At 41.5% G+C, this 67,160-nt stretch overlaps 2 protein-coding genes across 5 annotated transcripts; one reads left to right on the top strand and one right to left on the bottom strand.

The window, feature by feature from the left end:
* The first annotated feature begins 6,936 nt into the window (after nt 1–6,936).
* LOC131254156 (beclin-1-like protein) lies at nt 6,937–52,591 on the top strand. 4 transcript variants are annotated; one of them, XR_009175504.1, is made up of 12 exons: nt 6,937–7,152; nt 10,538–10,770; nt 10,941–11,111; nt 11,603–11,727; nt 12,001–12,049; nt 12,255–12,413; nt 12,619–12,704; nt 42,392–42,460; nt 42,846–42,995; nt 47,334–47,555; nt 51,589–51,727; nt 51,968–52,591. XR_009175504.1 is itself a non-coding variant. In XM_058255161.1 (11 exons), exons 1-11 carry the CDS (start codon nt 7,026–7,028, stop codon nt 51,953–51,955), a joined length of 1,395 nt encoding a protein of 464 aa, XP_058111144.1. In that variant the 5' UTR covers nt 6,937–7,025; the 3' UTR covers nt 51,956–52,589. The 4 variants fall into 4 exon arrangements, 3 of the variants coding, with proteins under 3 accessions (XP_058111144.1, XP_058111154.1, XP_058111148.1); XM_058255161.1 differs by lacking the exon at nt 51,589–51,727 and having other exon boundaries at nt 51,952–52,589; XM_058255171.1 differs by lacking the exon at nt 51,589–51,727 and having other exon boundaries at nt 51,968–52,588.
* Nucleotides 52,592–53,819: 1,228 nt separating this feature from the next.
* On the bottom strand, nt 53,820–66,843 carry LOC131254146 (DDT domain-containing protein DDR4). The gene is made up of 11 exons (XM_058255154.1): nt 66,304–66,843; nt 66,109–66,219; nt 63,220–63,306; nt 63,095–63,132; nt 62,901–62,982; nt 62,645–62,751; nt 62,366–62,525; nt 62,198–62,290; nt 61,875–61,998; nt 56,100–56,142; nt 53,820–54,655 (listed from the first exon to the last, which is right to left on the bottom strand). Exons 1-11 carry the CDS (start codon nt 66,502–66,504, stop codon nt 54,079–54,081), a joined length of 1,623 nt encoding a protein of 540 aa, XP_058111137.1. The 5' UTR covers nt 66,505–66,843; the 3' UTR covers nt 53,820–54,078.
* Between the last annotated feature and the right edge of the window lie 317 nt (nt 66,844–67,160).

Genomic DNA, 67,160 nt, shown 5'->3' with positions numbered 1-67,160 from the left:
TTAAATCAATTGAGTCCGGCTGACTCGGACTCGACTCATGTTCAGGTTGGGTTCGGTCGAATTGTCCGGATCCTCAGGTCAAGTTAACAATTTTTATTTCAGGTTGAGCAATTTCAGGCTGGATTGAGTTGAGTCAGGTTAGGGTCGGGTGTAAAGAATTTAGGCTGAGGACCTCAGGTTGGAATTTGGGTCAGGTCGGGTTGTGAGTTTGGTGTTCTTGAGGTCTGGTCGGGCTCAGGTTGACCCTCAATCCAACCCAACCCATCCCGTCCCGTCTAAGTTCCGGCCCTAACTAAAGAGCCTATTTAGTAAATGCCTGACATTGAGTTCATCTCATTTTAGCTATTTATAATTATATAAGGATGCGCTGTAATGGTACTGAGCTATTGTGGGGCCTACTCCTTTTATGAAAGGCATCAAAATCTGTCCATTAGATTCATCATCTCAAGTAACTCTTATGGGTAAAAAAAGTCAGCCCCATTCATGAATCACGTGGCCCACAGCACAGGCCAGATGAAGGCCTTTGGATCGCCTGAATTTCATATGCACAACATGGTGAGCCCCATGCAAATCAATGGTAGGCATCCCCTCTCAAATTGTTTACTATAGGGTGGCCCATCTGATGGATGGGTAGGATGTTGCGCATGCTCACATAATTCCACCATAATTAGGATGGCGTACACACTCACATAGTTCCACCACAACTCAGCATCACAACATTTTTTTTTGTGATACCAGCATTATTTGAGAAAAACTTAATTAAATATATATATTGGAAGATATTTTAAAAGAAGTAACACATATTTTACAAAGTAATATATATATATATATATTATCATCAGTGTTACCTAAGTTGTAATCACTTAAATGAAAATAGTCTAATTGATTTATCTTAGCCATCCAAATTTAATGGGCTAAGATGTGAAATAAAAACATGGCTCCACATAAATTTGATAATCACAATCCCATTAGGATACTGTTTGTGTATTATATTTATGGCATTTCACTCCTTATACAAATTATAGAAACATTCTAATTTAGTGGGGTCCATTAGTGCACCAGATCACATTATCCAACCCTTAGGACAATCTAGACCGTTGATCAATAAAGCCCACCTTATAGAATTCTTACAGTGATATCTTAAGCAATGGATAGGATGAATGGAAGGCATGCTTTCAAACCATAATCACTCCATGACTTGGCCCAATGAATAGATGGTTGAAATTGTTGATTGAAACTACTCCATAAATAATCTTGAATCTCTAGTGTATAAGCCATCGATCTGTTCATCAGATAGCAGGCGGATATGATTTTCACATAGGAATCCACCCTAGTTCTATATATTTATTTAAGGATTGATGATAACAATCCACCGTAGATTCATGTGGGCCAAAATAACCATGGTTAGATGATCATGCCATACTATGAATTAAGTGCGTGAAAAATGTACGGTTGGAATAGAAATGGTTTTGAATGGTCCATCGTGATCATATGGGCTCACTTGAGCCCAAGAATTCGTACTGAGCCATACCTCCTTCCACACCATCTTCCAAGTTTTATGGCGTCCGTTGGTTACCTAAAACACGGCTTCACGTGCCGATTTTGTACGGGGCTTACACATCTCAGCCACGAATCAAATGGGCCCCACCTTGTATTTGACCATGGCCATAAATCATTTTGGTCCACTCAATACGGACCCCACGCCGAGCATATATAAGGTATGTGATCCGTTGTCTTTGCACGTGGCCCATTTGATGAGATAACCAAGTGATTTCGGAAGGCCATCTAATGCAAGGATCGGATGTCCAGTCCGAGCCCCGTGGACAAAAAGCTCTGTGGGGCCCACCGAGACGTGTATGTGACATCCACTCCATCCATCATTTGCGAGGCCAGCATGGTGTGGATTCTCTGTGGGGTCCACCGTAATGTATGTGTTTTTATCTACTCTGTACATCCGTTTTTCCAGCTCATTTTAGTAAATGATGCTAACATTGAAGTATACCCAAAGCTCAAGTGGACCTCACCACAGGAAACAGTGAGAATTAAATGCCTACCGTTGAAAACTTTTTGTGGGCCACAAGAGTTTTGGATCAAGATAATATTTGTGTTTTACCTTCATCCAGGTCTGTTTGATCTTATGAACAGGTTGGATGACAAAAACACATCACTGTGGGCCCCAGGAAGCTTTTGACAGTGGACATCATTATCCCCACTGTTTTCTGTGGTGTAGCCCACTTGAGCTATAGATATGATTCAATTTTGGGCTGTTTGCCCTTAAATGAGCTGGAAAAACGGATGGACGGCGTGGATAGTACACTTACATCACTGTGGGCCCCACATAGATTCCATACCAAGCTATACCTCCACGATCCGGATCCAAAAATAAGGCGATCCATAATTCCAAATGCGCCACGCCACGCCACAGGGAAAAGGGGGATGAGACACCTACCATTGAAACCATCGTGGCCCCCACAAAATGACTGATCAGGATGATTTTCAGACTTTGCCTTTACCATGGTAGGATCCACCTTATGAAGGGTTTGGATGGCACTTAAACATCAAAGAAGGGCCATGATGGCTTCAATGGTGGGCGTCCCCATCCAACTTTCCCATATGATGTGACCCACTTGAATTTTGGATAGGCCTGATGTTTTGTTTCATGTCTTAAAATTAGCTAGTGCACATGATGGACGGAGTAGATTTCACACCCACATCATGGTGGGCCAACAGTTGCAAGCTAGCTACGACAACCGTTCTACGAAACTCTCATCCGGCACGTTGCCGCGAATATAGGCGAGTGAAAGCAGAAATATCCTATTGTACGACCCATTTATGGGCCACCAGCCATTTTAAGCCCACTTCTCTTAAAGCTTCCAAGAATACTCCCCTGTGGACGGGCGACTTTTCAAGGGAACAAAATACCCCCGTCATTCCTTCCTTCCGGAAGCCGATTGGCTGGTGTGCGAAGACGAGCGCTGACGCTCCTCGACATGGCCCCCACAATGATGTATTTATTATATCCACACCGTTCATCCATATTTCGAGATCATTTCAGAGCATTATTAGAAAAAAGGAATCATATCCAAAGATCAACTGGACCACACCACAAATAGCACCAGGAAACTTGATTTTCACTGTTAAAAATTTCGTAGGGCCCACCATAACATATATTTTCCATCCAATCTATTCATAAGGTCACAAAGACCTGGATGAAGAGGAAAAACAAATTTAATATTGATCTAAAACTTTTGTGACCCCTAAAAGGGTTTCAATGGTAGACGTTCAATCCTCCACTACCTTTTACAGTGTGGTTCACTTGTTAGCTAGATCTGTCTTATTTTTCATCTCAAGCCTTAATACGAGTTCGCCAAATAAATGGACAATGTGGATATAACACATACATCATAATAGGAATCACAAAGAGTGGTAATGATTACAATAGGAAAAAAAAAAAGGCTTGATCCCAAACCTGGTCGCCCCCGACTTGCTGTCTCACCTATGTAATTTTATTTTATTTTTTTACATGGAGAACTTTTTCTCTTTTACATTTTTCTCAAATACATATATATATATATATATATATATAAGCATATAAAATTTCTTCTCTCTCTTTTTATTCATTTCTTTCTTTATTCATTTAATAAACATATCTCTTAAACCAGATTGAGTTACTAAATGTACCTAGGGCTGAAAGTCGGGCGGGTTGGGTTGGGTTGGTGCTCAACCTTAGCCCAACCCAAGGTTCCGATACCTCAACCCTAACCCAACCCAACTTCGGGTTGGAAATTCTCAATCCAAGCGGGCTCGGTCTGGTTAGTTGGGTGGATATATGCTAGTATTTTCATTATTACATTCGTCCATTATATTTTAATACACACTTATTTTTTGTATATATGATTTTATTAATTATATATGTAGTTATTTACGGTAAAGAATTTCTTCTTCTTCTTCTTCTTTTTTCTAAACAAACAAGCTAAAATATAAGACAACTACCCCTTTAAAGGACGTGTTGTGTGGCACGCAATCTACATGTATCAATGAAACTCGACGGCACTAGAATTTCTCATGTCTTCAACACAGACGATCTACACACAATTATAATTTATGAGTAACTTACATATTGATGGGGTTCGGGTTGGGTCGGGCAATCCGAGACCTCAACCCAAGCCCGACCTAAGTTTTAACGGGTTGGTGTTTGTATAGCCCAAGGTTGAGATCGGACTTGATACATCCTGCCCGAGCCTAACCCAATGTCAGGTCGGTCACGGGTCGGTCGGGTTAAACCTGCCCAACTTTCAGCCCTAGATGTACCATATAGGATTTTGGGTAGGAGATGCTACTTTAGCTAACCAACCTACTTATTTTCCAAGATTTCATTAGGTTGATGGTCGAAAATCCATTTCATTTACTTCGCGGTCAATTTCAATCAGTTCGCGATCAATTTCATTCATTTCATTCATTTCGCGGCCAATTTCAATCAAATCGCGGTGAATTTCATTTCATGGTCAATTCCCTTCACTTTCATGGTCAATTCTCTTTACTTCACGGTCAATTTCATGCATTTCACGGTCGATTCGCTTTACTTTATGATCAATTTCATGCATTTCACGGCCAATTTGCTTCACTTCATGGTCAATTCCGGTGATTCCCCTTCACTTCACGGTCAATTCCATGCATTTTACGGTCAATTTCATTTACTTCATGGTCAATTCAATACATTTCAAGGTCAAAATTCTCTTCACTTCACAATCAATTCCATGCATTTCACGGTCATTTCCATGCACTTCACAGTCAATTCCCTTCACCTCACAGTCATTTCCATGCATTTCATGGTCAGGTGAAGGGAATTGACTGTGAAATGCATAGAAATGACAATAAAGTGAAGCGGAATTGCCAGAATTGACCGTAAAATACATGAAAATAACCGTAAAGTAAAGAGAATTGACCGTGAAATGCATGGAAATGACCATGAAGTGTGGTCAATTGACTGTGAAATGCATGGAAATGACAATGAAGTGAAAGGAATTGACTATAAAATGCATGGAATTGACTGTGACATGAAGGGGAATCACCGGAATTGAGTGTGAAATGCATGGAATTGACCATGAAGTGAAGGGAATTGATCGTAAAATGTTGGAATTGACTGTGAAGTGAAGGGAATTGACTGTAAAATGCATGGAATTGACCTTGAAGTGAAGGGGAATCGCTGGAATTGACCGTAAAATGCATAGAAATGACCATGAAATGAAGGGAATTGACCATGAAATGCATGGAATTGACTATGAAATGAAGGGGAATCACCGAAATTGACCATGAAATGTATGGAAAAGTAAAGGAAATTGACCATGAAATACATGGAAATGACCGTGAAGTGAAACGGAATAGCCGGAATTGACCATGAAATGCATGGAAATGACCGTGAAGTGTGTTCAATCGACCATATAATGCATGAAAATAACCATGAAGCGAAGGGAATTGACCTTGAAATGCGTGGTGACGTACAAATGGGGCTTATTCTCGGGAGCTCAAAGTAAGTGTGCTTATTTATGGGAATGAGCCGTAAATGGGTTGTACAGTAGGAAATTTCTCGAGTGACAGCATGGCAAAGCTGCGTACACTCTTCGAGGAGGAATTACATGCTAAGTAATCCGTTTCTGGATACCATAGTTCGGTAATCCAGACCATTGAATCCCTTGAACCTCAAAGTAAATAGACTATTCCCCCAAAATATCCTCGATACGACAATCTTAACCGTTCAATCTGTGTTGTGAAGATAGACGGTTCATAAGCGAAACATAACAACTAAAGTCTTATGAGTAGCATCATGGATCTTTATATATGGGAGATATTTGTTACATAGTCCACCTGACGTATTATTTAACATACCAATGGTCTGGATTACTGAACCATTGGCCCCACTTGTCAGAATTAAAAACCCACGTATAGTGTTCAAAGACGCGTGTTACGTATCATATAATTCCGTGTCGCTGAATACTTCCAATAACACCAATCCAGCAACAATCCCCTTCAGGAATTCTACGATACGCGACCGGAGTATGGTGGAAGCGGATTGGATGGTGACCTGTGGGGCCCATCTTCATTTTTTTTTGTATCGAAGCCGTCCATCCATTTTTTAAGTTTATTTTAAGGCATGATACGAAAAAAAAAAAAGAAAAAAAAAAGCATAGTTGAAGCTCAAGTGGACCACACCACAGGAAACAGCAGCGGTAGTGATTGAACCATTCCTAGGGCCCAACATAATGTTTATTTTCAATCCAACCTGTTGATAAGGTCATACAGACCTCAATGAAGGGAAAATAAAATATCAGCTTCATACGAGAGTTTTTTGCCCCCCATTGAGTTTTTAATGGTGAGCGTTCAATCACCACTATTTTCCTGTGGTGTGATCCACTTGAGATTTTGATCTGATTCATTTTTAGAATCCTACCCTAAAATGAGCTCAACGAACTGATGTACGGCGTAGATATAAAACAAATACATGAAGGTGGGCCCCTCAATCCCCAAGCCAAAGCCACCTAGCTGATCCGCTTCCGAGTCTGGTGCACCGTGGGTGTTTAAATCTGACAAGTGGGCTCATGGATCCGTAATCCATACAACCAAACCGTCGCATTCCGACCGTGGATGGACACTTCCCCAAAATTCTCCTCGACGGGAGCATCTCAACCTTTCAATTCGTAACCCACAGATAGACGGTTTAGAAGAGAAATAATACAACGGTCCACATTCCAGAGAAAAAGGTCCCATTATTAAGACGATTTCTGTATATTCACCATCCACGATAAGACTCGACAGATGAACGGTTCGGATTAAAGAAATATGACGTACTTGTCAGAATTGAAAAGTCGCGTACTGTACGAATACTCGGGTGGTGTACTATACAATTCATCTATCCTCTTTCCCTCCAAAACCAGGAAACCAAAACCAAGGAAAGTCGAGAAAGCAGAGCAAAGCAAACAGAAATCGTAGAGACGATAGAGAGAACAGAAACCCTAGCGAAGAGAGAGATGAAGAAGGACGATTCAAATCTTCCTCCCGGAGTTTGCCAGAACTGCCGCCAATCCCTTTGCTTCGCGACCGTTGATTCCTATACAGACAAGCTCTTCAACGGCTCCGTCTCCTCTTCTTACTCCGGTTTGAATCTTCTATCTATCCATTCATTCATCTATCTCTGGATTCTTAGTCGGAATTGCAGGATCGGAAGAACTTTTTTGGCAACTTGGAATTTCAGATTTACCTAGAATTCAATTCCGGGAATTGGGATTTCATTTTTTCAGTCATGTTTGGCGATTGGAATTTTGCAAGACATCTTTTTGAAAAGAATCATAAATGGCTTAATCAGGAATTGAAGTTCTGTATGAATTAAAATCCGTCAAAATTCAGTTATTACATGCGGAATCTGGCACTGGAATTTGATTCCAGTTCCAAATAGGCAAAATCCAGATTGTCAAATGCCCCCTAAAAATACATAACACTATGCAAAGGTGGCCCTTATAATCTGAATTGCGGAATAGGAGATTGTACCATGCATCAAATTTGGGAATCGGATTAACCAAATTGTAATTGCATACTTGTTTGAGAAGCCATGGGAGAAATTACTGAATTGGATGAACCAGATCTTTCGCACGTTATACCTTTAGAGGAAGCTAGGGGATGGGATTGGGTCCTTGCTCTTGCTCCAGTGGTAGACTCTTAGGAGTTTCAACACCTGGACAAGGGTTCGAGCACCCATAGGTGGTGAAATCCCACTAAGGAGTGAGTGTGTGGTGGTGTGTGTGCGTGTGTTAAAAAAAAAAGAAAAGCTAGGGGATGGGAGAGAACTGCTTGCCAATATGTATGTAGGTTTGGGGACCTGGTTAGTATTTAATAGTGGTGGGATGGAGGTGTTTTTACTTATTTAAAACCATTGAAACTCCTCGTTTTAAGACTCCACAAGATCAAATTTTCAGAGTCAGATTTGGGTTGTCCGTCCCTGAATATCAATGGTGGGATCTAGGAGTCCAAACCTTGTGCCTACTGATGCCATTTTTCTTTGGAATTTTTTTGGGGCCCACTTTGGGTATTTGGATCCATTGTTCGATTCTAGTTTTTTTTTAGCCCATTGGGCCATCTAACCACTCTAGGATGTGGGCCCAGGCATGTTTTGCCTGGGGTTGAGTTTCACAGTCATTGAATGTGGGGCCTCAAAACCGTACTTTTAATGGGTCTTAATGTGGTCTGCGGTTTGCAACCCAAATTTTGGCCCCCTTTGCAACATCTAATCCGGTAATCATGTTCTCCTCATCAAGAGCTTTGAATAGAGTGGTCGCTCGCCCTGATCAGGTTTCGGATGATGAAGATATTGGACGGACAACATTGATCACTCATTAAGTGGGCCATATCTGGTGATCCAACAGTTAGATTTGAGTAATAATTTGTCTAAATAATTAAAATGATGTGATCTCCAACATTGATTGATCAGGTTATTCAGAATCTATCCCCCATTTTAAGGGTGTTTTGGACGGATCTAATTCGTTTTAGATCTGATTGAGCTGAAACTTGTTCCCTAAACATGTTTTGAACACATCTGACGGATCAGATCAACCTAAGGATACCCTAATTATAGAGTTTTGATTAAATTGCTCATTATATATTGTTCTTTAATTACAATTAACTATACTCAAGCCATCATTTTGTACTAGTGAACCGGACTAAATAAATGTTTGGTTGGTGGCTTTCTCTTGGACGGCACTAGTAATTCATTATGCACATTATTGAGTTTGAATTTGGTCCGAAATAGGGCCATTATCCATTATACATGGTTGATTTCAGTTGCTGACCTTTAAGCTGTTGATCCAACTGTCAATTTAAAAAAGGCCACTCCCAGCCTTTAGACGGTCAACATCAGTCATATCTTGGGCCAAATCAAACTAGTTTAAAATGATTCATTGAGGGCAGGGTTGTATAGGTAATCTTGGAGTCTAAATTCATGGCTAGCCACCACAACGACCTCAATCGATGAAATTTTCATAATTTTCACTCGTGATTATGGAATACAGTATTAGGATTGCATAGAGTTGTGCTTGGTTTGAATGTGGGTGGTGACAAAAACACCGATGATCATCGTTTAGCATGACCCAAGTGGTGCGGAGTAAATGATTCTGGTGGTGTAAGGCCGAAAAACCCATTTCACCCATAGGTGTTAAGTGTCTTAGATTTACATGACTGGCATCAATTAACTTCGTGTTCAAGAGAGCTAATCGAGCTGACTCGGTTCGTGTACAACCCTAATCTCCATAGCCAGTTGTAAGAACTGACTGTTTTTGAAGATAGGTTTTCATTTTGAAGTTTTGATGACTCCGTATTTTGGTACTTCAAAACATGTTTTTCTCACATGAAAAAGAAGAATCATTGAACTTTCCAAGTTAGGATCATTGAACCCACCTTTCAAGCTTGTCATATGATCCTTCACTTTGAGCCTCATCCGGCTCTTCAAAATCATTCTCAATGAATCTATCTTCATGGAACTCATTTGCTTCAAAAAAATTTATCGAATGATCTATGGACGCTTGTGAAACTCATCTTTTCAAAGAAAAATCCTCAAGTCTATTCAAAACCACTAGTGGTTTCTTGGTATTCCTTTTCCAAATAATTCTTAGTTAATCATTCCTTGGCATCTTGACCTTGTTTCCGTCAATCACTTCCAAAGGCCACAACATCCAAGATATACGTGTACTCCAGTCATCCAAGACATGTAGTTAGCTAATATAAAATTCTCCATCGCTATGGCAATAAACATTGTTATTCGTTAACACTTCCGCAAGAAACACTTCCAACCATCTCTTTTATGGAACCCTCTACCACCAAACTGAACTACAAGTTCTAGATCTACAAATATACAGATCTAAGATGTGTTTACATACCAAGAAGTCAAGAACGACTACAAAAAGATGACTCACTTACCTAGCTCTAATACCACTTGTAGGATTGGAAGAAATCTGAAAACAACACTACGCACATGTGGTGCACTATGGAATCTCCAACATGAACTAGTAATGTGCTTCACCGTAAACACCCATGAATTGACATGAGAGATCAAGCAATTAAAAATATTTAATATAAAATGCTTTGTTGCTTTCTCTACTCTATATGCTTTGTTACAGTTAAGAGTGATCCTTTCATTAGTTGTGTGTATATCCTAACCAAATTCAAACCTATTTAGAAGATAATCCTTGCCTACACAACAAACGAAAGGATCACTCTAAACTGTAACATAGTTCTGCAAGTGTGAAAATCCAAGTTTAACTAGGATGTCAACACTTATATGGCAGTTACAATAAATTAGGGGGTGTTTTGGGGAATAAACTGTGGGAGCTCTTTCGAAATAATTATAGTCTAACTGTCTAAGTTTTAGGGCTTTACTATGCTGATATAATGGGATGAGAGAGTAGTACAAGTTTTTGCCATTGTGCTTAGCATTTTTGAAGGCTATGGTTTCCTTAAACTAACCCAACTCGTCTCTCTCTGGAACATGGCGCAGGAAGCACATTGGATTCAACCTGGATGGACCATTCATTTGTTGTGTTGCCAAAGCAAAAAAGTCAGGCGCATGGATTTCCCCCTCGTCCTCGCACTGGGACTGCAAAACCTGATTCTGACCAATCCAGGAAGGCAATGGAAGAGTCTTTTGTTGTATTGCCGCTTGCCAGCAGAAAACCATCGATCATAACCATGTTGAACAGAAGATTTGATATTGCCACAGCCCAAACACTGGTATGAATAATCTCCAGGTTTTAAATGCATGCTCTTAAGGCCTTCTCTAATGATGAAGGCGTCTTCTTCTAGTCTATAGATAAAATTCGTCCTCCGAAGTGTAAAATTAGAGTTTTTTGTTTTGTTTTATGCACACGTCTATGTTTCCTTTTTCTTTTTTTTTTTTCCAGGTTGATCAACCACTGTGTTTGGAATGTATGCGGATGCTGTCTGATAAACTCAATAAAGAGGTCGAAGATGTAAGACAGGATATTAAAGCTTATGAGGCTTGTCTTCAACGCCTTGAGGTGGTGTCATGCAACGCTCTTAGTGAAGCTGATTTCATTCAGGAAAAGGACAAGGTGCCGTCTTTATCATGATCACATAATAGCCTTGCCCTTTGAGGGAAAAAGAAGAAGAAGAAGATGTCATCTTTGTTCAACGACCAGTTGCCTACATGACATCAACCCTCCTCCCACACTTGGGACCAGTTGGCACATTTCTACCAGGCAGATTTATTCTGCGAATATTCTGCTTTTATTTATGTGCATTGTGTGAATGTTTGGTAATGGCACCTCATCATAGCATTCAATAGCTTTTCTCAGTTGATCTGCATATCCATTTATATGACTATTCGACACTATCCGCGACAAACAATTTGAGGCTAAACACACAACTTAAAGAAAAAGATCTATAGTTTTCTTACCATCGATGTGAGCGGCGTTGGATTAAACACAGAATTTAGCTACACATAATTAAAATATGATTGGCTCTATTCTTCTAAAATTATTGTGTAGCATGAGCTGAAGCATCATGTCAAGTTCTTCATTTGTTTTACCTTTATGTCATTAAGGCTGAAGAAGAAGAGAGAAGGCTTGAATCAGCCATTGAAGAAGCTGACAAACAGTTGGCAGAAGTAAATATTCAACGAAAGGGATTAGAATTTGAATCAAAGCGTTTCAAAGAACTAGAGGATAGGTGAGTGCTTCCATCTTTGTAGTTCTTTATGAAGCAGACTTGCATTAATTGTTTTACAGACTCCACGATAGTGAGGCAGTCGAGCTGCTTCACTGAAATTCTTTACGTGAATCAGACCAGAACAATCTGCTGTTCGTAATTTGTTCCTATTTACAAGTTTGCATATCAAATCCTTCCCTAGGTTTCCTTTTTTAAAAACAATTTGTCAATATATACTTTAATTTGTTATGTTTTTCTGTTGTTTGGAAGTTCTGAGGTGCTTAATGCTTGCAGCTACTGGCATGAGTTCAACAGTTTCCAGTTTCAGCAAACTTCACGTCAGGTGTGTTGCAAGCAAAGAGTTCTTTGAGTTTCTTCTGTACTCTTCACCAAACTTTGACATATTCGTTATGGGGCGTTATTTCAATCATTTAGAAATGACATTTGGAGCTGCACTGCTTGCCTCTTTGCTGTCACCCAATGTCATGTTGCTTCATTATCTGCATGAATATGACAAATTATAACAAAGAGACATTTCTTGTTATCAGGAAGAGAGAGATGCAATTTTGTCCAAGATTCAAGTATCACAAGCACATCTGGAATTGTTGAAGTGCACGGATATGCTGAATGATGCCTTTCCTATTTGTGTTGATGGAGATTTCGGAACTATTAACAATTTTCGGCTTGGTCGTCTTCCTAATATACGGGTACAGCCCAGTATCAAAACTAGCTGTGTGAAGAGAGTCAAATATATTATCCAGTGACAAAGATTTAGTTTCACACATGGCCATTTTTCTTTCCCTCTTTTTTTTTTTTTTTTTGGATTATTTTCTAGATGTTTCCACACGATGCTGTTTCTTTTGTATGAAGTTCTTGGCATGTTTGCTTGACGATCACATTTTGAAATTTTAGGTTCAGTGGGACGAGATAAATGCTGCTTGGGGGCAGGCATGCCTTCTTCTCCACGTGATGGCCCAATATTTCCAGCCAAAGTTTCCGTATCCTTTATGGCTATCTGCATTGTTTCCTGCTTGGTTACTTCACTCTAATGTCTTTCCTCAAGATTTCTCAAAATATCATTTTTACATATTAATTGGCTTGACAGCATATAGATCAGCCAAATGCCCTTAAATAAGTTCTGAACTAATCTAACTTCATTTGCATTAGGCATGCATGTGGAACTCTCTCAATGAATCTCTCATAACAGTTTAATATTAAATTGGCTCAACTCATTTGTACATGCCTGTGTATATGCATTCTTAGAAGAAAAAAAAAGTACACTGACAAACTACCTTGCACACAAAAAGTTTGCTTGAAAAGCAGAGATTCAAGGCTTATATTCACTTGAACTGATTACATGCTTCCATGCATCTGATATTGCAAGTTTACGACAATATTTAGAAAAAAGGTTGATGCAACAGAGGCTGATCTGGCTCGCATTTTCCTTTATATCTGGATTTGCAAATATTGTGAAATAAGCACTGATGAAGAAACTAAGACCGGAAGGGATTCCCAACCGTCCACTAAGCAAAACTAGCGATCAATCACACTCTCTTCTACCATAGGCAACACATGCTATAGCCTATAGCCTAGGAAAAACTCCAGATCTTTTTTTTTTAAAAACTTCAGAATACAATAATAGGCTATACAAGTGTGGTGGCCTTTATATAGTACACCTTCGACAACTAAAAGAAAACCCTCGTGAAATAGGGAAAGAAGAATGGTTTTAACAGAAATTAGAGAGAAGAAAAGAGAAAGATGAGAAAATAGAAGAAAATGTGAAGAAAAGAAGAGAGGAGGAACAGCTGCTCACATGCTAGCCTCGTCACCATTTTCCCATCTTAATTTATTAGTGCTGCAGTCGTTACAGCTGAAATTACAAACTTGCCTCCTTTCTCAAGGACTAACTAAAACACATTCATATGGGCCCAAGGTCCAAACTCAGGCCTAAACTAAACCCAATAAACAAACCAAAGCCCAAAGGGGCCCAAGGCCCAAAACATGTCAATCCACAACACTTTTAACAACCCTATCATAATAGGAAATGACCAAAAATGCCCTTAAAATCCTGTACAATCATACAAACTTTGGTAAAGTGGTCATAACTCGCTCAAACCATATCAGCATTGGATGATCTTGGTGATATCCGAAAGCTAACGCAATATGCTTTCTAATAGGACCAATTTCATGTAGTTCTAACATCATTTGATCCCCAAAGTAGCCACAAAAAAAGGGATGGAAATACAGAAGAGGAGCTTATTGAATAAGCCACGACTTACTCTAACCCTAGCAACTAATTAAAGGAAATAAATCCTATGAATTTGAAAACCATTCAATTGATCCCATTGGACAATATGTATCTAAGACTAACTGTTAGTTTCACATATTTATCATCAGACCATGGATCTGAGGATGTTTCTAAGTTGAAAACCAATCAAAACAAAGACAACTAGAAAGAAAAAAAGAACTTCTGAACTTTCTACTTTCGGAGTTCTTTGGCTTCAAGTGGAACCCACTGACTGCCCTATCCAATCCCAGCCTTCCACATGTCCTTCAGTTTTGCATGAAGAGGCTCTCCATTCAACAAAAAAAACCAGATGGAGGAGCTGGACATCAACAGTTTCGAAAATAACAAGTGATTTTTTTTTTTTTGGTTTCTGGAAGTTTGGATATCTCATACAATGTGTCTGGCCAACCAAATCTTCAGAACAAACCATCGCTGACAGTTAATGATATGGACTGCAAGAATGTATGGAGATATGAGATGAGTGGAAGATGCAATGGGAAAAGCAGCACAAAGAGGAGTACTTTGCAAGATAATTGTGTTGTGTATATTAGTTTAATGACTAAAACACACACACACACATATTAACTTGAAAGAAACATTATAGTGACCCATACACACATATTAACTTGAAAGAAACATTACAATGACACACACACACATTAACTTGAAAGAAACATTACAATGACACACACACACACACATTAACTTGAAAGAAACATTACAATGCTCCATAGGAGTACAAAACATACACACACAAACACAGTTACATGTGATGCAGGACATGAAATTAAACATGATGTGTGAGATTTCAGGCTTGAAATCACCTAGTTCAGAAACAATTACACAAATTCCATATCCCACATAAAAAGTCCAAACATTCAAGTAAAGGGGAATCTATGCAGGTCCAGGCCTACACAGGCTAAGACTGGACCAATAAAAATTATAAACCAAACGATGCTCAAAGGGAAATAGAAATCAACCATACATGCATAGCAAACAGTCCCTAATCTAAGGGATTTCCCAATCTCAATTCAAGGAACCATAGGGTGAAAAAATGGGCAAATAAATTAAGGCTAATGCAAATTAAGGCCAGGGTTTAGGAAATAGGAATAAAAAGAGGAAAACCAGAGGAAAACCTGACCCGGAGAAAGCTCCTGCGTGCAAATGGTGACCCGGGGCTGACGCACGTGCGCGGGTGGGTTGGCCGCACGTGTGATAGAAGCCTGCCTCCCCAAAGTGACACCTAGGCTTGGTCGGCCAGGGGAGACCTCCAATCCCTCCCAGTTTGACGACGATCCGACGTAAGGTCGAGGCGTAGTGCTCCGCCAAAGTTTCAGCCCTCCTACAGGTTCAGATTCTGGAAACTAGCTGTAGGGGGATGAATAGCTACAAAAGCTGAAAAATTCAAAGCAATAATGATGATAGAATATAGATATATGGATGGGAGAGGGTAGGGACGGATGGGGATATATGTGGCTTCACACCATGTAGTTAGCCCTTCGAAAAGGGAGGGCTTCGCACCCACTTTTGAATTCTTCTACAACTCACTAAGAGAGTAGAAAAATAAAGCAGAAATTTTTATTAAGCTTCAATGAATGAAAAGAACTACAAGGGGTGCTTATTTATAGGGAAAACCCTATACCCCAAAAATTCGCACCATGTGCGCAATTTATTACTTGGCGATGAAGTAAACTAAAATCAAAATCAAACAAAGAAATCTAAAGCGTTCACGATGTTCTAAATAATAACAATAAGCAAAACCTAAAATATGAAATCAATCCGACGAGTGGGCCACGATCATGAGATCCCATGATGGGCTCTTCTTGACTATCGGGCCCACCCTTTTGAACCAAAATGTCGTCTTCTAGCTGGGAGGCCCTCTTTAGACGTCGTCATCAAGGCAGATCGATGGTGGGGCCCTCCTGCGTACGTACATGTGTAGGGGGTGGTGTGCGTGCGGGTGTAGGTAGCGTGCTGACGTGCTTGCACACGATGTCCTCATCAACTCTCCTCGGCTGCGGAGATTTCGCCACTGGAGAAATAAAACTCCTAAACCACTCTAGGATGTCAGGATCAAGTCTCTGAAGCTCCTCCTCAGTGAGCCACGTGATGTCCAAAGCTAGGCGTGACTTCCATTTAACTAGGTACTTTTGAAACCTGCCGTCCGACGTTGAAACTATCTTATGGTCCAGGAGTTGATGAGGACACGCATGCCCGCACGCTGTCCACACGTGCACGCACACCACCCCCCCTACGCACGTATGTACGAAGGAGGGCCCCACCGTCGATCTGGCTCGATGACGACATCCAGGGAGAGCCTTCTAGCTAGAAGACGAAGTTTTTCTTAAAAAGGGTGGGCTTGATAGTCAAGAAAAGCCCATCATGGGATCTCATGATCGTGGCCCGCCCCTCGAATTGATTTCATATTTTAGGTTTTGCTTATTGTTATTATTTAGAACATCGTGAACGCTTTAGATTTCTTTATTTGATTTTTATTTTAGTTTACTTCATCACCAAGTAATAAGTTGCGCACATGGTGCGAGTTTTTAGGGTATAGGGTTTTTCCTATAAATAGGCACCCCTTGTAGTTCTTTTGATTCATTGAAGCTTAATAAAAATTCCTGCTTTATTTTTCTACTCTCTTAGTGAGTTGTGGAAGAATTCAAAAGTGGATGCGAAGCTCTCCCTTTTCGAAGGGCTAACTACGTGGTGTAAAGCCGCATCTATCCCCATCCGTCCCTACCCTCTCCCATCCATATATCTCATCTTCTACCATCATTATTGCTTTGAATTTCCCAGCCTTTTGCAACTATTAATCCCCCTACAGCCAGCTTCCAGAATCTGGACCTGTAGGAGGGCTGAAACTTCGGCGGAGCACTACGCCTCGACCTCACGTCGGATCGTCATCAAACTTGTAGGGATTGGAGGTCTCCCCTGGCCGACCAAGGCCTAGGTGTCACTTTGGGGAGGCGGGCTTCCATCACACGTGCGGCCAGCCCACCGCGCACGTGCGTCAACCCCGGGTCACCATCTGCACGCAGGAGCTTTCTCCGGGTCAGGTTTTCCTATTTTTATTCCTATTTCTTAAACCCTAGCCTTAGTTTGCATTAACCTTGATTTATTTGTCCATTTTTTTCACCCTAGGATTCCTTGAATTGAGATTGGGGAATCCCTTGGATTAGGGACTGTTTGCTATGCATGTGTGGTTGATTTCTATTTCCCTTTGAGCATCGTTTGGTCCATAATTTTTATTGATCCAGCCCTAACATGTGTAGGCCTGGACCCGTGCAGATTCCCCTTTACTTGAATGTTTAAACTTTTGTGTGGAATGTGAAATTATTATGTGATCGTTCTGCATTAGTCTGATCTAAGCCTGAATTCTTGCATATCATATTTAAACTTCATGTCCTGCATTAAATTTGTTATCAAAGCTTAGGGTTCTTATAGGGGAATACATTACATGTTAGGGTTAGTTTGTTTGAGTCCTTCATGCATCCAGTTTATCACATGTAACTTTTAGGAGTCCATAGTCCCTTACTTTGTCACCTATATTGCTGGATTTTAATAAACACTACATGGTTTTGTCATATAGAGTCTCATAGGATCATTTAGTCCTATTTAGTTCATATAGTCGCCCTAGAAAGTCCTTAAGTGGAGTTAGCAAGTGTATGCCCACACGTACGGGTCGCGGTTTTGGTTTGCACCCTATACTAAACATGGAGCAACTGCAAGAATCATTGAACAAGTTAACCCAGCAGGTTGATTCTTTGAGTAAGCGCTTAGAGCAACGCATGGATCAATGCCTTGACCAATTTGAGGATTGCGTTACCCAAATAGAGGCTACCCTTGGGGCAAACCCCACCATCGGGGAAGATGTTCAATTTTAGGCAGGTGGTCGGGAGGTTAGACTAAGGAATGGAGGTGGCCAAGGAGTTGGTCATGGGCGCGCACCTGTGCACCCACCCTGCGAGGGACACCATGACCAATATGACCCAGATGCATAACTCGTCAAGGGAGTTAGAGTAATGCCCCTACGTTTGATGGCCACTTGGACCGAAAAGCCTTTTTAGATTGGTTGGTGGATATGGACCACTATTTTGAGTGGTTTGACATGTCGGATGCTCGACGAGTCCGATTTGCCAAGATGAAGCTTGTGGGCCAAGCAAAGAGGTTTTGGGTGACGGGAGCGAAAGCAAGTAAGAGCGAGGGAACTCCCAATAGTCCATTGGGGAGAAATGAAAGAAACGCTGAAAGAGAAGTACCTCCCTTTCTCTTATCGTCTGCGGTTGATTGAGGAGTGGTAGTCTCTTCGACAGGGTTCCATGAGTGTTGCTGACTATATTGAGAAATTCGAAGAGTACCTGACCCGCTGTGAGGTTGATGAGGACCCCGTACTCACCCTTGCTCGTTTTAAAATGGGCCTCCGTCTTGATATTAGGAGAGAATTGCTCATCAAAGACATAGACACTATCGAACAGTTGTTTCAAGTAGTGTTGGACGTCGAGCAATATCTCAAACCATCTGTGAGAAGGCAGTTTGATTTTCGTGATTCTAGTACTAAGGCCAATCCCTCTGGGGCTAAACTTAACACTAGATATCAAAACAAACCTTCGAACAATTTGCAGCCTAGGTCCAAGGATGATAAGGGTAAAGAAATTGCCAGGTCTAGTTCACAGGGAAGTGGAGCCACTATGTGTTTTAGGTGTCAGGGGTTTGGTCATTTTGCTCACCAGTGCAGCACGAGAGAGGGCACCAAAGTATTCTTTATTGATGGGCAGGTAGAAGTAGTGCCCCCAGAGAGTGATGGCGAAGAGGAAGAATATGAGCCCGTAAAGACCACTAGTGATGAAGAAGAGGGAGTGCAAGATTTTGCGACCCTCGCAATTGTCCGTTGTGCTTTGGCTCAAGCCAAGAACACTGATGACTAGCGCCGCAATACGATCTTTTACACTTTTGTAAAATGTGGAGAAAAGAGTTGTAAATTGATCGTAGATAGTGATAGTTGTGCCAACGTGGCATCGACTAGCACTGTGAGCCGTTTGGGCTTGAAGCTGGAAGCTCATCCTCAACCCTATAGAGTTTCCTGGGTTGACGAAACTCCATTCTAGTATCACACCGTTGTCTTATTCCTATTCAGTTTGGATCTTATAAAGACATGCTTTGGTGTGATGTTGTTCCCATGGACGTTGGCCATATTATTTTGGGCAGACCATGGCTTTACAACAGGGATGTCATCATATTTGGTCGTTCAAATGTGTGTACATTCTAGTTTGAGGGCAAGAAGGTTAAGCTAAACCCTTTGCCACCCAAGAGTACGACTGGAAAGGAGTCCACCACACAGAGTGGTGTGAGCGGCTCAAGAGAAGTGAAAGAGTCAAAGTCCAAGTCCAAGTCCAAACCGCTCCATATTCTAAATGCCAAAGACTTTAAGAGAGAAATGGAGGCAGACACGATGGTATATGCCCTTGTGGCTAGGGAGAGTGTACCAGAGACTAGCGTAGAGTTACCCACCGAGGTCATTCAGGTAGTGCATGAGTTTCGTGATGTCTTTTCTGAGGATCTACTGGATGAGCTTCCCCCTATGAGGGATATACATCATGTCATTGATTTAATCCCTAGGGCGACTCTACCAAACCTACTACATTACAGAATGAACCCAAAGGAGCATGCTGAGTTGAAGAAACAGATTGATGAGCTCCTAGAGAAGGGTTTCATTCGAGAGAGCATGAGCCCGTGTGCCGTGCCCACCCTTCTTACACCTAAGAAGGATGACACATGGAGGATGTGTGTTAATAGTAGGGTCATCAACAAAATCACAGTTAAGTATCGGTTTCCCATACCACGTCTTGATGACATGTTGGATATGATGGCCAATGCTACTATCTTCTTAAAAATTGACCTCAAGAGTGGTTATCACCAAATCCATATACACCCTGGTGATAAGTGAAAGACGACATTCAAGACAAAGGATGGGCTATACGAGTGGCTAGTTATGCCTTTTGGGTTAACTAACGCCCCAAGAACTTTTATGTGTGTGATGACCCAAGTGTTGAGGCCCCTCAAGGGGAAATTCTTGGTCGTATACTTTAATGATATTTTGATTTATAGCATGACCAATGAGCAATACCTCAACCATTTGAGGCAGGTTTGTGGGATCCTTCGGGCCGAGAAGTAGTACGCCAACCTAAAAAAGTGTGCGTTTTTGTCTAGTAGTGTGATCTTCTTAGGTTTTATTGTGTCAGCTGAGGGCGTATCGGTGGATCCCGAGAAGGTCAAGGCCATCCTCAATTGACCCCGCAATATTCATGAGGTGCGCAACTTTCACGACTTAGCCACCTTCTATAGGTGGTTCATTCGAGGTTTCAGTTCCATTATGGCTCCCATCACAGATTGCATAAAAAAAGGAGAGTTTCAATGGACAAAGGCCGCCTCGAAGGCCTTCAATGAGATAAAGGTCAAGATGACCGAAGCTCCAGTTACGCGACTTTCAGATTTTTCAAAAGCTTTTGAAGCCGCATGTGACGCGTCAAGAGTCGGTATAGGAGTGCTTAGTCAGGAAGGGCACCCTGTCGCCTTTTTTAATGAGAAATTGAATGAGGCGAAACAAAGATATTTCACCTATGAGAAGAAATTCTATGCGGTAGTGCAATCTCTGCGCCATTGGCGTTATTACCTATTGCCGCAAGAATTCGTCTTATTCTCAGATCATGATGCCTTGAGATATCTGAACTTTCGGAAGAAATTAAACCCTAGGCATGCCAAGTGGGTTCAATTCCTTCAAGAGTACACTTTTGTACTTAAGCACAAGACCGGTGTAGAGAATAAGCCCACCGACAGGTTGAGTCGTCGAGTCGCATTACTCAACACCATGAGTGTTGAAGTTACGGGCCTTGAGCGCATCAAAGAAGAGTATTCCGAGTGTCCAGATTTCGGAGTTGTGTACACATCGTTGTTAGAGAGTCCGTCAGGAGCTAGCAGTGAGTATTTGATTTTAAACGGACATTTGTTTAGGAGTGACCGCTTGTGCATACCACGCACCTCCCTCCACGATTTTCTTATCTGGGAGTTACAATCAAGAGGGGTTGTGGGTCATTTCGGTCGAGACAAGACCATTGCCCTAGTGGAGGATAGGTTTTATTGGCCAAGCCTCAAGCGAGACGTGACCAAAATTATAGGGTAATGTCGTACTTGTCCACTGGCAAAGCAAAAGAAATAGAATACAGGATTATACACACCTTTGCCAGTCCCATTCATCCCTTGGCAGGACATCAGTGTGGACTTGGTGCTTGGACTTCCCAAGACTATTCGGAAACATAATTCCATATTTGTTGTCGTGGACCGTTTCTCTAAAATGGCCCACTTCATTCCTTGTTCTAAGACCTCCGACACATCTCATGTTGCCAAGCTATTCTTTAGTGAGGTCGTCAAACTACATGGGTTACCAAAAACCATAGTGTCTGACCGTGACGTGCGATTCATGAGTTACTTTTGGAAGACACTATGACATATGATGAATACTAGGTTCCAATTTTCTTCTGCCTACCACCTTTAAACCGATGGCCTGACTGAGATGGTTAATAGGAGCCTAGGGAGTTTACTACGATGTTTAGTGGGAGAGCATACTAGGACATGGGACACCGTACTACCCATAGCCGAGTTTGCATTTAATAGTTCTGTTAATAGGTCCATAGGTCTAAGTCCTTTTGAAGTTGTTACTGGTTACAAGCCTAGGAAGCCTATTGACTTTGTCCCTATGTCATTGTCCCATAGGCCATCAGAGTCTGCAGAGTCTTTTGCGCATCACATGCATTCATTGCATCAAGAAATCAGGCGTAAGATCACTACTAGTAATGAACATTACAAATTTTCTACAAACCAACATAGATGTTTCAAAGAATTCAATATCGGGGACTCTGTGATGATCCGCATCAGGCCCGAGCGGTATCCTACGGGAATCGTTCGCAAGTTACACGCGCGTAGCACTGGACCCTTCAAAATTATAAAATGAAACGGTCTCAATGAGTATGAGGTAGATCTTCCACCTTCCATGGGAATTAGTTCCACATTCAATGTGGAGGATCTAGTTGCTTTTTAGGGACCCACTAATACATTGTCCAACCCTTCGCCCACCCATCCTGATTCCCCAAATTTGCCCCTTGCTCCATGCCCTCTCCCCGACCTTTCTTCCCAACCTCTACCTCTAATACCTAGCCTTCACACACCCAGAGAGGAAATAAAGGATATCCTGGACCATGCGATAGTTTCCACGTCGGATGACGGTTTTCAGAAATACCTGGTTAAATGGAAGTCACGCCCAGCTTCAGACAGCACGTGGCTCACTAAGGAAGAGCTTCAGAGACTTGATCCTGACATCTTGGAACGGTTCAGGAGTTTTATTTTGCCAGTGGCGAAATCTTCACAGCCGGGGAGAGTTGATGAGGACATAGTGCACACGCATGCCCACACGACGTCCACACGTGCACGCACACCCCCCCATGCACATATGTATGAAGGAGGGCCCCACCGTCGATCTGGCTCGATGACGACATCCATGGAGGGCCTCCTAGCTAGAAGATGAAGTTTTGGTTCAAAAGGGTGGGCCTGATAGTCAAGAAAAGCCCATCATGGGATCTCATAATTGTGGCCCACTCGTTGGATTGATTTCATATTTTAGGTTTTGCTTATTGTTATTATTTAGAACATCGTGAACGCTTTAAATTTCTTTGTTTGGTTTTTATTTTAGTTTACTTCATCGCCAAGTAATAGGTTGTGCATATGGTGCGAGTTTTTGGGTATAGCGTTTTCCCTGTAAATAGGCACCCATTGTATTTCTTTTGATTTATTGAAGCTTAATAAAAATTCTTGCTTTATTTTTCTGCTCTCTTAGTGAGTTGTGGAAGAATTCAAAAGTGGGTGCGAAGCCCTCCCTTTTCGAAGGGCTAACTATGTGGTGTGAAGCCACATCTATCTTCATCCGTCCCTACCATCTCCCATCCATATATCTCATCTTCTACCATCATTATTACTTTGAATTCCTCAGTTTTTTGCAGCTATTCATCCCCCTACAGCCAGCTTCTAGAATCTGGACCTGTAGGAGGGCTGAGACTTCGGCGGAACACGACGCCTCGACCTTACGTCGGATCGTCGTCAAACTTGGAGAGATTGGAGGTCTCCCCTGTTCGACCAAGGGCTAGGTGTCACTTTGGGGAGGCGGGCTTCCATCACACGTGCGGCCAACCCACCTGTGCATGTGCGTCACCCTCGGGTCACCATCTGCACGCAAGAGCTTTTTCCGGGTAAGGATTTCCTCTGTTTTCCTCTTTTCATTCTTATTTCCTAAACCCTAGCCTTAGTTTGCATTAACCTTAATTTATTTGCTCCCTTTTTTCACCCTAGGGTTCTTTGAATTGAGATTGGGGAATCCCTTGGATTAGGGATTGTTTGCTATGCATGTGTGGTTGATTTCTATTTCCCTTTGAGCATCGTTTGGTCCATAATTTTTATTGATCCAGCCCTAACATGTGTAGGCCTGGACCTGTGCAAATTCCCCTTTACTTGAATGTTTGAACTTTTGTGTGGGATGTGAAATTATTATGTGATCATTCTGCATTAGTCTGATCTAAGCCTGAGTTCTTGCATATCATTATTAAATTTCACGTCCAGCATCAAATTTGGTATCGAAGCTTAGGGTTCTTATAGGGGAATACATTAGATGTTAGGGTTAGTTTGTTTGAGTCCTTCATGCCTCCAGTTTATCACATGTAGCTTTTAGGAGTCCATAGTCCCTTACTTTGTCACCTATATTGCTTGATTTTAATAAACACTGCATAATTCCCTCATATAGAGTCTCATAGGATCATTTAGTCCTATTTAGTTACATATGGTCGCCCTAGAAAGTCCTTAGGTGGAGTTAGCAAGTGTATGCCCACACGTACGGGTCGCAGTTTTGGTTTGCACCCTATACTAAACACGGATCAACTGTAAGAATCATTGAACAAGTTAACTTAGCAAGTTGATTCTTTGAGTAAGCGCTTAGAGCAACGCATAGATCAATGCCTTGACCAATTTGAGAATTGCGTTACCCAAATAGAGGCTTTCCTTGGGGCAAACCCCACCATCGGGGAAGATGTTCAATCTCAGGCAGGTGGTCGGGAGGTTAGACCAAGGAATGGAGGCGGCCAAGGAGTTGGTCATCGGTGCGCACTTGTGCTCCCACCCCGCGAGGGACACCATGACCAATATGACTCAGATGCGCTCCTCCGAATAGTGCAAGAATTCAGGCTTAGATCAGAATAATGCAGAACGATCACATAATAATTTCACATCCCAAACAAAAGTTCAAACATTCAAGTAAAGGGGAATCTGCACGGGTCCAGGCCTACACATGTCAGGGCTAGATCAATAAAAATTATGGACCAAACGATGCTTAAAGGGAAATAGAAATCAACCACACATGCATAGCAAACAGTCCCTAATCTAAGGGATTTCCCAATCTCAATTCAAGGAACCCTTGGGTGAAAAAAGGGGCAAATAAATTAAGGCTAATGTAAACTAATGATAGGGTTTAGGAAATAGGAATGAAAAAAGGGAAACCAGTGGAAAACCTGACCCGGAGAAAGCTCCTGTGTGCAGATGGTGACCTGGGACTGACGCATGTGAGCAGGTGGGCTGGCCGCACATGTGATGGAAGCCCGCCTCCCCAAAGTGACACCTAGGCCTTGGTCGGCCACAGGAGACCTCCAATCCCTCCAAGTTTGACGACGATCCGACGTAAGGTTGAGGCGTAGTGTTCCCCTCCACAGGTTCAGATTCTACAAGCTGGTTGTAGGGGGATGAATAGCTGCAAAAGGTTGGAAAATTCAAAGCAATAATGATGGTAGAAGATGAGATATATGGATGGGAGAGGGTAGGGACGGATGGGGATAGATGTGGCTTCACACCATGTAGTTAGCCCTTCGAAAAGGGAGGGCTTCGCACCCACTTTTGAATTCTTCCACAACTCACTAAGAGAGCAGAAAAATAAAGCAGGAATTTTTATTAAGCTTCAATGAATCAAAAGAACTATAAGGGGTGCCTATTTATAGGGAAAACTCTATACCCCAAAAACTCGCACCATGTGCGCAACTTATTACTTAGTGATGAAGTAAATTAAAATAAAAATTAAATAAAGAAATCTAAAGCATTCACGATGTTCTAAATAATAACAATAAGCAAAACCTAAAATATGAAATCAATCTGACGAGTGGGCCACGATCATGAGATCTCATGATGGGCTTTTCTTGATTATCGGGCCCACCCTTTTGAATCAAAACTTCGTTTTCTAGCTAGGATGCCCTCCTTGGATGTCGTCATTGAGCCAGATTGACGGTGGGGCCCTCCTTCGTACATACGTGCGTAGGGGGGGTGGTGTGCATGCATGTGTGGACGGCATGCGGGCATGCGTGTGCACGATGTCCTCATCAACTCTCTCCGGCTGTGAAGAGTTCGCCATTGGCGAAATAAAACTCCTAAATTGCTCTAAGATGTCAGGATCAAGTCTCTAAAGCTCTTCCTCAGTGAGCCACGTGCTATCTGAAGCTGGGTGTGACTTCCATTTAACTAGGTACTTCTGAAAACCGCCATCCGACGTGGAAATTATCGCATCGTCCAAGATAACCTCTATTTCCTCTGTGGGTGTGTGAATGCTAGGTATGAGAGGCAGAGGCTGGGAAGAAAGGTCAGGGAGAGGCCATGGAGCAAGGGGCAAATCTGGGGAATTAGGATGGGTGGGTGAAGGGCCGGACAATGTATCAGTGGGTCCCTAAAAAGCAACTAGATCCTCCACATTGAATGTGGAACTAATTCCCATGAAAGTTGGAAGATCTACCTCATACGCATTGAGACCGTTTCGTTTTATAATTTTAAAGGGTCCAACGTTACGCGTGTATAATTTGCGAACGGTTCCCGCAGGATACCGCTCAGGCTTGATGCAGACTATCAAAGAGTCCCCAATATTGAATTCTTTGAAACGTCTATACTAGTCTGCAGAAAATTTGTAATGTTCATTAGTAGTGATCTTACGCCTGATTTCTTGATGCAATGAATGTATGTGATGCGCAAAAGACTCTGATGGCCCATGGGACAATGACATAGGGACAAGGTCAATATGCTTCCTAGGCTTGTAACCAGTAACAACTTCAAAAGGACTTAGACCTGTGGACCTATTAACAGAACTATTGAATGCAAACTCGGCTATAGGTAGTATGGTGTCCTATGTCCTGGTATACTCCCCCACTAAACATCGTAGTAAACTCCCTAGGCTCCTATTAACCACCTTAATCAGGTCATCAGTTTGAGAGTGGTAGGCAAAAGAAAATTGGAGCCTAATATTCATCATGTGCCATAGTGTCTTCCAAAAGTAACTCATGAATCGCACGTCACGATCAGACACTATGGTTTTTAGTAACCCATGTAATTTGATGACCTCATTAAAGAATAGCTTGGCAACGTGAGATGCGTCGGAGGTCTTAGAACAAGGAATGAAGTGGGTCATTTTAGAGAAACGGTTCACGACAACAAATATGAAATCATGTTTCCGAATAGTCTTGGGAAGTCCAAGCACCAAGTCCATACTGATGTCCTGCCAATGGACGAATGGAACTGGCAAAGGTGTGTATAATCTTGTATTCTGTTTCTTTTGCTTTGCCAGTTGACAAGTACGACATTACCCTATAATTTTGGTCACATCTCGCTTGAGGCTTGGCCAATAAAACCTATCCTCCACTAGGGCAATGGTCTTGTCTCGACCGAAATGACCCGCAACCCCTCTTGAATGTAACTCCCAGACAAGAAAATCGTGGAGGGAAGTGCGTGGTATGCACAAGCGGTCACTCCTAAACAACTATCCGTCTAAAATCAAATACTCACTACTAGCTCCTAACGGACTCTCTAACAACAACGCGTACACAATTCCGAAATCTGGACACTCGGAATACTCTTCTTTGATGCGCTCAAGGCCTGTAACTTTAACACTCATGGTGTTGAGTAATGTGACTCGACAACTTAACGCGTCGTCGGGCTTATTCTCTACACCGGCCTTGTGCTTAAGCACAAAAATGTACTCTTGAAGGAATTAAACCCACTTGGCATGCCTAGGGTTTAATTTCTTCTGAAAGTTTAGATATCTCAAGGCCTCATGATCTGAGAATAAGACGAATTCTTGCTGCAATAGATAATGACGCCAATGATGCAGAGATTACACTACCGCTTAGAATTCCTTGTCATAGGTGGAATATCTTTGTTTCGCCTCATTCAGTTTCTCATTAAAAAAGGAGACTGTGTGCCCTTCCTGACTAAGCATTCCTCCTATGCCGACTCCTGACGCGTTACATGCGACTTCAAAAGCTTTTGAAAAATCTAGAAGTCGCGTAACTGGAGCTTCGGTCATCTTGACCTTTATCTCATTGAAGGCCTTTGAGGCGGCCTTTGTCCATTGAAACTCTTCTTCTTTTTTTTATGCAATTTGTGATGAGAGCCATAATGGAACCGAAACCTCGAATGAACTGCCTATAGAAGGTGGCTAAGCCGTGAAAGATACGCACCTCATGAATATTGCGGGGTTCAGGCCAATTGACGATGGTCTTAACCTTCTCGGGATCCGTCTATACGCCCTCAACTGACACAATAAAACCTAAGAAGGTCCAACTACTAGACAAAAACGCACACTTCTTTAGGTTGGCATACAACTTCTCGGCCCGAAGGATCCCACAAACCTGCCTCAAATGGTTGAGGTGTTGCTCCTTGGTCATGCTATAAATCAAGATATCATCAAAGTATACGACTAGGAATTTCCCTATGAAGGGCCTTAACACTTGGGTAATCATACGCATGAAAGTGCTTGGGGCGTTAGTTAACCCAAAAGGCATAACTAGCCACTCGTATAGCCCGTCCTTTGTCTTGAACGCCGTCTTCCACTCATCACCAGGGCGTACACAGATTTGGTGATAACCACTCTTGAGGTCAATTTTTGAGAAGATAGTAGCATTGGCCATCATATTCAACATGCCATCAAGACGCGGTATGGGAAACTGATACTTAACTGTGATTTTGTTGATGGCCATACTATCAACACACATCCTCCATGTGTCATCCTTCTTAGGTGTAAGAAGAGTGGGCACGGCACATGGGCTCATGCTCTCTCGAATGAAACTCTTCTCTAGGAGCTCATCAATCTGCCTTTTCAACTTAGCATGCTCCTTTGGGTTCATTTTGTAATGCAGTAGGTTTGGTAGAGTCGCCCCAGGGATTAAATCAATGGCATGATGTATATCCCTCATAGGGGGAAGCTCATTTGGTAGATCCTTAGAAAAGACATCACGAAACTCATGCACTACCTGAACGGCCTCGGTGGGTAACTCTACGCTAGTCTTTGGTATACTCTCCCTAGCCACAAGGGCGTATACCATCGCTTCCGCCTCCGTTTCTCACTCAAAATCTTTGGCATTTAGAATATGGAGCGGTTTGGACTTGGACTTGGACTTGGACTCCTTCACTTCTTTTGAGCCACTTACACCACTCTGTGTGATAGACTCCTTTCCAATCGTACTCTTGGGTGGCAGAGGGTTTAGCTTGACCTTCTTGCCCTCAAACTAGAATGTACACACGTTTGAACGACCAAATATGGTGACATCCCTGTCGTAGAGCCATGGTCTACGCAGAATAATATGGCCAACGTCCATGGGAACAACATCACACTTAAGCATATCTTTATAAGATTCAAACTGAATAGGAACAAGACAATGATACTGGAATGAAGGTTTCGTCAACCCAGGAAACTCTGTAGGGTTGAGGACGAGCTTCCAGCTTCAAGCCCAAACGGCTCACAGTGCTAGTCAATGCCATGTTGGCATAACTACCAGTATCTATGATTAATTTACAATTATTTTCTCCACATTTTGCATAAGTGTAAAAGATCGTGTTGCGGCGCTAGTCATCAGTGTTCTTGGCTTGAGTCAAAGCACAACGCACAATTGCGAGGGTCGCAGACTCTTGCGCTCCCTCTTCTTCATCACTAGGGGTCTCTACGGGCTCATATTCTTCCTCTTCGCCATCACTCTCTAGGGTCACTACTTCTACCTGCCCATCAATAAAGAATACTTTGGTGCCCTCTCCTATGCTGCACTAGTGAGCAAAATGACTAAACCCCTGACACCTAAAATACCTAGTGGCTCCACTTCCCTGTGAACTAGACCTGGCAATTTCTTTACCCTTATCATCCTTGGACCCAGGCTGCAAATTGTTGGAAGGTTTGTTTTGATATCCAGCGTTAGGTTTAGCCCCAGAGGGATTGGCCTTAGTACTAGAATCGCGAAAATCAAACCGCCTTCCCACAGATGCTTTGAGATATTGCACGACGTCCAACACTACTTGATACAACTGTTCGATGGTGTTTGTCTTTGGCGAGCAATTCTCTCCTAATGTCAGGACGGAGGCCCGTTTTAAAATGAGCAAGGGTGAGTACGGGGTCCTCATCAACCTCACAGAGGATCAAGCACCTTTCGAATTTCTTAATATAGTCAGCAACACTCATGGAACCCTGTCGAAGAGACTGTCACTCAATCAACCGCATGCAATAAGAGAAAGGGAGGTACTTCTCTTTCAACGTTTCTTTCATTTCTCCCCGATGGACTATTGGGAGTTCCCTCGCTCTTTCTTTCTTTCGCTCAACCGTCGCCTAAAACATCTTTGCTTGGCCCACAAGCTTCATCTTGACAAATTGGACTCGTCGAGCATTCGACATGTCATACCACTCAAAATAGTGGTCCATATCCGCCAACCAATCTAAAAAGGCTTTTGGGTCCAAGTGGCCATCAAACGTAGGGCCATCTACTCTAACTCCGTTGACGAGTTGCGCATCTAGGTCATATTGGTCATGGTGTCCCTCGCGAGGTGGGTGCATAGGTGCATGCCCATGACCAACTCCTTGGCCGCCTCCATTCCTTGGTCTAACCTCCCGACCACCTGCCTGAGATTGAACATCTTCCTCAATGGTGGGGTTTGCCCCAAGGGAAGCCTCTATTTGGGTAACGCGATCCTCAAATTGGTCGAGGCGTTGATCTATGCGTTGCTCTAAGCACTTATTGAAAGAATCAACCTGTTGGGTTAACTTGTTCAATGATTCTTGCAGTTGCTCCATGTTTAGTATAGGGTGCAAACCAAAACCGCGACCCGTACGTGTGGGCATACACTTGCTAACTCCAGCTAAGGACTTTCTAGGGCGACTATATGTAACTAAATAGGACTAAATGATCCTATGAGACTCTATATGAGGGAACTATGCGGTGTTTATTAAAATCCAGCAATATGGGTGACAAAGTAAGGGACTATGGACTCCTAAAAGTTACATGTGATAATCTGGATGCGTGAAGGATTCAAACAAACTAACCCTAACATGTAATGTATTCCCCTATAAGAACCCTAAGCTTTAATACCAAATTTGATGCAGGACATGAAATTTAAATATGATATGCAAGAATTCATGCTTAGATCAGACTAATGCAGAACGATCACATAATAATTTCACATCCCACACAAAAGTTCAAACATTCAAGTAAAGGGGAATCCGCACGGGTCCAGGCCTACACATGTTGGGGCTGGATCAATAAAAATTATGGACCAAACGATGCTCAAAGGGAAATAGAAATCAACCACACATGCATAGCAAGCAGTCCCTAATCCAAGGGATTCCCCAATTTCAATTGAAGGAACCCTAGGGTGAAAAAATGGGCCAAATAAATTAAGGTTAATGCAAATTAAGGCTAGGGTTTAGGAAAAGGAATGAAAAGAGGAAATCCTAACCTGGAAAAAGCTCCTTCGTGCAGATGGTGATCCGGGGCTAACGCAAGTGCGCAGGTGGGCTGGCCGCAAGTGTGATGGAAGCCCGCCTCCCCAAAGTGACACCTAGGCCTTAGTCGACCAGGGGAGACCTCCAATCCCTCCAAGTTTGACGACGATCCGACGTAAGGTCGAGGCGTAGTGCTCCGCCGAAGTCTCAACCCTCCTAGAGGTCCAGATTTTGGAAGCTGGCTGTAGGGGGATAAATAACTGCAAAAAGCTGCGAAATTGAAAGCAATAATGATGGTAAAAGATGAGATATATGGATGGGAGATGGTAGGGACAGATGGGGATAGATGTGGCTTCATACCACATAGTTAGCCCTTCGAAAATTGAGGGCTTCGCACCTACTTTTGAATTCTTCCACAACTCACCAAGAGAGCAGAAAAATAAAGTAGGAATTTTTATTAAGCTTCAATGAATCAAAAGAACTACAAGGGGTGCCATTTATAGGGAAAATCCTATACCCCAAAAACTCATACCATGTGCGCAACCTATTACTTAGCAATGAAGTAAACTAAAATAAAAACTAAATAAAGAAATCTAAAGCGTTCACGATATTCTAAATAATAACAATAAGCAAAACCTAAAATATGAAATCAATCCGACGAGTGGGCCACGATCATGAGATCCCATGATGGGCTTTTCTTGACTATTGGGCCCATCCTTTTGAACCAAAACTTCGTCTTTTAGCTAGGAGGCCCTCCCTAGATGTCGTTATCGAGCCAGATCGACGGTGGGGCCCTCCTTCGTATATACGTGTGTAGGAGGGGTGTGCGTGCACGTGTGGACAGCGTGCGGGCATGCATGTGCACGATGTCCTCATCAACTATTCGATACAGGACAATTAACCACTTGCTCTAAAAGCTCTAATTGTTAGAGTATGACAAATTAATCCCTCTCATAACCCAGGCCCCACATCTCATGGGTTAAGATCTCGGCCGAACCCCCTTCGTGAGCCCCAAATCACATAGGCCGCCCTCCCTGAGTGTGTCCCCGCATCCTACGAGCTACCCCACTCAAGCCTGGTGTGAAATGCGCATTAATCACCCCGGGTAAGGAGTCTCGAACACGAGACCTCCCCCGTAGGCCCCAAATCGCATGGGTCACCCACCCCGAGTGTGCCCCTGCATCCAACAGGTGACCCCACTTGAGCCCAGTGTGAAAATGCCCCTACATTAATCACCCCCGGTGAGGAGTCTCGAACATGAGACCTCCCGCTCTGATACCAATTTGATGCAGGACAATTAACCACTTGCTCTAAAAGCTCAAACTGTTAGAGTATGGCAAATTAATCCCTCTCATAGCCCAGGCCCCACATCTCATGGGTTAAGACCTCTGCCGAACCCCCTTCGTGGGCCCCAAATCACATGGGCTGCCCACCCCGAGTGTGTCCCCGCATCCTATGGGCTACCCCACTTGAGCCCAGTGTGAAATGCGCATTAATCACCCCTGGTAAGGAGTCTCGAACACGAGACCTCTCCTGTGGGCCCCAAATCGCATGGGTCACCCACCCTGAGTGTGCCCCTGCATCCAACAGGCAACCCCACTTGAGCTTAGTGTGAAAATGCCCCTGCATTAACATGTATTTCCACACTCCCCCTTAAGATGGAGCATCGATATTGATCATGTCCAGCTTGGAATACATACAAAGAAGATAATGGTGATCAACATGGGCCGTTTCTCTCCCTCAAACATAACATATCATGGTATAAGATCTTCGATTGTTGGTTGTCTATATAATGTAGTTTGGACTTTCTTCGTTCGCTGAATCTTCTCTTCAAATAGGAGGCCATAACCAAACTCGACAATCATTAAGTCACCAACTCATCATCCACATGCAAACTACTCTCACAAACTGGTGCAACATTGCACAATAAATGAGTGAACTACACTCACAACACCTGAGAGAATATACACACAATAGCATGTGAAGACATGTGAAAACTTCTGGATAGGTATCCTACATTTGAACTGAATTCTTTCTGGTTAAAGAATCTATTGACTCTCTCCCAATTGGTTGGACCGTAGGTGTGATGATTTACTTCACGGGCGAGGTCTCTGGTTCAAGTCCAGGATGGCCTAGCTGCGCCAGGGAAAAGAATTGAAGAAGCATCTAACTCCTTCATGCATGCTCCACTTGGCTTGGGGGGATATAGCTCAGTTTGTAGAGCTCCGCTCTTGCAATTGGGCCGTTGCAATTATGGGTTGGATGTCTAATTGTCCAGGTGATAATGATAGTATCTTATACTTGAACCAGTGGCTCACTTTTTCTAAGTAATGAAGACATGTGTGCAACAATATCTGAGTGAATTATACTCCAACTAATTGGGCCGTTGCAATTATGGGTTGGATGTCTAATTGTCCAGGTGATAATGATAGTATCTTGTACTTGAACCAGTGGCTCACTTTTTCTAAGTAATGAAGACATGTGTGCAACAATATCTGAGTGAATTATACTCACAACTAACAACGAGGGCCTAATAAAGGAAGAGATGATGAACGGGAAAGGAAAGCTCCACTAATAAAAATCCCCCGTGTCAAGTTGAGTCAAGTATTACTTGAATAGTTTGTGTGCGCAGTACCTTTAAGAACAAAACGAGAACGTTAGCTACACAATCACCATCAACATGATTCTGCATCGAATTTCACATCCCCATAACACTAGAACATGAAGGAATAAAGAAATTCCAACAAAAACTCAAAAAGGGCCAATGACACCCATTTCTCACAACAACAAAAAAAAAAACGTCATAGGACACTGAAATCTCAATAAAACTTCATGATTCTTGTTTTTGGTGATTGCACATGATTTGTCGCACCTGCTCCATGTGGAAAATCTGCTTAAAAAACTACAAAAAAATAGCACAGCAAGAAAATTGAAATCCAAACTTTTTTTGATTTTTCTCTATTTTTGATGAAACTCTACAAAAAACTTCTCCAAAAAATGCAGAAAAATCATCAATATTCTTCTAAAAACATTATCTTTCAGATATCATAATTTTCAGCTTCAAATGACTGCCTATCTGTACCTTGCTGTTGTCATCCGTACGTATGGACGACGTCAGCAGTGGGCCCCATTGTCGTAAGCTGCGATCAGATCCACAAACACCTCTGATACTAGGTGGAAGTTGATTGAAGAAACCTACAAGAGGAAGTGCAGAGAAGGGCTAGGGTGTGTAGTGTATATTAGTTTAATGACTAACACACAAATACACACACACACACACACACACACACATATTAACTTGAAAGAAACATTACAATGCTCCACAAGAGTACAAAACATACATACACACAAACACAGTTACATGTATTTCCACAACTCGGGTTTCTTTCGTTTAAGGAATGCTTCAAATCGTATCCAGGCCTACACTGCTCTGAGTACTTATGAGGGTTGATGGGTGATTATGCCATTTGTGCGATAGTGCAAATCCGATATATATATATATATATATATATATATATATATATATATATATATATATATATATATATAAACTTGAAAGAAACATTACAATGCTCCACAAGAGTATAAAACATACACACACACACAAACATGGTTACATGTATTTCCACAACTCGGGTTGCTTTCTTTTAAGGAATGCTTCAAACTGTATCTAGGCCTACACTGCTCTGAGTACCTATGAGGGTTGATGGGTGATTATGCCATCTGTAGGATAGTGCAAATCCGAAGCAAATTGATGTCAAGGGAAGGATACATGAGCACTCGAAATGGGGCCCAAAAATTTCTGCACATGCAGCCTTTCTTCTTTGTTGAGTTGGTAGTGCTCGTCCTTGGTGATCAACATAGGCCTTGTCTTTAGGGTCTGGAACGGATATGCCAGGCCCGCTTGGAAGCAGCCCACTAGAATTATGTTCAGATAGACAGATGGGTTATGGTGGTCCATCATGAAAGTGAGGTCGTGGAGTCTGCTATAAGTGGCGAAGTTGTCTACCTAGGTTGAAGCCTACAACCAACACATGATCCAGACCATTGAAATCGTGAGGTACCTAGCGATCAATGGTGGAGATTAGTGTGGCCTCAATGAAGCTTGCATCAAACTCCTCGGGTTGGAAAAAATTCATCCTTGAGTTCCTTATCCACAGGAACTCTAACCCTATACGTGATTCATAATTTATGTGAATCAAATGGAACATATACGAACACTGCTTGTTCTCTTCGCCAACGACATTGATGATGCACTTAGGGTGCCAAGTGGTATAGGAAGTGTAATGTAATGTATTTAATCAGTGAGTGTGCACTCTTCTTTGTACTCCTCAGGAGTATGCAATAGAACTCTTTTCTAATAATACAAAAAGGGTGTGTTAGGGCTTTTAACCCTACACATGATCGTCCCTCTTTCCTAAAACTCTTCTCTCTTCTCCCTTCTTTCTTTCTTCTTTACTTCTCATTTCTTCTTCTTTCCTCTTCCAAACCGCACCAACCTACTTGGTATCAGAGCCTCGAAAGTCCACGTTGATTGGCGTTACAGGATTTTGCTGGCGTCAACAACCATACAGTTGACATCAGCTATTTTATGATATGTACGGGTTCTTTATGATCGGGGAGAAGATGGTTTGATAGATCTTGAATTTAGAGGAATTGTGGTGATTTTTGTGGGGGGTTTTTAGAGCGCGTTTAGGGTATGTTTCACTCGTTTTTCTTCTCCGGCAGAAAAGCCCGAAATTTGAATTTTCTTCAGTTTTTCCTAAATCGGTAGTTGTTTTCTTGGATTCCCTTCACATGTTGGTTCGTATTGGCTATGTTTAACTCTTAATGGAGGTATTTCTGAGAAAGGAAGGGATTTGGGGATGTCGATTATGCCATTTTTGAGTCTTTGGGGGCCTGGCTATACATTGGATCCCTTTGTGTGCTAGTTGTTGAACTTCATGCATGAGGTGATATTTGGACTAAGTTTCGGTTATTGAATAGTTTCCTCTTTCTTGCTTTTGGACCCTTGGCCCCCCCATCTGGTAATGCTTTTCTTCAATCTGATGATTGTCCCTACCTTGTGGCCTTCTTATTGAGCTACTTTTCTCTTAGGTTCTTGTGTGTGGACTCCCATGGAGGACAAGATGTCTTCAGGATCCGGTTTGGGACCTTTGGATTCGCATCCCTTGTTGATTACAACAGTAAAGTTGGACGGTAACAATTACTTGCAGTGGGCACAGTCTGTAAAATTGTTTTTAGGAGGAAGAGATAGATTATCGTATATACTGGACGAAGCCTTGGATTCTACAGATGCAAATTTCAAGTCTTGGACAAAGGAAAACTACCAAGTCACGGCTTGGCTGCTCAACGGTATGGAACCAATTGTAAATAATTCAGTTATATTTTTAATGATGCAGGACAATTAACCACTTGCTCTAAAAGCTCGAACTGATAGAGCATGGTGAATCAATCCCTTTATCTCATAGCCCAGACCCCTCATCCCATGGATCAGGAGCTTGGCCGAACCCCCCTCGTGGGCCCCACTTCATATGGATTCCGCTTCACACAAGCCACCCGCCTCACACGGATGGGGTCCGCCTCACATGGGCCGCCCACCCCGAGTGTGCCCCTGCATCCCACATGCCACCCCACTCGAGCCCAGTGTGAAAATGCCCTGCATTAATCACCCCGGTGAAGAGTCTCGAACATGAGACCTCCCACTTTGATACCACTTTGATGCAAGACAATTAACCACTTGCTCTAAAAGCTCGAATTGATATAGCATGACAAATCTATCCATTTATCTCATAGCCCAGGCCCCACATCCCATGGATTAGGAGCTCGACCGAACCCCCCTCATGGGCCCCACTTCACATGGATTCTGCTTCACACGAGCCACCCGCCTCACACGGGCCGCCCACCCCGAGTGTGCCCCTGCATCCCACAGGCCACCCCACTTGAGCCTGGTGTGAAAATGCCCCTGCATTATTTAACCTCAGCTAAGAAGATATGGGACACCCTTCATGATTTATGCTCAGAAGCACAAAATATATCACGAAAGTTTACATCGATCTCAGCCATTGGAAGGTTTCAACAAGACTCAAGATCTCCGAAGGAGTATTTCTTCGCTCTCTGAGGTGTGGGATGAGTTGGATCTTTATCATCCCCTCCCTCTAATTGTACCATTTACCATGAATATGTATGGAAGCAACGTGAAGATACAAGGATTATGCAAGTTCTTGCTGGTCTCAACCCTAAATATCATGGGGTTCGAAGACAAATAGTCATCATGACTCCTCTTCCATCCTTGACGACGATTTATGCCATGTGCCAAAGGATTACTACATCTTTTTCTTCTCCCATTGTCTCACCAGATTGATCTACGTATGTTGCTGGGGACCAATCTTCATTTAGCTATGATTCTCGAGTTCCTGCATGGAGTACTCAAGGACGTGGACGAGATTCTAGATCGAGCACCAGGGGCAAAGGCCGTGATGTTGATCGTGGCCGTGGTTGATGTGGACACAATCATGACAAATCTCGTTATTGCATTCATTGTGGGGGCACCAACTATTCCATTGATCGTTGTTGGGAACTTCTTGGTTGCCCATCTTGGGTGGGTGTGTCCTTAGCCGGCAAGGGTGTACATCGAGTTGAACCAAGTTGAGCTGGCCTCAGCTCGACTCGGCTCGGCCACTAGCTGATCTCATCTCGAACTCGACTCGGCTCTGTCCTTGAGCCTGACTAGCCAACTCGGCTCAGTTTAGTCAGCAGCTTAGGCCAGTTCGAGCCAAGTTCGCCATTGCAGCATTTCCACAAACACCTGGACTGCACCTTCAAAATCCCAGTCTTTGTAAAACAGAAGCAATGGTTTTACAGGTATTTTATTAAACACCTTCTAAGCAACATAAAAACCAAGAAAAAAAAAGGGTATTTGTTTCATGTACATACCTTCCTTGCCACCAGCCACACTTCGTTGAGTCATTTCATCAAACACTTGGTGAGCAACATCAATAGCAAAGTAACTGAGTCACCGAACTGGTTCGATCCGAGTTCGATTCGAGCTGGGGCCAGCTTGAACTCATTTTTGAGCTCAAAAAATCAGCTCGACTCGGCTCGAACTCAGCTTCGAATTGAGCTTTTTTTAGTCAAGTTGAGTGAGCTAACCGAGCTAGCTCGGTTCATGTACACCCCTATTAGCCGGTAGTCTACACCAGTTATGAAAAAACTTCAGAGCCGATAACAATAAAGAAACCTCTTGCAGGTGATTCTGTTGTCCTATCTTGTGAGGCCTATGACGCCTTGATGCGACTACATGTACGTGAAGTTCCTAACACTTCCATAGCCTCCATAGCCCAATCAGGTACCACACTTCATGTAGCCACTCCTTCCTCACGGGTCATTGACTCCAGAGCCAACTTCCACATGACCTGTAAGACTCATCTATTTGGCTCCTATTTTCCCTCTACTCAGTTACATTCCGTTACACTTGTTGATGGAAACCAAACATTTGTATCTGGATCGGGTCCCATCACCATCTCTCCTACTATGCACTTATACTCAATCTTGCATGTTCCTAGCTTCCCCTTAAATCTATTACCCTTAAGCTCTCTTACGAAAATTTTGAATTGCTCAATGACTTCTTTATGTCTTATTGTGTTTCAGGACTCCCAGACGAAGCGGACGATTGGTGGGGGCCATGAACGTGGAGGAATTTATTTCCTTGATGATGCACTTGTTATAGCTTCTAGTGCTTTGTCCTTAGATAAGGACTCTGTGTCCCGAAGGCGTTGCCGTTTAGGGCATCCATCATTATCTAAGCTCAAACTTTGTTCCTCTCCATATCTGTATCAAAATCTTTAGCATGTGAAACTTGTGAGTTCTCCAAGCAATACTAGGTTGTGTTTCCTCCTAGGGTATCTAAGAGGAAACCCATCCCCTTCGAGTTGGTTCACTCGGATGTTTGGAGACCTGCTCCTGTCACACCTCTTTTTGGATATTAATACTTTGTTACATTTATTAATGATTGCACAAGGATGACTTGGGTTTATTTTCAAAAATCCAAGAATGAAGTTTTTGATATGTTCAAACTTTTTTACAATGAAGTGACTAACCAATTTCAATGCCCCATCAAAGCTTTGCGTTCTAATAATGGGGGTGAATATATGTAGAATGCCTTTTTGTCTTTCTTGTACGAGCATGGTATCTTATACCGCACATCATGTCCTCAAACTCCTCAACAAAATGGGGCGGCTGAGCAGAAGAATCGTTATCTCCTTGAAGTCACTTGGGCTCTCATTCTGGGTATGAATCTTCCAAAACGGTTCTGGGATGAGCCTTACTTATTGTTGCCTTCTTGATTAATCATATTCCGTCTCGAGTATATCTCACAAGTCTTCATTTGAACTTTCGTACCCACGGGACAAACCTTTTCCCTTACCCCTTAAAGTATTTGGGTGCATATGTTTTATTCAGCTCCTGGATGGGAGTAATGACAAGTTGAGTCCTTGGGCCATAAAGTGTGTTTTCTTAGACTATTCCAAGTCTCAGAACGGGTATAAGTGTTATGATCCTTTGACCTGTAAGAGGTTTATGTCCATGGATGTCATCTTTTTTAAAGAAATTCCATACTTTTCTACTGAAGGGAGATCTATGCATCATCCGCCTCATAGTCAAGGGAAGCTTTTACACTCTAATTCAAACTCCACTCCTCTCCTGGCTGTCTGTCTCGATAATGATGTAGTTCTTCCCTCGCTTCCTCCAAAGCCTATACTTATGTATCATTGGCGAGCTAAACCTTCTACGGATCATCAACCCACCACTTCATCCACTACTTCTGGTGGTTCAGGTATAATCCCTTGATCTCAACTTCATGACAACCTACCGATTGCTTTACGTAAACCTCGCTCATGCACAAAGCATACCATTAGTAATTTTGTTTCCTACCATCATCTTTCACCTTTCCTCCAATCTTTTATAGCTTTCATATCTTCATCTACCGTCCCGCATAATCTCAAGGACACCTTGTGTAGCCCTGAATGGACTAAGGCTATGATGGACGAGATGCAGGCACTTGAAAAGAACAAAACTTGGGAGCTGGTTCGCTTACCTGAGGGCAAAAGAACTGTTGGATGCCGATGGGTATACACCACCAACTTTCGCCCTCAAAGTTCTATTGAACAGTATAAGGCACATCTTGTTGCAAAGGGCTTTCCTCAAACATATGGTGTGGAATACTTGGAGATGTTCTCTCCAGTGGCCAAGCTCAACTCTATTCGTGTGCTTATCTCTGTAGCAATGAATCTATCATGGCCCTTATTCCAAGTAGATGTGAAGAATGCCTTCTTACATGGTGATCTTGATAAGGAGGTATATATGGACCAACCACCTGGTTCTTCCATGCCTCATGGTCCTCACGATTCTCCCTTGTATGTTGACTACAAAAGTCTATTTATGGTCTCAAACAGTCTTCCCGTGCCTCGTTTGATAAGTTCAGTCATGCTCTTTTGGACTTTGGATTTATTCGCAGCCAGGTTGATCACTCCCTTCTCATTTGTTGTCGACCCACGGGAGTTATGGTCCTAATTGTCTACATGGATGATATTGTATTGTCAAGAGATGACACTGAAGGAATGGTGGTTGCTAAATCTTTTCTCAAAACCCACTTCGAGATCAAGGACCTAGGGACCCTTTAGTACTTCTTGGGGATTTAAGTTGCTTGAACGAAATCGAGAGTAGTGCTCTCTCAAAGAAAATATGCTCTTAATTTGCTCTCAAATACTAGGATGCTAGGCTGCAAACCTGCTGCAACGCATATGGATGCTACTATGAAATTTGTCCCTGACGATGGTGCTCCTCTCTTTGATCCTAGGATGTATCGTCGATTGGTTGGTCGGCTTATTTATCTTACTATTACTCGGCCGAATCTATCTTATGTTGTGGGGGTTGTTGGTCAATTCATGCATACCCCCTCGTACAACGCATCTGACGGTCGTGTATCGAATTCTTCGGTATCTCAAGTTTGCTCCCAGGAAAGGTCTGCTTTTTCAGCAGCATGATTATCTTCATCTTTCGGGTCACTCTGATTCTGATTGTGCTGGCAATTTAGATGATCGACAGTCCATTTTTGGGTATTGTACGTTTGTAGGTGGCAATCTTGTCACTTAGAAGAGCAATAAGCAATTAGTAGTTGCACGATCATTTGCCAAAGCTGAGTACAGTGCGATAGCTCATGCCACATGTGAACTTGTTTGGCTTCTCACCCTCTTGCAAGAACTTGGCTACAGTCATTCCAACCCCATTCCTTTGCATTGTGATAATCAAGCCGCCATCCACATTACCAGCAACCTAGTATTTCATGAGCACACAAAACATATTGAAATTGATTGTCACTTTATTCGGGAGGAGGTGGCTAACAAAGAGATTGTTACTCCCTTCATTCACTCTAGAGAACAACTAGCTGATGTCCTCACCATGTCTCTTACTCGCGATGCTCTTATTTGTCTTACTGGCAAGTTGGGCATGATTAACATCTATGCTCCAACTTGAGGGGGAGTATAGGAAGTGTAATGTAATGTATTTTATTAGTGAGTGTACACTCTTCTTTGTGCTCCTCAAGAGTATGCAGTACAACTCCTTTCCAATAATACAAAAAGGTGTTAGGGCTTTCAACCGTACACCTGATCGTCCCTCTTTCCTAAAACTCTTCTCTCTATTCTCTCTTCTTTCGTTCCTCTTTTCTTCTCATTTCTTCTTCTTTCCAATTCCAAACCGCACCAACCTACTAGCAGATGGTGGAGGCAAAGGATGCAATGGTGATAATGGTGGATCGAAGTGATGACGGCAATAAAGTGATGGTGGACCTTGACACTGATGATGTCATTGTAGAAGTGATCAATGATGATCGGGCCGATCTCTTCAGGTTTCTGGTTGAGAATTGGGCCTTTAGTGAGGTCCAGATCCCAATATCACACATCAGTTACATCTTCTAGATTGAAGTTTGCTCCATTCAGGATAGGTGATCGGCTTAGATGAATTGAATGGTGACAGATAATGACAATGGTGGAGATGATGATGGTGGTGGTGAAGATGGCAGTGATGACCAAATGGACACAAGTATCGTGATCAGTCATGCTGGGTGTGACTCTTCTTTGATGCCATTTGATGATGGCCATGTGTGTCTCTACAACGACTGATATAGACTGCATCAAAACCCCTGTGAACAGTAGCTGGTTTTCTAGTTAGTGCTCTTCTAAAAAATTATTATTATTATTATTATTATTTTATTTTTATTTTTATTTTTATTTTACGCATAATGTTGGAAAACCTAAATATTCAGAATCATTTGCTAAGATTTTTTTGGTCCAATGGAAACAATGCCATTAACAAGGCAATCATCTAAATTTAACTTGAAAGGTTAGTTTTTTCCACAACATTTCATCAACTATTTCTCTCAGGAAGGCTGATATTAGGATAATCCATTTACATGTTTCTATTTATGCATTTCTGTATATGATATTTGTTAATAGTTTCTGCAGACCAATTTTCAGCATGAACTGGTTATTGGAAATTCCTAAACATCTTTAATTCAGATATCGTATAAAGATTCTTCCAAAGGGAAGTTACCCACGAATTGTGGATGGTAACGACACATATGAGCTGTGAGCACCCTCGTTTTTTTCCTTACATTCTTATACGTCAAAAAGTATAATAATGTTGTTTTACAAGCATTTTTCTTCTTTGTATTTGCACCATCCATTATGGAATTTTCATTCCAGATTGTTTTACTTTTGCTATGGTATGCTCATCAGTCAGTTCCAGTGACAGTAGGATACTGTATCAAGTAACCCAAATTTCATTTTCCATCCACTACAACCAACCCCCCCTCTCTCTCTGAAATTGACCTTTCATCAGTGCAATTTTTGAATACTGTCATACATTCCTCAAGCTTGTGTGTGTGCGCGCACGTGTGCATATGTTTGTCTGTGCACGCGCATGTGTGATGTTTTATACGAATGTAAGCCATAAGAACTGGTTGGTTTTCAGGTTTGGTCCCGTGAATTTATTCTGGAGCACTCGCTATGACAAAGCAATGACCCTGTTCTTGACATGCCTCAAGGAGTTTGCTAAGTTTGCAACTTCCAAGGATCGAGAAAACAACAAACGGCCAAATGATATTTTCAAGCTCCCTCATGAGTGAGTTTTTCTCATCATTGACAATCATTCTCAATAGTATCTAACAATCAAATTATAGTTTGGAAAGTTTTACTGCTCAATTAAGCACCCAGGTGGGTCATCTACTTCTTCATTGTGCTGCAAGCATTTGATTTCACTTCAACCCTGCCATTTTTTTCTTTTCATCGAACTTCGTCTCTGCTATATATAACACAAGTGCGAGGGGCAAAAGCTTACATGCAATTAGTTTTCTGAATAACTAAAAGGATGAGCATGAAGTAATTTGGAGAAGCCCTATGGCCATGCGGCCGTTGGACAATGCTCCCTTTCCCTTCACAATGAGAAAAACTTTGATACTCTGGTAGAGTATGATGTTGATACATAGGCATTAATTTGTATTAGGTTCTTTATAATGAATTCAAAATAAACTTACAAATCATGGGCCTTAATTGGATGTCTCTTAAACAGAAAATTGCATTTAATTAATTTCTTAACTGGCCGACTGATGGATACCGGATGGACAGTCAAAATGAAAGCAGTTGAGAGTAAACAAATGTTCAAAATTCAGAGGTAGGATAGTTAACCAACCTGAATCTTTTATGATGAGCTTTAAAGTGGGTCATATGACCTGGACAGTTTAATTGAGTTAACATCTTCAACATGTATGATTTCAAAGTGCCCTGGTATCAAGCTTCACACTGCCAAAGTATCTAACAACTCTCCTTTTATATCTGCCTCTCCACCCATCTCCCACATCTTGAGAACCCCTTCTCATCCAGTGTTCGAAATATCGGTATTGCACAATGTATCGCACCCTTGGGATACAAATATGTATCGGTTATCGCATGGGATATATCGTTTGTATCGCATAATTTATCGCACTTTTGGGAAACATGGGGAAACATTAAGATAATTGTTGATTTTTTCAATGAAACTTCAGGGATTATTTAAAAAGACCCTAATACACACTTTTAAATCATAAAATCTCAAAAAAGAAATGGACATAATAGGTTTCCTTTGTATATTGTACTAAGATATGCGCTGTGCGATTGAACTATGACAACTATATTCAGTATCCACCCCATCCATCCGTTTTTTCATATCATTTTAGGACATTATTCAAAAAAAATGAAGCAGATCCAATAATCAAGTGGACCATACCATAGGAAACAATGATGATTGACCATTAGTGGGCCACAAAAGGTTAGATCAAGCTGATAATTGTTTTTTCTCCTCATTCAAACTTATGTGAAGTTATCAATAAATTAAGTGCCTAATAAAATATAGGGAAAATCAAGGTGCACCCTAAAAAGTTTTTAATGGTACTGTGTTCAACTACCATTGTTTCCTTGAGTATAGTCCACTTGAGATGAAAAATAAGATAGATCTAACGATCAAGTGGACCGCACTGAAAAAAGTAATGGGGGGATTAAACGTCTACCATTGAAACCCTTTAGGGGTTCACGGAAGTTTTGGATCAATATAAAATTTGTTTTTCCTCTTAATTCATGTCTTTGTGACTTTATGAACAGATTGGATGGAAAATAAACGTTATGGTGGGCCCTACAAAATGACTCTTGCATTTAATCCCATTGACATTTAATGCTTAGTGCATTTTAATGCAAGCTTATTATTTGGTGTGGTCCACTTGAGTGTTGGATATGCCTCATTTTCGTACTCATACCTTAAAATAATATGAGAAAAGGGATTGACGGTTTGGATGTACAGATACATCACGGTGGGCCCGACCACAGACCTGCCCATTCGGAGCTAGGGACGGGCGGGGGTAGTACGCAATCCGCGTCCTCGTGTGGTACACCAGCCAATCCGCTTCCTTTTGGACCAGATTTAATGTTATATGGCCCCACAATAATATATTTATTATATCCACACCGTTCAACCATTTGGAGAGATTATTTTAGATCATGAGCCAAAAAATAATTAATATCCAAAGCTCAAGTGGACCACACCACAAATAGCAGTGGGACAGTGATTCTCACTGTTAAAACATTCGTAGGGCCCACCATGACTTTTATTTTCCATTCAATCTGTTGACGAGGTCACACAGAGCTGGATGAAGAGGAAAAATAAATATCATATTTATCCAAAACTTCTCTGACCTCAAAAGGGTTTCAATGGTAGACGTTCAATCTCCCACTATTGTCTGTTGTTTGCAATGTGGTCCACTTGTTATCTGGATCTGTCTTATTTTTCGTCTCAAGCCTTACAACGAGCTCGCGAAATGGAAGAACGGTTTGGATATAACGCATGCCTTATAATGGGACCCACAACACTTGATGACGTCAACACTCGGTGGTGTGCGGTACACTACCCAACCCAAAATCACTTAAAGAGCGCTCGGACGCTCTTGTTTTTCGACGCAGAGAGGGTTCCGGCCTTCCGGAACCCTAAAATCTCGCCCAAATCCAAGAAATTTCAGATCTCACGATGATTTCTCGACATTTCGGAGAGGATTTCTCCGGATTTCGCTTGGATTTCTTCGGACGTCGATAGATTTCTCTCCTGTGACCTGGAAATGTCGACCACGGCCTGATTCCTCGCCGGAATCTCCAAAAAAGGGGGAAGTTGAAGAAATTTTGCAGAAAATCCTACTTACCTGTCGAGTGGCCCACCTCCAGCCAGATACACTCCGATTTCTTCTTCTTTTTTTTTTCTAATTCAATTTTTTTTTTTAATTCTCCACAAGCCGGATCCAATTTTCTGTCCGTGCATTTGTCTCCGACGATAATGGAGAGGAAATCTCGCCATATCGTCGATATATCGTGCGATATCGACGATATATCGGCCGATATTGAGATTTTGAATTTTTTGGTATCTTCCGGTGGTTATCGGGGGTGTATCGTCTCACAGTGGTGCGATACCGATAACATCGGCCGATAGTATCGATATTTCGAACACTGTTCTCATCTCTCCACGTGCATTGCATGTGCCATATCTGGCTAGCATAAAATACACAGTATCTTATAGTATCATCACAGTCCTGCTGCTTTAGATGTGTATGCATATATATGTGTATGTGTGTGTGTGTGTGTTAAGTATGATGCCCAGATATTTGTATTGCGCTGCAGTATTTGTGCTCATATAATATGGTACTGCTAACTGATGCAAGTAGCAGTGCAACATGGACAGGTTGGGTTGGGTTGAGGGTCAACTTGAGCCCTGCCCAACCCCAAGAGGACCCAACCTGCAACCTGACATGACCCGAATTCCTCTATACTTGACCCAACCCAAATACATCCAATTGTTCCCAAACTAACCCGGCCCAATTTTGCTAAGCCCAAATCCATCCCGATTTCAAATTGGGTTAGTGTTTTCCAGCCTGAACCCAACCAGAGGACCTTGACAAACCTGACCCAACCTGACCCAAAGTCAGGTCGGGTTAGTCGGGTTCAGGTTGGCGCCCATACCCAAATTGCAGCTCCAATGCAAGATACAGCTAGATAGAGCCCTTACTGTATTTTAGTGAAGAATACGGTGGCATAGGGCTGTCTGAACTCTGACTAGGTTTAGCTGTTACAATCCGAAACAAGGGAATAATCCTAATTACTGTTGTTTTGGTAGAAAACTATGTCAGAAGGAATTGGAGTGAGTACATTATTTTTCAAATACGCCGGTTATTTGACCGCATAACCCAAACAAGTTTATAATGGAAGTAAACATCCATTTCTTACACAGTCAATCATTCTCTTTCTACATCTTGTTGATTTTTCATATGTTCTTAATGTTTCATCTTTCGTCCTCCATATTGTATAAAAGGTTTATCTGCATATGAGACCAAGTTCTATGAATTTTTTTTGCAGTAGCAGCTGGTTTGGCAATCAGTTATACCATTTTGTCCATGATTGGTGATCTTGATTTTTTTCGTTTTGTTTTTTTGGAGAGTTTCTGTATCCTGCAAACACAGAATTGCTTAATTTATTTCAGAAAATGATTTGTAGTCCACGACAAGTGTGGTCCTCACCTACTATGGTTTGTCATTTCTATGGGAGCACACAGGTGCCTCGTTGCAGTTTTTTCTTCTTTTTTCATTCGAATCTTTAGGTGCCTGATACAATTGAATGCTGAAAAGCAAAGGGCAGTGATGCTTTCTCTGCATTGTTTGTGCTGAGCACCTGTGATGCTTTCTACATTGGCTGCATCGGGCACGCGAAATTCACAGTAGCCGGTTGTTCTTAAATTTGCCAAACTTCCCTCACTAGTGGTTTCCTTTCATGTTCATGCCTAACAATTCGAAACATTTAAGAAATCTTTAAGGCCCTCAAATTTTTTAGGAACATTTTCAGTAGGCATCTCTGTTTACAAGCTGTCGTTTTCTTTTTCCCTGTGAATCTTTTGTAGGATTGAAAATGACAAGGTGAAGAGCTACAGAATTGCATTAAGCTTCAATAAGCTGGAGCATTGGACAAAGGCTCTCAAGTACATGCTCTGTGATCTGAAATGGGTGCTATCCTGGTTCGTCCACAACACCAATTTTCAGCCTCTTTCTGCACCACCAGCTTCTTCTCAGACCAATTCTCAACTTAGTGCATCAACAGGGAAATGTCTCCAAGGCGGAATCTAGTAAGCCATCCAAACCGTTGAATAATACACAAAGGTCCAACTCACATTTACAACGTATATACATACATACATACATATCTTTTTCTACAAAATCAAGACACCCATGTTAGAGATTGATATATTCTTTGTGATTATTCATGGCCTTGGGCTCATACATTCTTTGGCAGCATTAGATTTTTTAGTTGTCATCTAGAACCTTTGTAAACAGCTTCATCAGTGCATCTGAAATAAAATCATGGCACACCAATAGCAAAGGTTGTGTTTGGAAACTGAGGGAAAATGCATTTTTAAATATCCTAAAATCCCTGATATGCGGGCCTGTGATGAGCCATGTCAGTTAATTTTGTGGTCTCTTTAGAGACAGGAAACATTTGGAACTGAAATCTTCTTCTACGGGAGTTGTTGTTTCTGTATTTCTGCTAATTTTATGTCCTGCAAGACTGCATGTAAGGTGCTTTTAGGCAACCCTGCATGAGCTGCTCCAATTCCATGTCTATTAACTGCTAATCAGGTTAACCCATGTAAATGACTTCCTTCAAGTGCTTTTAGGCAACCCTGCATGTAACCGCATACTTCTCGCACTCTCCAATAGAGTTTTGTTTATCCTCTCAGTCACCCCATTCTGTTGTGGGGTCCATGGAGTTGAGAAGTACCTTGTGATGCCCTATTCCTTGTAGAATTTCATGAATTCTGCTTCTTTGTACTTTGTACCATTATCTGACCCGAGACACTTGTCTCTCGGTTTGCTTCTTTACTTCCACATTTCATTCATTGAACTTGACGAACACCTCATATTTATGCTTTAATAAGTAGATCCAAACATTCTTCAAATAATCGTCTATAAAGCTCACGAAGTATCATGCTCCTCCCTTAGATGGTACTATCACTGGCCCTCAGACATCGGAATGCATGTAATCGAGCATCCCACTGCTAGTATGTGTAGTAGTCTTGAACCTTACACTGCATCGCTTTCCATAGATGCAATGCTCGCAAAAATTCACCTTGCACACCTTAACTCCCTTCAACAGTTTTTGTGTATAGAGTTCCATCGTGCGCCTCTCGCTCATATGCCCTAGCCGCATATGTCACAGATTAATTTCATTTATGTCAAGTGGTAACAGACTCACCTATCGCCGTGTTCCCAATCAACTTGTACAAATTTTCCGTCTTATGTTCCTTCATTAACACAATTGCACCTCTGGTAGCCTTGATTACACCGCCAAATGCGGTGAAAGTGCACCCGTTCGTATCTAAAACTCCTAAGGATATTTTTTTTCCCAGATCTGAGACATGCCTGACATTTCGTATGAGCCCATCAAACATCCTTACCTTGCTTGCTGCATCATTCGCCATTAGAAAACTTCCACCATCATAGGACTTGTAGGAATCAAACCAAGTCTTATTTGGGTACATTTGATACGAACATCCTGAATCGAGTATCCGTGTATCTAAGAGATGGCTCGTACCTAAAGAGACTGAGAGGTCTCCTTCTAAGCTTTATTCAGCTACACTAGCTGCTTCACTTGTGTTCCATTTTTCCTTTATTTTCTAGGTCATCCTTTTGTTTCTGACAATCTCTCCTAAAGTGCTCCTTTATGCCACAATAGAAGCATCCACCATTTGCATTCAATTTCGATCTAGAATTTTTCTTCCTGTCAAACTAAGATTGCTCAACGGATCTCCCACGTCCATGATCCCCTTTCGTGACTAACCATTCGGCATGAAAGTCCTCTTCTCGTTAGAAATTAGAGTCGCGGTGATCTCTTCCAGCTTCACTGTATTCTTCTCATACAGCATAGTAGTAACGATATCTATTTTGTCTTCTTCGTCGATCATCACTCCGAACCTTAACAACTCGCTACACACTTTTGTAAACATGTTCGTGTACTCCAGTTGATTGGATCCTTCCTTCATCTGCCGCCTGAGTAGTTGTTTCTTCACAAACAACTTATTTGCGAGGGACTTCGTCATGTATAGATCTTCTAATTTTTTCCACATCTCTCGGAGAGATTCCTCATCCAAAACGTTGTACATGAATTCATCTGATAGACATAGATAAATCGTGCTCATAGCCATCTCCTCGAGTTCGCTCCATTCATCATCCGATATCTTCTCCAGTTTAGTGTCCAACAACGCCTTATGTAACCCTTGTGATATTAGAATATCCTTAACTTTTTGTTGCCACAAACTGAAATTCTTCTTCTCATCGAATTTCGACCTCAACATCTTCATTGAATTCCTGAACATCCTTAGACCTGACGCTCTAATACCACTTTGTTGGAGATTCAGAGCCCTCAACAAACTTAACTAAAGGCTAGGTATTAGAAATTCGGATCTAATACCATTGTTAAACTATGCAATTTGTGCAAGCACGTTCAATAAAGATAGAATAATCGAATAAAGTAGAATAACCAAGCAATAGAGCAATCAACCACAAAACACAAGATATTTTATGTGAAAAAATCCTTGTGAGAAAAATCCAGGGCACAAAATGATAAAAACCCACTATAATCAAAGCCTTAAAGATTATACCACCTACCTTCGTCGATTACAGATGAAACCCAAATTTCACCTTGCGATGCTGATGTAGAAAGTGTCACAGATACATTCCTAGCATGGTTGGACCAAAAGAAGGTGGACCGTAAATTGATCATAACTTTTGATCTGGGTATCATTACGACGCACCAAACCGAGTATCAAGAACCGAAGCAGCATGAGAACTCAAAGACGAGTTCTTTTGAAGTGGAGGGGACTGATGTAGAGTGGGTCGCGGACACTTTCATGTCCAAGATGAACCTGAGAAGACCCAATCAGAGGCGGAAGTCATCAAGACCGTCAAAACCTTAAAACAGGCATATCTTGCAAACCGGAATGAGTTACTCGACGTACCATGTATGATTTTGGGGTAGGACGAGCTACTTTAGCCAACCAACTTGGCCTAGCCGGGTTGCCCACGCCGAATTTGCGAGATTCCATCATATCGACAGTCGAATTACATGTTTACTTCCGTTTTTACTATTTTTTGTAAGTTTTAGTTTAATTATAACTCTTCATCCGTTGGGCTTTAGGAGTTGTGTCTAACATGAAAAGTGTTTAGAAAAATTAGGAGAATAATTTACTATTTATAGTAAGTTGCAAATTCTAGGAGTTTTAGTTGTAGTTTGATTCTGAAATTTCTCCCATTGCTTAGTATCCCTATTACTCGTTTATTTGATCAATCAATCAAATTACGAATTTTATAGAATTTATTTCTATTTTGCTTCTTTTTTCCTCATGGATTCAAGAAGTCTCTCTGAAGAGTCCGGAGAAGCTCCGCTCCGTGTATTCGGAGTAGTTATCCTTGAGGAAGACGATGATCGACCTCATCATGTTCATCCCCGTGTCAGATGCACACGTAGGAAAGCCGTAGCCCTTTGAGAAAATCCATTCACAAGCTCTTACAAGTGTTTAGAATCCTCTCACCTCACAAAACCATTTCCCTTGGAAAGAAAACACCTATATTAACAAGCCATAATCACAATCAGACTTAAATACCCTAATTTGTGCTAATTTGTGTAACATGTTTCGGTTGAACTAAAAGCATACAAATCTTCACCATGTGCAACAAGAAAATCCACCCAATTTTCAGTAGAACCAAAAATGAATCCAGTCGAAGTAGAATCCAAGACATTACACAACTTGCATTCAAAGAGAAATCATATTATTGTGGTCCAGTTTCTTGTTCATCTGAATCATACTTCTGATGACTCTGCCATTGATGAGGTTGACTTGAAGATCGACTAGATCCTATCATCCAATACTTGGCCTTTTTTCCCAGACCGTTGCTGTTGCATTTCCTCAACCATCAATCTTTTGGCCATTAATTGAAGGCTTGGGATCTTACGATCTGGAATTTCAGAGGCACCCCCCATCAATGGTGGCTCTTTTCACGTAATCGTGGCCTCCATTGTAGGTAGTTGGCACATGAGAATACCATGCAGTGTCCCTCCATGCATACCTGTGCAGAACGTGCTTACTCATTAATCTCACACAGGTGGCATCTCCATGCAAAATAGGACACGTTCAAGCAAGTAGGGCTGAAAGCCTGAAAGGGCGCAGATCCGTCCAGGCCCATCACCTCATGTAAAAACAAAAACCCAAGCCTGGCAAGGGCCCATGACAGACCAAAACAGGTAAGCCCCAAGATGATCATACCCAGCTTGAGCCAGAGCCCAGCCCATTCACCCACTTTGCAAGGTCCTAGCTATGGATAGAGTGTACCCCACTATGCACGTAATCTAGCCCAAAACAGATGTCATAAACAGTTTTGAGCTGTATATTTACAAGCTAATGAAATACGTCAGTGCATGTGTGAGAGACATACGACTGAATACATGTTTGGCTCAAAATTCAGTAGTTGATGTGATGTGGAGGTGTGCTAGAGGCAGATGCAGTGATCAGAGACCAATGACCTTGCGGATCAGTTACCTATTTAGCCATTTGATTGAAGGGACGTCAATATTCGCATGATTGCGGACGTAATTCAACAACGGAACGGCAAAGAAAGAAGAGAATTGATTGAAAGTTGAAAATAATTTTATTGATGATTTACAATTATCATACTTGCAATCAATTGTTAAGAACAAAAAATCATTCATTGTTGTTGAAACTAAGCTTCATGGCAAGATGGTCATTCGGGAGGCCGACAATCATCTTAATGAAAGTTGGTGATCATCTGGCATAGAATGACAACCCAGTGTAGCAGCACGGCAATGTAATCATGTAGAATTTCTTGTAGCAGCGTGGTAGCATAGCCATGTAGCAGCATAGTAACATAGCAAAATAGCCACGTAGTCCAGGATAGCAGCGTAGCCACATAGCTGCATAACAGCCTTGTAAATAAGTAGCGTTGCGCAAGTTTTATTGATTTTAGACCTCTCCAACGAACTCCATTGATTGCTTTATTTATAGATTATATGAGATGAGTATGTAATTATTGCACTACCTTCTCAATTACGAGTAATTATATGACCACTCCATCACCTCCTTAATTACGAGTGGTTACTAAAATGATTAGATTACCAAGTGATCATGGCTTCTCATATCTCAACATATTTACATGTCAGTTATTGCTCATTGGCCTGAATCATGTGTCCTATGACCACGGCTAATCATAACGACAATGTCCTATGATGGTTGAGATGAAGCTACTGCATGGCGTTTCCTAAGCCATCTGATTGTAACAGGTTGAACATTGCAATATCCATATCGTACTTGTTTCTCGGGTCAGATACATATGGCACTTCGGTTAACGGTTGCCCATTACCAACCCATAAATGGGCTGGCCCAGCAGGGTTTTAGACAAACCGAAGCTAGGCCTGATCATAAATGGGCTTGAATTTCAAGCCTACACCGATGCCCAATGTAACCAAAGTGGGCCTATCCAGCGCACAGTATAGTAGGGTTACTCAATCAGACCAAACAAAAAGAGGGGCCCATGGTTCGGCATTCTAGACAACTGATCTCCTGCATCCTACCGTCGGTAGACCATGCCGAAAAATCTCCTGTGATTTAAACAGTCTATTTTCAGGTCACAAGTCAAAATATTAGGATTGTCATATCGAGGGGAATTTTTTTTAGGCAAGTTCCATCACGATGGAATGCAACAGGCTAATGGCCTGGATCACCGAACCACAAAAGCCACTTGCAAGAACTGGAACTGGAGGGAAGCCTCCTACAATTTCTCCGTGCGAAACATCCCAAGACCGCATCACATCGAGAGTTACCATGCAAATACCTGTGTCAATGATAATATGATTGCACTCTTTTTAAATTATAAAAAAATAAAAATAAATAAATAAAGCGCTTCTCTAGAGACTAGCATCTTTGCCCAAGTATTATGTACATTCAGTCAATCGTACATCAATCCAATCGTTCAAAGCTTCCGCCCCCAATGTTAAAGGCCCATGCCCAAAATCCTCACCAATCCTAATGACCCAATCATCTGATCTGCACCTTGTATCGAGGTGTTAAAAGGAGATGCAAATTCACATCCAACGGGCAAAAGTACATGCAGAACAGTTAGGAGTCAAAACTAATGAATATGTGCACCCCATCCACGGTCCAGATGTGCTCTAGTATCTATATGATACCTGCTCTATAATTTCTCTAACATGAACAGCTCTCTTTGGGACTAACCAACTTAAGCATTTCTAAAACTTAAAAAAAAAAAAAAAAAAAAAAAAAACTACTGTCCAAAACCATGTAGGTGCCCCTTTTCAAGCATTAAAAATCTAAATATTTTCCTCTTGAGTAACCTCAATTCAACATGAAGCAAAATTGCGATTGAGGATATCGAAATACACAACAATTCTACCTAATTACACTCTTACACGATGAAGCCAGTTTACTGCTACATCTATTTTACTACAAGCATGATTTTACTTGTAAAAAACAAAATACAAGGAAACCATGTAATGTCGTACCTGTTGATATCTCATCTGGCATCACTTCTATCCAAAATGTTCCTACACATCTTCACCACCTATTTATGATCATCATCAGCATCAGAAGAGTCTGTATCTGAAACCTTTTTCTTGAGGTTGTTTGAGGGATGATCACCATCTGCTTCTTCCGAGGAGCCACTGCTATCATCAGAGTCGGGAACAACAAGAGGGTTATCATAGTTTGTGTTATGGTTGGGCCTTTGCCTCAGTCTTTTCTTTGTATCTGCTTGAATTCTACCATCAGCGCCAGACACATTGATCTGGTTTCTAGTTCTCGCCGAAGTTCTCAAACTGTGGCGCAACATTACAACCGTTTTAGGCTGAAGATCCTTCTGTTTCTGAGCATTCCTCTGGTCATGATCGTTGTTTTCCTTCTCAGAACTACCTGAGCTGCTATCATCCTCAACATCATTATCATCTTCTTCTTCAGCATCACTCTTATCATCGTAATCGTCGTCGTCGTCGTCGTCGTCGTCGTCGTCACCATCATCGCCATCTCTGTACTTAATGTTGTTGTCAATCTCGAGCAGACTCCCATTAGATGCAATGTCCTTCCCATCTGCGGCATCCTCCCCTTCTTCTTCTTCATCAGTTTGCTCTCCGGTCATCGATTTACTGGTTCATGGTTTAGACACAAATCAGGTTTGACATATTGACTTAAGATTAGAATATTGATACAGCACACTTGAAAGGAAGTTGCTTCTAAGCTTGCCTATCGCAAGTACCAGCATATGTTTTGAATGTCCACTCAGAACAGAGAGAATTGATTGGCAAAATAGGACATGAAGCAGGCCCCAAATGTCTGGGATAAGGCTATGATGATGAAGATTTATTTTCAGTATTTTTAACTATGAGCTATGACATGCAACTACATGGAGAGAGTAGGGAGAGAAACGAAACACTGGGGGAAATGATGCAGTTACACGCATTCAGGCTACACGCAGAGAGAGAGAGAGAGAGAGAGAGAGAGAGAGGGTTTCAAATGTTGGCAACCCATACCCACTTTTTTAGCTGCTATGACCCACTCGATCCTTAGATCAGCCTCATTTTTAGGCCAACATCTTAACATGATCCAGCACAACTGATGTTATGGTGTGGATGTTACATATTTATCACAGTGGACCCCACAAAGCCTTTTCACGCAGGCTCCCTAATGTTGTGCCTCCCATGTGGGCTACACACAGAGAAGAGAAGTTGGTGCAGGCTACTCTCAAGGGGTTGAAAGGACAAAAATTACCCTTGGGTTGAAGGGCGACAGAACAAAGGGGGAAAAAAAAGGATATTTCCCTCCTCATGATTAATTACCGGGACAAGAATGTAAAGCTACTCATGTTATATACAGTGCCGAGGCAAAGATATTTCTAACTCTCTGAGAAATGGAAAACAGTGTTAATCCCTCCAATAAAATCCACAAATAGAGTAGCATCTTCTGGCCATCAAAAAGTTAAGGAGAAAGGAATAAGTATTTCTATCATGTTATTAGTCATTTAGAAATTTGATATTATTTATTATATTCACGTGGAACTTCAAGCATCTCTAGATGAAAGGCGATTTTTCATTTCTGGAAAAATAAAAATAGGACTTTGGTGCTTTCTGGAAAAAATAAGACCACTCAGGTTCTAAAATAATCAAGGTCGCTTGGCCATTTCTAGCTCTGCTAGTGCTAGCAAAGGGTTGGAAATGGATCATGCAACTTGCATGAGCAATAGGAAGCTCTGCCATCAAATAACTAGAATTAATTTTGTTACCTCAATCTCACTAAAAGTTGATCACACACCTTATACAAGTAAAGAGGCAGCTCTAGGACAAACCATAGTACCATTGATCTAAAGAAGGGGGAAAAAATGGAGAGGACATTTGGGTAAGCCTGGAGGCATTCCAACGATCTCCATTCAACCTTCTTGAAATGTTTAGTTTCTTCTAGAACTTTCTGGAGATGTTTATGTGTGAGAAGTTTCATTGAGGAGAAATTTATCTGGCTAGACAGTGAAGCAAACTTTTAAAGTAAAATGAATATATGAATGGAGAGCATCACACACCACATTAGTACAGAACTTACTTGTTCATCTGTATAGCCTCTTCAATAGAGCGGTCGAATTCATCTGTAAATGAAGTCCGAAAATTAATAGAAACATTCTCGAGAAAAAGGCAAAATGAAGAAATTTACAGAAAAGAAAAGGGAAAATGTAGATAGCAGGGTCAATCAATAGAGAGGCTACTCAGGAGCTTCTGAGAAGTACAGTTGAACCATTTGAACCCACCCGTTTCCCAATGGGAAAGTTCTTGGCGATTTGTGTGCAGCTATATTTTGTTGAGGAAAGAATTTGCATATTTTGCCAAGAGCGTAATCAAGACTTGTATGTAGTAGTTAAGCTTTACAATGAGATCAAAATTTATGGTTGAAGGCCTCAATGAAACAAGTCAAGCTTGTGGTAGAAATGGAGGAATGGATGACCAAGATTGAAGGTGATAATGCACTAATCCAATCCAATAGCCCTTTCATTTGGACATCCTAGTTAGCAGCATGGACACACAAGCTCATTGCTGCTCCATTCATCATTTAGCTGACAGGGCATGAATTTACAAACAAGACCAAAACCTCACCATTTGATTGCAGCATGACTCCGAGGATTGTTCTATTACAAAATTGCTAAAGCTCAGTCTTTGGAAATTGAATTATTTTTCCTTCCAAAGTTACCCAATCCAGCTGTTATTTTTACACAAGGAAGCTGCAGAGTAGCTGCAAGGGCCATTGTTCTATTACATGAAGCACACTATTATGGAATTGAAACTGTTTTACTTCTAGAGCTAACCAATCAAACTATCATATTTGAGTGCGAGATAGACATGGGTAATGCTCTAATAGAAGCAAGCAGGGAATTGGGATTCAAGAGTGACTCCAATAAGGAGAGTATAAGAACTCCCATGCCCGAATTTGGCAATGAGCCCAATTCTCTGTTAAGAATAATACCCCCACCCATGGCACTGAAAATGCTCTAATAGGTCCAACATCCATGTGTCCCCTAAATCTTCCCTCCTATATAGGGACTGGACTCTTTGCCCATGTATCCATTTAAAAATTTGCCACCAAGAACACAGCACTTAATTAATAATTATTGCCTATAGAGAAAAAAAAAAATACTATCCCAAGGCACAGCCATGATAACAATGTTCCCACATTATCCTAGATACTTTCATTAACGATGTCCACCCAAATAATAATAATCATACCCATGTCTAGTTCAACTCTAGCTGTGACTCTTGTGCGGTGCCCATGACATAACCATCTTGCACCTGGGTACGTGGTAGTAATCTGCAAAATGCAAACCCTACACTGATATTCACAATTTTATCATTTCAGCATGATGTGAAGCCAAAGCCATGGCACTATCAAATTGCTAAAATCATATGCTATGCCCACTCAAGGATTTTCTAGTTCCTTTGCTCCCTGTCAATCTTATAGAAGAGAGACTGGTGAAAAACCTTTAAGGCTATTATAGTAGCTAAGCACCAAACCATGTGACCAATTGTAGTCAGGCTATGAGGTTAGGTCAAATATTTAATGCACCTGGAGTAGGCATACAGACTATTTATGAATAATAGAGGGATTGATAAGACCTAGATCTAGATAAAGCTTGTGAGAACATCAATAACCCTGGCTAATTGTAGAAAGCTTTCTGAACTATGAGCTGAGACTAGTCTTAGCAGATACATTTTGTTGAAATCAAGATCATTGATGAAATTCAGCTAAAGCCCCAAGAAACCAAGCAGAAGTCTAGCTTTGAGCTGCTGGTTCCTGTACCAACATTTTAATTGATTCAATCCGGTTTTGAACACATGTTGAACTTTTGAACAGTAGTTCTCATTGATAAAGGCTAGTGGAGAACTGCACAATGTGGGTGTACATGCTGAAGGATATCACACGTATTGAAACTTTGTGCAAGATCCAAGTCATCAAACCAGTGGCCCCCATCAAATATGCCTCCCGACCAATGATCCAACAACAGCCATTCTTGCATGGAAGAGGAATGCCAATATCATGCATTCATGTTTGATGAAAGGAGCATTTTACACCCACATTCATGCATTGCACGTTAAGCGTGCAATGGATTGGGCTAAGGCCGAGTGAGGGTTGGCCATAGCCCAGCCCTAATCCACTGAGCCTTGGCCTTGGGCCTGGCCCTACAAGGCAGGGCCAGGGACAGCAGTTTTTTTCAAAGGATGAAGAGTGGAGGAATTCTTTGATACTCTGACAAAGGGTACTGGATGATATGCAGGCACTTAGAAATTGTACAATTGGCATACATCTAACTCAATTTTAGCCATCAAAATCATAGAGAGGCTACTTTAATGGGCTATAAAAATAAAATATTATTATTTGTATCATTTGTCCCAAATATTTGAATTTTTTTCTTCTAGAACAAACCATTGGATTTCAATGTTGGCAGTCGTCCATTAGATATTAACTAATCTATCAATTAGGGCATCGTATTGATTTAAGTATTATTTTATAAACTATCTCACATGGGTCCGCTATCTTGATGGTTTGACTTGAGTAGTAATTTCCAACTCTTTCAATTTTTGTGCCTGTGTATCATCCATCACACACAGCCAGATTATCAAAGTTTTTGTTCTCCCTCGTATGTCATTAGCCGTGAAAGAGGATTTTGTTACAAGAGGTTGCCTGCACACTTTGTATAAACATGCTCATCATTAACCATGTCAATATGGAACCGTTTTAGAAAATTTAAGCATTTCATGAGATGGATCACACTGCAAGATCGTAAGTCCAAAAATCAGGTTTGTTCACTTCTTAGGCAAGTGAAAATTGCATGAGAAAAATGGGTAGTTAGAAGAAGTCCAACAGTCCAAATTCAACCTATATGCGTGGCTCACTTAATGAGTCTACCATCATGATTTTTGAGATATGGCATGCTCATGGGGTCCACTACCTAATGAACGGCCTAGATCTCATGGGGTCCACTACCCAAATATTTGCCATATGTTCTTCCACCCCTTCGCATAAAGGCTCCTCAATCAATACCAAATTTTCCAGCTGTATGTTATTGTACATTATTCATTTATTATGTCACCGAATAGAGAAAAAAAAAAAACTTGATACTCTGGCAAACTGTGATGGATGATACACAGGCAGTAACTTAAAAATAGCATCAGTGGCAGACAAGTAAAACTAAACTCTCCGAATTGTAGGTCCCAGTTTAGATGCATCATGAACCAAAAAATGCGCTTATATGATTATCTATCAGATCATGGTTCATTTATCAGACAGTTAAAAATGTTATTTAAAAAAATAAAAAATAAAAAATAAAATCCAATGGTCATATTTCAATAAACTAGTGTCCAGGAATCGAAGGTTAGGATTGTTCAACCAATCTGGTAGTATGATAATAAGTTAATGACGGTAGTTTCCACAATTTAGGCGATTTAATTTGAATTGATGTATTCTACATGTATAGCATCCAAGTGCATGCATATCAGGCGTCATATGCTGCTAGAGTATCGAATACCTTCCCACCAGAATAATAAACTAACAGTAGGGCTAACAGACCAGGTCAAGCTATTCATCATTGGCTCAGGCCTGACCCAGCCTGGATTTCAAGCCCAGGCGCAGCCCTCAGGCCAAGTTTAGGGGCCTGGTGTTGGCCCTACAAGGCCGAGCTAGGCCACCTGGCCCATTGCCAATATTGCATTTGTATAAAATATAGGGTCATTCATAGGTGGAACCCACTCTTCAGATGATCTGGCCTAAAAATCAAGCAATCCTACTCATCTAGTGGTCATTGATCTCTCACGAGTACCACAATGTTACATGTTGCCATACATAATTAAAACACAATTCCTTGGGTGGTCCACTATACCACAGGATCAATATTTTGTCCATCTCAAGCGGTTGCTAAAACATTGCTTTTTTTAAACATTGACAATTTTGGTAACGAAAGGCCAAAGCCAAAAGAATACGATGCGAAGAGAAAGGAAAAAGACAAAATTACAGATCTAGCCAACTATCTGGAAATTGAACAATAAACTTTGCCAAAATTGCCCACTCCATTACATGCATCTTAGCCCTATTGAAGACCTCTGATACTCGTACCGCGCTACCCCTCAAGTATTGATTGTTCCTTTCTAGCCAAATGAACCATATCCCCACTACTAAAGAAAGATGCCAAACTTTTTTCCCAACCTTCCCAATTCCACCACGACCTCATCATGACCCAAACTGATCCGAACAAGTTGAAAAAGTAATTCCACAACATGCTAGCAAACAAGCACTGAACAAAGAGGTGATCCACCTATTCCTCATCGTGGTAACACATTAAGCAAATATTCGGAAGAATCATCTTTCTTTCATGAAGGTTGCCCACCGTTAGCACCTTCTTACACCCCACGAACCTAGTGCAACAACCTTTGGAGAAGCGCCATAGCACCACACATATGCCAATTGACAAACTCCTTCCCTACAACGCCACTACTAATGATAGAGAAAAAGGACTTCACCGAGAATTTTCCAAACTTTTCTTTTAACCAAACCATTGAGTCATCTTCCGATAACACGGGCCAAATCTTGAAAAGTAAAACCAACAAGTTAACCATCTGCTCGAACTCCTCATCATCTAAATTCCTCCTGCAAGACAGAGCCCAAATAACGTCTTCCCCTTGAACACTAAAACACCTCTCCACCTTTAAATTCCCCTCTAACGAAATCCTCACTAGACGAGGAAAAACTGCCCCCAACTTTTGCTCCCTCACCCAGATATCCTCCCAAAACCTAATCTTCTTTCCATTACTTTAAGAAAAAACAACCCCTTCCCATACTCTATTTTTTAACACTCCCACCAACTTCCAAAGAAATGAAACGAAGATGACCGGATCCATCTACCCCCTTCTTCCACCCCATATTTCCTACCCACCACCTCTCTAGTCTCCACAAACAACCATCTTCCACGCCCAAATCTCCAAACCCATTAGCCTAACAATTCGAAGTCCATTACCTCCAAATTCCTAAGATTAGCTCCCCCTTTATCACATGGCCTACAAACATCTTCTAAAATATTGCATCAATGAGATGATGATCATGATGATAGTAATAATAATTAATGATAAAAGGCAAAACAATGGAAAGAACAACGGAGAGGGTTGCCATGCTAGGCAAAACCAATCATTCCCTAGCTTTTTTTATTTAAGATTTTGCATATCACTATGTAGACACCTAAAGTAAGTCTTTTTGAGTCAAGGTCTTGCACATATGAGTATTACTACACATAGGTTCGCTGGAAGAGTGGAAATGGACCAAGGGTTGGCCACAGTATAAAATAAAATAAAATGAAAACAACTCCAAGTTTCTTATTTTGACACTATGACATCATATAATAAAATCGCTTCTTCCAAAGCACACCTTGTTCGTTCCGCTTGCAACAATCTGATTAGTTCTCCAAGTGAAAAAAAAAAAAAAAACATCAGACATTCCATCATGCTTGACTCTAACCGGGGTTCATGGTGGTGGAGGAACCAGATTAGAAAAGAGAGGGATTCTAGCTGTAAGATATCTAATGAAACCGTAGCTGGAATTGAAATCTCATTCAAACAAAAAGATATCAAATATTTGGAGGGTTTTTTTTGTAACTAACACGTTTTTTTTTCCCCAAAGCAAGTTCACCACCAACTGTAGCTGCACTGTCCACTAAAATTGTGTCCCTTTTAATGCATTTACCCTGCCGAACTTGAGGTTTTTTGTGCATACAAGCATTTTTTGTTGAAACGTAGATGCATAACCAATGGAATGCTTAATCATAGGCAAGGAAATAATGGATCATACCAAATGTGTAACTAACAGGTCTGCGATCACGACAGGTGCGCTTGTTTCCAAGTCCATGAGGATAAAGAAAATCGTCCAACTGCATTGCTTGCCTTTGTTGTCGTTTCAGTGCCCTTTCTTTCTTCTGTCATGGTACAAGAGGCATAATCTTAAATGAACAACTGATAGTGTGGAAAATATAACATCGTAAGATGTAATCTGTCAATCACATTACATCTAAGCATTGCATGCCAATGTGAAGAAAACTAGCATCAGCTTAAGAATCTAAATGGAACTATCAGGGCCTCTCTATAGACTAAAGAAGGGGAATATTTTAAATTCACCTTTTGAAATTTCTCAATAGTCGGCATGATGTCATTTTTAATGACTTCCCCGACTGCAGATTCGAACTTAACTTTGCTAGATGAAAGTTCATCCTACCAGAATCAGAAGAAAAAAGGTGAATGAAGGTCACTTAGGAGGCATAAAGAGCAGAAAGGATAGAACCTTACTGATATTTCCCGAAATTCCTCGAGGTTAGTTGCAAGGGTTTCCCACTGAAAACTGGTCGTTGGTTGTACCAGGCTACCCCTCCCTTTTAATCTCTGTTTGAATTCAACATTTTTTATTTCCCGGTATAACCGATGACCAATAACTGAATCTCCATCATACCTTTTAAAATAAAAAAACAGGGAAGGTATTAGCATGGGGCACACAACGAGTCAATCACATTTGAAAACATTGAAACAACACATCAAATAGAACTACTGTTTCACACCCAGGAAAAATACCAGTATGCCGTTCCATTTCCATCTCCACCTATCCTATCCTTACGAAAGGTAGACAACTGGGTTCCACATTTCAGTGCATCATCAATATACCTCAGTAGATCATATTGCTGTGAGTAAGAAAGGGGTTATTCTCAAGGTTGCAGGAAAGAAATAGAAATGGAAAATTAGTGACTTCATACTTCATCTACTTTGAAACATAGCCAACATTCATCAACAATAGAACAGATGCAGACAAAGAAAAGACTGGTCGATATACTTCTGCACGGATTTCACAAAGTGCTTTTAGGATCAGCAGCCGAATTGTCGGATCAAGTTCCTTGTATCTCGATATCTCCTCACTGCACAAGCAAGGAAGACGGAAAACCTTTAGGCCTCCAATTGTACTCTCAAGTTGCAGAGAAGAAAAATAGTCAATGACATGTCTCAATTTCAGAAGTTCTCCACACATACCCACGAGCCACAGTGAGCGGAACCTCCCCTTCAGCCACCTGAGCAAAGAAGGCTTTATATGAGCAACAGTAAATAAAACAATTAGTTATTTTTATAGCAGTGAAAAGTTCATCAGAGTGACGTACCCAGCGCCACCAAGTCGCAATTTTCTTGCAGACTACTGTCACCCATGCATCAGAGCCTATCAAGTTTTTGCTGACAGGTGGTATCCCCTGGCAAACATTCATTCCATCTCTGTCAATATATTGGTACCGACAGGACAAAGAAAAGTAGCTATAACTCATATCGGAAGGGCAAAGTAGGGAGAATTAGTTTCAAGAACTAGAATCCATGCCCATTTGAATGTAATGAAGTATTTTTCAGTCTTGCATATCATATCAACCCACTAGGTGAGCCAATATATTGGCTGATACTATTGTTGCAATCAAGATTTCATTACTCGGGGGGGGGGGGGGGGAAGGGAACTGAAAAGAAATCACAATTGAGGTTAGTTTAACATGTATAATACAATTATTTCCTTCAATAAAATATAAAACTTCGCACTTCATATGATTTGAGGGTATGTTTGGATTTGTTGAAATATAGATTAAGGAAACATCATTTCCATGAAAAAAGTATTTTCATTATTTCTTTTTGTAAATTTCTTGAAAATACTATTTCCATTTCCCTCTCATTTCCTAAAAACTTCCCCTTTTTCATTTCCTAGCCCAAACTTAAGAAATGTCATTTCAAAAAAATTGAGGGAATGAAAGAAAAATGACCCATGTTTTTATAAGTGCCCCACAAGGTAGTCACATGTGCCACCACCCATCTTCTAAGCCCCCCACATGTGCAATTGTCCAACTTCGAGTGCCCCACATGTGCAGCATGTACCACCATCCATCTTAAAGTGCCACACAAGTGCCATTGTGCCACATATGTCGCCCATCATTTAATGACATGTTTCAAGGAGCTACACACCCGATGTGTCATGTACAACATGTGCCACCCTCATCTTCAAATGCCCTACCTAGGCTATTGAGCCACATGTGCCACATGGCCGCCATCCATCTTTAAGCACTTCACATGCTTGACATTTGCCAATGTGTGACATATGCGACATGTGCCACCAACGACCTTCAAGTGCCCCACATGTGCCAATGTGCCCACGTGTGCAAATGTGTCTCGCGTTATTGTGACACATGTGCCGCAATCCATCTTTAAGTACTCCACATGCGCCACATGTGCCACCATCCATCTTCAAGCATCCCACGTGTATCAATGTCTCAAATATGTGAATGTCACATGTGACAATGTGACACAGGTGCCACAATTCATCTTCAGCATATAGGTGTCACCTTCCATGTTCAAGTAAAATTTTCATGAAAAGTTCCTCTTTTTTGTCCAAAACAACAAATTTGGAAATTAAGAAAAAATATTCAAGAAAATCTTGTTGAAAAACAAGCAAGGGAAACGGCTTTTCATTTATCATTGTTTTCTTGGAAATGGTATTTCCAAAAAAAAAAAAAGACCATTTTCCACACGCGCGCGGAAAAAAATAAAAATAAAAATCCATGAATGCAAACAGGCCTTAAGGGTTACAAAATAGTGATATAGGGTGAAAATTAGAAGTCCTGATAATTTTTAATGCAATAAAACATCCACGCATGTTATGCAATTTTTCAATATTTTTGAACACTGCGTCCATGCATAAAGAAAGGAAAACGAGATTTTTTTTTTCTTTTTTTTTTTTGGAAGGTAGTGAGAAAGAGAGGGAATATCTATTCATCTGAGAATGAAAGAAATCAAATAGACTTGACAGACAAGTATGACCCAAACAATTTCTAGTGGCGAGTCTAATGACATCTTTACATCAATTTATGCATTCTAAAGGCCATGAGAACACCCACAGACTAAGAAAGTGAAAGATTGCCAATAGACATCAGTTCAAATCAGCCTCTTAGTAGGTGAAGATCGTCAAAAGTATAGGACATATTAAAAGAAATACCATAATTGCCATGGTAAGGACTAAGAAGATGCTCTAAGGTATACACCTACGATCCATGCTTCATGAATTTTCATGAAGTGCGCAAAAAGCATCTTTACCATGACCACGGCAATTTTGCATGGTGATGAAGATAAGGTCTTTTTTCCCATTCCATCATGTAGATGGGCCATGACCCAAAAAATAAAAGTGATCTTCTGGACCGTTCCAGTTATCCAATGGGCATCCTCCATAAACTTTCCTCAGACCATCGCAGACATCCTAGTGAAGCAAGGTTAAGATTATCTTTTGCATGGTGGCACGACGCTAATTCTGAGGCAGAATTGTTAGCTAGGGAAGGAGTTTATCAGACTTCACTGCACCCTTCAATATATTGGACTATGATAACCATCATCCAATCACTAGCTGCAAATGGACAGTTAATTCGAAGCCGAGTGCAAAATAAGCAACAATCCACATTCAATGGGAAAAGCCCACGATAATCAGATACCAAGCACTTGGGTGTTTGCTTACAGTCCATCCACCAACCATATCAACAGTCTCGATTGCCACAGGTGCAATGGGGAACCATGCTAGCATCTCAAATGCCACTTGCAATTCACAAGTACGTGAATTAGGGTAAACCCATGGGAGCATGTGCAAAACAAAAGAAATCGAAGTATTTATAAACCTTGCCAGGACAGAGAATGCAAAATGCCAAAAAATGTTGAGAAATTACAAGAAGTGGGCTGAAAAAATAACTATGACCAGCAGTCTATATTCTACGTGTATACGTGGCCAGAGAGAAGCGCAATTTCCAGGCCAGAGCATATTCACGGTGTGCCCTGGCCGATGAATGGCCCAAATCATGCACACATGTGCCACAAATCGCATCTTCAGTCTCTCCTCACAAACCCTTACATTTCTCTAACAAAAATGCAAGTTTGAGAGTCTTTCCACGACAAGATTCAGTCAAGTTCAGTGAATATCATCAACAGCATCAAACGCAGGCAAAAAGATTTTTATAGAATTATTTTTAAAAAAAAAAAACCTTCAAAAGGGCAATGTGAAGCTCGGCCAGCGTATTGTTCGGCGTAATGAGAGCCGTTTCGATCTCCTCCGCTGAAATCTCCGAATCGATCCAAATAATCGGCTGAAAAACCTGAATAAATGGGGGAAAAGGATCGAAGGGATGAAAATCCAATAAAATCGACAAAAGAGAGTTTGTAGAAGTGGAGAAACTTACATGTAAGAAATGGAGAACGGAAGCCAGCTCCCAGCGCTCCCGAAGCCTATGCCGTGCGAGCTGATCCTCGGACGTAGGAGGTATCGAGACCGTTGCCAGATCTCCACTGACAGGATCTACAGCCGAGCTACCTTCTTCCGCGCCGGTGTTGGAAACCGTCGTGCTCCCCCTCCCTCTCTCGCGCCTTTGTTCCCCGGACATGGTGAGAAGCGCGGGAAAATCGCCTTGAAAGAAGTGGCGAGAATTTGAAGAAAAGAGGAGAGATGTGGGAAGATTTTCGAGGGTGAGATAGAGCAAATGGAGAGAAGATGGGAAGCTGAGAAGTTTCAGAGTGTGAGAGAGAGGGACCTAAAAGCGAGATTTTTCCCGCCTGAAACTTTCTTCTCACTCCCTTCCGTCGATATTATTTCCAACCCTTCCATACACAGGCACGCGTACTTGCATGGACACGTGTGGGAGATCAGATCTTTCCATCAGGTGGGCCGAATTATTCGGTGATTCTGCGATTGAGGTTATTACAGCACGACGTATCTCTGCACTCTCCAACGTCGGACGCGGATCAGGTGGCGTTGCCAACACAACACCCCAGCGGTGGTGTGTCGATGTGGGCCAACGTGATGTGACGTATGTTTTTTATAAAATCGGATTGTGTACTGAATTATTCAGTGAGCTTTTATCCTACTGAGTAAACTCAGTTAAGCCCACTGTGAATGTATTTAGCATCTACGCCGTCCATATATTTTTCCAGGTCATTTTACTTGTTGATCCCAAATTTGAAGAATATCCAAAGCTCAAGTGGACCACACCACAGGAAACAGTGGGAATAATGACTTCCACCGTTGAAATCGTTCTTGGGC

The sequence above is a fragment of the Magnolia sinica genome, chromosome 1, assembly GCF_029962835.1.
Source record: "Magnolia sinica isolate HGM2019 chromosome 1, MsV1, whole genome shotgun sequence".
Lineage (NCBI taxonomy): Eukaryota > Viridiplantae > Streptophyta > Magnoliopsida > Magnoliales > Magnoliaceae > Magnolia > Magnolia sinica.
Note: the sequence above shows the minus strand (reverse complement) of the source record. Positions and strands in the feature narration are given on the sequence as shown.

Coding starts and splice junctions, on each gene's coding strand:
- LOC131254156 (XM_058255161.1), top strand. CDS start 7,026: ATGAAGAAGGACGATTCAAATCTTCCTCCCGGAGTTTGCCAGAACTGC. Junction 7,153..10,537: donor CGTCTCCTCTTCTTACTCCG/GTTTGAATCTTC, acceptor AACATGGCGCAG/GAAGCACATTGGATTCAACC. Junction 12,705..42,391: donor TATTTCCAGCCAAAGTTTCC/GTATCCTTTATG, acceptor TCTTTAATTCAG/ATATCGTATAAAGATTCTTC.
- LOC131254146 (XM_058255154.1), bottom strand. CDS start 66,504: ATGTCCGGGGAACAAAGGCGCGAGAGAGGGAGGGGGAGCACGACGGTT. Junction 66,220..66,303: donor CCGTTCTCCATTTCTTACAT/GTAAGTTTCTCC, acceptor CCATTTATTCAG/GTTTTTCAGCCGATTATTTG. Junction 62,983..63,094: donor CCGCTCACTGTGGCTCGTGG/GTATGTGTGGAG, acceptor TTGCTTGTGCAG/TGAGGAGATATCGAGATACA.